The sequence below is a fragment of the Pseudochaenichthys georgianus genome, chromosome 17 (assembly GCF_902827115.2).
Source record: "Pseudochaenichthys georgianus chromosome 17, fPseGeo1.2, whole genome shotgun sequence".
Classification (NCBI taxonomy): domain Eukaryota; kingdom Metazoa; phylum Chordata; class Actinopteri; order Perciformes; family Channichthyidae; genus Pseudochaenichthys; species Pseudochaenichthys georgianus.
This window is the reverse complement of record NC_047519.1, coordinates 30990116-31062204: the sequence shown is the minus strand read 5'-3', so window position 1 is coordinate 31062204 and position 72089 is coordinate 30990116. Positions and strand designations below refer to the sequence as shown.

Genomic DNA, 72089 nt, shown 5'->3' with positions numbered 1-72089 from the left:
TGACGTGTCCAAGTCACCAACAGAAGACGACAACAAGTGACGTGTCCTAGTCACCACCAGCACCACACTTGCACTACATACACCAAAACACACTACACACAAGGTGTCACGAGCGAGTGCCAGCTGAGCCGTTCCATATGCTCTCTGGTTCCTCGTTTGTGTTATCGGTGTGCGCAGTCTTACTGTCCGTGTCACGAAATCGACCGAGAGAATACACTCACACACACCATGGAACATTTCCCCCTCGTGATGAGGGCTCGGCTGGAGAGACGACAACGCAACCGTGAGCAATGTGAATGCTACTGGAGAGCCTGGACAATCATAGAATGGTTCCTCTGCATACTTGCCATGATAGTTGTGTTAGGACTAGTCCTATATTTTATGTATCCATGGTCAGCATACAGCATGTCAGCCAAAATCGAGGTATCTAAGAGGTACATGGGGAAAGCAGGGCGAACCATATGGGTCGAGGGGCTGGTCAAGACAGGGATTGGTAACATTACTCTAAGGCAGGGGTGCCCAACCAGTCGATCGCGATCGACCGGTCGATCGCGGGGAGATTCCCAGTCGATCGCGAGATGTGTCTAAAAATAGAACAACAATATTCTGTTTTATCGTTAATGTCCTATAACATAATCTTCCCGTGCCAGAATAATGCACTTGAACGCACCAACGCTTTGTGATTGGCCGGCGTGACCCCATGTGTGGGGGCGTGGCTGGTGGGCAGTGGGCACTATTTCGCTGACGTTCTCCGTGTCAACAGGAGTGACAGTCTGCACACAAACAAGACCGCAATTATAGCTGAAGCAAAAAAGCCCAAAATTCATCATTTTTGTATATATTCCAATTCAAAGTCCATCTGTCTCACCTGCAATGCGAGCGTGGCTTTATCGAAGAAGGGTCATTTAGGAGCGGCATTTCAAAACAGTGCACAAACGCTACGAGACGGAATTCCCTCCTAATTCTGCCCTACGCTCCAAAAGGTGAGGGGCCTGAAAGCAGTCCATTTTCACCAGGCCCAACAACAAGAGCAAGGCTGCTACCAGAGCATCTTATCGTGTCAGTCATGTTCTTCGAAGTTGTGAAAGAAGCTTTCCTGGAGGCTGCCGACGCGCTTTTTGGGGGACAGTAAAAATAACAGTAGCATTTCAACAGGTTTTTGATATAATACAAACTCAAGTTAGATACCGTTATTAATCAGCTGTACGTTTTAATTTGTTTGAACTTATTCATTATAATTATTGTACAAAATGGTATAAGAATGCAAACTTAAATTGATTATAGTCTATTATCAATTCAGGTTAAGAAACTAGTGTTGCTTGCATCCTATTTTAAAAAGGCATTTATTTTTATACTCTACTAAAATGCAACAAAAAAAGGGTTTGATTCTATTAATTTTGTCTTTTTTATTGCACTTTGGCAGCAGATTCCTGTGTAGCTTCAGATCTGAGTTGTCTTATTAGTAAGCCTCATTTATACTTTTGTAGCAACACTATTTGTATATAATGGCAAAGAAAGGGTTCAGAGTCTTTTCTTTTTTCCCTGTGTCATATGTGGCAGCACTGTTCAATGTATCTTGAAAACATTACCCACTGTAGTACGTGACGTGTGAATAAACTCCAACTCTGTATCAACAACACTGTTGTGTGACTTCAGTTAAATACTTGTATGTGTGTAGATTAGAAAGAGGTAAAATAAAGGATCTGCAGTATTTTATGGTGTATTAAAGGTCAGTTTTATACAAGTAGTGTGTATTTACCTGGTAGTAGGCAGTCAGTAATGGCTACACCTCTCTATTTGGACTGGTAGATCTCGGCAGACTGGCAACTTTAAAAGTAGCTCTCGGTTCAAAAAAGGTTGGGCACCCCTGCTCTAAGGGATGGGGAAGACCCGTGCAGTTAGACCCGTGCGACTACATGCATTGCCCCGACCCTAAGAAACTGGGGTGGGCAGACGCCTACATTTGCTATGTCGAGAGTGACAGTCACACCGCCACTCACTGCTCGGGGGACTGGGCTTTTGTTTTATGGACCACCGCACACACCGATTGGGGTTATACCTTATGGGACGACAAAACAAACATCAAAGGGAGATTGTCTATCTCCAAGGTCAATTCATCGAGCCCCGTTATCCTGTTGCAACTACAGGCTGCCCAGATATCAGACAAGGGTTATTTTGTTGTATCCGGCGCCGACCCGTGTGGCACATTTTACATAGACATCGCGCCCAAAACTCAGACCCCCGAAAAGCGTAAGCAACCTTTGACGCAACTGTTGACATCCATAGGTACATCTACATTTAATCTATACATAGGTAGCGTAACCGAGTGGCGTTATGCTAGGCAGCTTCCCCCACCATGCAGTAATCGGTCTAACTCCCCTTTGCGTGCATCCACGTTTGATACCACATACGCAAAATACCAACCCGTCAGCCATGTGCACCCTAGTCATTTGAGAGGGATGAAACACAGCCTCTGCATCCAGAGACGCGTACCACAAAACGTCTCTTACACCACCTTATTTTTCCCTAGGCACTACTACTGGTTGTACTCGTATCCTACGGAACACGTGCAGTTACGGTGCTTACAAAATCTCATATTGTCGCATATCCGGTGCCCCTGAAAGAATCCTTTCTAACGTAGCATTCCCTGATGTTAAACATATGTCCCTCCAACTGGCCTGGCCCAGTGATGCTGGGTTTAGCGCGCCACAAGATTACGTTTGGTTGTGCGGCGACAAGCTCTATCAAGTTCTGGCTCCACTCTGGATAGGTACATGCACTCTAGTGGATTTGAATCCAGCAGTCACTGTCCTCACGTCCTTAATGTACACGACACATCATTACCCAGAGTTCCAACATCCTGACCACCACAAGGTAAAAAGAGATCTGACGTCCGCTGGAGCTAAATTCATGGGTGGCCTGTTCCCATGGTGGGGTACACTAAACAATGCCCATAAAATAGATACCTTGCACGTCCGGCTAGAGAACCTCACGTACGAGACGACGCAAGGCTTCCAGGCATTGCCCCCATTCATAATAGCCTCTAGGAACATGCTCATGCAGCACCAATTTTCTCTTGACCTTTTGTTCGCCTCAAAGGGTGGCCTGTGTCATGTGATCGGTGACTCCTGTTGCACTTACATTCCCGACGCCACCAAGAACATCACTGACACCGTGCTGCATCTCAACGACCTGTTAGCCGACATGAAAGCGATCATTTTTGGCCTATTAATCAGTTGTACCTGTTTGATTATCCCAATACTGAAGAAATGCGTTTCCAGCATGGTATCCTCAGCTTTCGTTCAGTATACTGCTATTCCATTACATGACAATCCTTTGCGCCACAGTGAGATAGACCAGCTAGAATCAGAAGAGTCTGATTCCGACACTACAATATAATCATGTGTACCCTCCTCTCTTATGCTTACATTATATTGGAGTCTGTCCTCCACAAAAACAGCCAGTTTTCTATGATATATTTGTGATGTGTTTACTTAAACCAGCGATGGAGTGTATTCATTGATGTGTCTTTTTTTTTTTGTATTGATCAAGTATGATCAAAAGGGGAGAATGTAGTGGACATTTTTATTATATCCTTATATGCTTAAACCAAATGCTTCTCATTTTCTGAGATGTACTGTTTTCTTCCATCTACTCTACTTGGGGTTTATTCCCAGGCGCTTCAAGGCCACAGAGTTGCTTTGGCTACTGGGAGACTCACACACAGTCACACAAGAACTTCCCTACTCTGAGAACCGTTATGCTATCTACAACTCAAGGATAGAAGATGTCTAATGAAGCTTAGCGCAAGTTCAGACAGGAAGACCTATCACTCCGTATTGCACGTCATGGCAATACTCGCTCCCTTCACTAGATGACAGAGAGCGCCACTCCTTAGCCAACCTATCACTTCCCTCCATTCACAAGCCTAATTATCTTACCTGTTAATCCCTCTATATATGCTCTCCCCTTTTCTATCAGCTGTCTTTCAGGTGTCAATGCGCAACCCTCCTCCACCCCTTCGCCTCCTGCTTCCAACTCAGGGCCAAGCTTAACCTCCTCCCTTCCAACCGGACCTAACCACTTATCACCATCACCAGTGTCTAGACCCGGGGGGGTTCATCGGAAACGGTTCTTTCCCTTCCCGAATGATATCCTACAAAACCTGGGCCTAATCGCCAAACACCATTTAGTTCTCTTGTTATAAACTGTCATATGTTTCATTTATATAATGTGACCGATAATAAACATGTATTCCATACATTACGTCTCTCCTGATTGAAATAACAATGTGACCGTGTGAAGACAGATTTCTAACTTTCCCACTCCTTTCCTATATAAGCTTTGCTACCACATTGTATGGCGAACACTCACACAGACTATTCTATGCTCTGTGAGATCTGTGTCTATTTTATATTGTATTTTATGTATTTGAAGCTTCAAATAAATAACTAGAAAGACGGTTCTGTCTGATTCACCATTTATTTGTTTTGATCACTTTGACTTGTACTCTCCACAGTGTTGGGTCCTAGATTTCCATAACAACACACACTTAAGTATTTAAATAAAGTTTTCCTTGACTAAATTAGTTATATTTCAGTGGTTATATAAACAAGCCTACTGTCTGTGCTGCTCCTGCAAGTCCATATTTAAAAGTCTCCTATTATGCTATTTTTAGGCATGTATTATGGGTCTCAGCTAAATGCTGCCGTGATTAAAGAACATATCATGTTCCAAACCACATCAAGGATTATTTCTGAAACAGTATGGAACTCAAATGCTTTTTCTGTTGCAGGTTTAGTTCCTTTTTATATCCTGCTTATTACACATACTCTCTCCAGTACAGCTTACCTCTGAGTGTTAGCGATGCTTGCTAATGAAAGACCATACTATGTCCAAAGAACGTGGCACATTGTTTCTGATACAGCAACGTTTCTGATAGGGCAGTTGGTGTAAAGCCAGCCACATTTCCGATATTACATCATGACCGCAGCAAATCTGGATCAGCTCCGTTGTACCCCCGTTTTTAGAGATTTGGGTACGGAGGAAAAGAAAGGGTTTTGTTTTCTGACACTTTGTGGGTTCCCTTACACACCGGGGACACATATTGATGTATAAAAGACATAAAAAAGTGCATTTTGCATGATAGGAGACCTTTAAGGTTGAGGGGCCAATGAGGACGGACTTGCAACGTTGACTCTCTTATGGCCGCATACTGTATACAGTACCAGTCAAAATTTGGACACACCTTCTCATTCAATGTTTTTTGTTTATTTAAATAGTTTTCTACTTTGTAGATTAATACTGAAGACATCAAAACTATGAAAAGAACACATATGGAATTATCTAAATAACAAAAAAGTGTTAAAAAATCCAGAATATGATTATTTTTGTATATTCTTCAAAGTTGCCCCCTTTTACCTTGATGACAGCATGGCAGACTCTTAGCTTCTCTCAGTCAGCTTCATGAGGTTGTCAACTGGAATGGTTTTCAATTAGCACGTGTGCCTTGTCAAGATTCAATTTGTGGAATTACTTGCCTTCTTAATGTGTTTGACACCAAAAAACTGGTAGAGAACGCAGAGGAAGACAGCCCTGAACCTGTTGTATCAGTGTAATTCAAAAAACATTAAAAAGTAGGATCAAATGGTAAACATACCTGACATGTCCAGAGATTTAACACTGTGTTTGAAATGGGAGAAGTTTCAATAGATTTAGCAATGACTAGCTTAAATATCCAAAGCCACGAGGACTGTACATGGATTGTAATGATAATTGAATTCATATATTTTGTAATGACTATGAAGAAACATATTAATTGGATGTATTGGGAAGACTTAAAATTGTTAGGATAATAGTGTATTTGAATATTTGCCACGGACAGACTCCTGTGCAATCACGTGCCCATTCAATGCAGTTATTACCAATTCACTTTAGGAAACTAAAACAGGATTAAACTGTTTGATTGCTGCTTTATTATAACCACTGAAATTAAGAACAATCTATTATTTACTTAAAAAATAATACAAATAGAACAGTAGTTGGAAGACTGGTGATCAACATGTTACTTAAATAAGAATAGCTGGTCCATCTTCTAAAAATGTCTGACAACTTTAAGTGATGTGGCTAACATTGGGTTAACCCCCTTGGTGAAATCAGCAGGTGGTTAAGCAAGGCAAGGTTAACTTGCCATTGGTCTAGTGGTGATGTAACATCCCCCTCCCTCTGGAACTCTCTCCACAAACACATTTGTCACTGCACCAATCAGACCATGTTCAAGAATTGCTTTAAATGTGTTATAAATATTGTGTGTTATAACGTTTTTTTTGTGTTATATCTGTAAATGCCGTTGAGTACCATGGAAAGAGATATATAAATAAATTGTATTATTATTATTATTAATAATGAAAGATTTGCAGTGGCCAACCAGATATTTTTATTTTACATATAAGATGTGGCCCTTTGCTTTGTTTATTGAGCAATTTATAAGTATAGAACATCTCACTTTGTACTCTTTTGACCTCTTACTCAACACTACTGTTCTCACAGCTCACTTCTCAAATTCACAGATGCCACTTCCTTTTTAACCAAAACATTATTGTCAAAAATGAACACACACTTAAGTATTTAAATAAAGTTTTCCTTGACTAAATTAGTTATATTTCAGTGGTTATATAAACAAGCCTACTGTCTGTGCTGCTCCTGCAAGTCCATATTTAAAAGTCTCCTATTATGCTATTTTTAGGCATGTATGGAACTCAAATGCTTTTTCTGTTGCAGGTTTAGTTCCTTTTTATATCCTGCTTATTACACATACTCTCTCCAGTACAGCTTAGCTCTGAGTGTTAGCGATGCTTGCTAATGAAAGACCATACTATGTCCAAAGAACGTGGCACATTGTTTCTGATACAGCAACGTTTCTGATAGGGCAGTTGGTGTAAAGCCAGCCACATTTCCGATATTACATCATGACCGCAGCAAATCTGGATCAGCTCCGTTGTACCCCCGTTTTTAGAGATTTGGGTACGGAGGAAAAGAAAGGGTTTTTGTTTTCTGACACTTTGTGGGTTCCCTTACACACCGGGGACACATATTCATGTGTAAAAGACATCAAAAAGTGCATTTTGCACGATAGGAGACCTTTAAGGTTGAGGGGCCAATGAGGACGGACTTGCAACGTCGACTCTCTTATGGCCGCATATACAGTACCAGTCAAAATTTGGACACACCTTCTCATTCAATGTTTTTTGTTTTCTATTTTCTAATACTGAAGACATCAAAACTATGAAAAGAACACATATGGAATTATCTAATTAACAAAAAACTGTTAAAAAATCCAGAATATGATTATTTTTGTATATTCTTCAAAGTTGCCCCCTTTTACCTTGATGACAGCATTGCAGACTCTTAGCTTCTCTCAGTCAGCTTCATGAGGTTGTCAACTGGAATGGTTTTCAATTAGCACGTGTGTCTTTTCAAGATTCAATTTGTGGAATTACTTGCCCTATTTGACTAATGTTGTAATCCAAATTATGGCAAGAACGACTCAACTCAACCCCCCCCCCCAAAGCCAAAGTGCTGTACATGTAATAAATGTAATAAATACTACAATCACATAAAAACACATTACTACAATCACAATAAAATACAATAAATTACAACAGATATATAAAAAACACAGGGAAAAGTCAGGAGTCGTGCTCTGCTCTGACTAAAAGGCCAGGGAGAAGAAGTGAGTTTTAAGAGTAGATTTAAAAACCCCTAGGGTCTGGGCCGACCTCACATGGAGGGGGCAGAGTGTTCCAGAGCCTAGGGTCAGCTGCTGCGAAGGCTCGGTGCCCTCAGGTTTTTAGCCTGGCCTTGGGCACTATCAGCAGCAGCTGGTCAGCAGACCTTAAAGCTCTGGCTGGGGTGTAGCGCTGGAGGAGTTCAGCTATATACTGTAGGCTGGAGTCAGCCCATTTAGTGCTTTTAAAACAAATAAAAGGAGTTTAAAATAAATTCTGAACCGAATTGGAAGCCAGTGCAATGAGGCCAGAATTGGGGTGATGTGGTCACGCTTTTTGTGGCCAGTGAGTAGACGTGCAGCTGCGTTCTGCACTATCTGCAGGCAGGGGCGGACTGGGGGGAAAAAGTGGCCCGGGGATTAATTGACAGACAGGCCCACTTAATGCGTGGCATGTATCGGCCGTCCGGCGACGAAAGTATGTTACTTAACAAAAAACCCTATGCATTTTATGTTATTTTGGACAATTATTCATATAGTAATCACATTACCTGAGCCCTTGAGTTGCCTAGAGCAAAATAGTTACGGCATATATTTAGTGATTTTAATGTTAACAGATCATTGATGCAATAACATTTGGACTCAATTTGCCTGACTTGACACATGGAATAAAACATGGGCGTAGGAAGCATCCTCAATGTGGGTGAGACAATTTAACAGGTGGTGGACCTCACCTCCTCTAGGGGGGTCCGGGGGCAAGCTCCCCCGGGAAGATTTTTTTTTAAATGTTGAAGTTAAATGCATCAATCTGGTGCACTTTGAGAGCAAAATTAGGGACTAAATCTATGGCAGTCAGTAGGGGCTTGGACTGTGAGCCGTAGGGTCGCCGGTCCAAGTCCCCGACCAGACCTATTTGGAGTGTAGACTTCTACTTGGAGAGGTCCCAGTTCACCTCCTGCCGCGGTGCCCTTGAGCAAGGCACCAGACATTCCCCTTCCCCCCTCACTCCCATTGCTCCGCGGGCGCTGTACAATAGCTGCCCACTGCTCCTAGTACTAGACTCCTGGTACTAGGATGGGTTAAAAGCAGAGAACACATTTCACTGTGTGTGCTGTGTGCTCTGCATGTGACCATTAAAGAGGGTTTCATCCCTCCCGATTCTTCTTCTTCTTCTTCTTCTTCTTCTTCTTCTTCTTCTTCTTCTTCTTCTTCTTCTTCTTCTTCTTCTTCTTCTTCTTCTTCTTCTTCTTCTTCTTCTTCTTCTTCTTCTTCTTCTTCTTCTTCTGGTGCATGCTGGGAGTTGTTGGAGTGTGACAGAAAGAGAAGAGCGAGACTTTTTTCGTTATATTTTCCGTTTATTTTTGTGTAATGGGTGTTTATTTAATATAGTTTATCGGTGGTGGTTTTGATTTTCTGTACTTTTCGTGCTTTTTGGTGGTGTTTTTGGGGTGTTTTGTGGGCTTCTCCTGCCGGTGTCTCGCCGGCCGGCGTCTGACGCCATGGTAAATGGAGAGTTTGCCAAACTCACGAGGAAGCACGGCATTAAAATCGCAGCCGGCTTCCCATGCACTGTGGAGGAGATCGGGCTGACTGTGGGAGAGAAGGTCGGGCACAGCAGCATTAAGTCCCTGGCGCGGATGAACAGCGCGGTGGTGATCTTTCTGGATCAGGTGGAGAAGGCGAACCGCGTCATCGAGACGGGCATGAATTACCTCTCTGGCGAAGCAAAAATGGCCATTTATTTAAGTAGGAAAAACAGGGTGGAAAATAAGAAAGGGGAAGAGGCAAAAGCGATCTGGCTGTGTAATATCAGAGCCAGACTCTGGCTGGAGCATCGTTTTTATAAACATATTGGAGACTTGGATGCTTTTAAACAACGTTGGTGTTATGAGGATATTGTGTGTTCTGTGGTGGATGAGGATTTGCACTTTGCACAAGTTTTTAAGACATAGGTTTTTAATGTATTATTTTAAGTGATTCGTTCATTTTATTGCACAATGAAGCACTTTATTGATCGAATGTATAATTGATCGTATGTAAATAAAGTTTTTTTGAAAAAGTCAAAAAGTCTTCTTCTTCTTCTTCTTCTTCTTCTTCTTCTTCTTCTTCTTCTTCTTCTTCTTCTTCTTCTTCTTCTTCTTCTTCTTCTTCTTCTTCTTCTTCTTCTTCTTCTTCTTCTTCTTCTTCTTCTTCTTCTACACCCATATAAAACAGAACTGTAAACAGATTAACTTTTTCTTTCAACATTTATTTGAACAGCAAGTGGAGGCAAAAGTGACTGCACCCAAAACAATAAACCTGCTAGCTAAAGCCTAAACTCAGTAACAGAATGTGGGCAACACGTTCTTCTCCACAGCCGCACGATCTCTGAGTCAGACATCACTTCCCCCTTTTCTATCCTACGGGTACAGCCGTACAGCCACTCCCCCTGAACCCTGTTGAAACAACATAATACACTTTTTGGGGATGCAGCTTGGGATGTGAGGACATGGCTTGGAAAGGGCGTGTCGCCTTCTGCCCTGCCAGTGTTGGCAGGACATTAATTAAAATGTCGAACTCTGACTTCATTTTATGGACATTTCGGCCAGGGGTGTAGAGCTATATTTGTTTAAGCACCGGATTGGCAAAACAGGAGAGTGTGTGCACCAATCTGCCTTGATCTATGTATTCATGTCTGTGACACTCACAGTATCTGCTGCCCGCAGCTGTTTTATAGAAGGAACACCTCCTTCACTTCATGAAATCTCTGCAGCACCAGGAGGCAGCGGGAGGGTTAACTCAGCCTCTGAGAAGAGGAGCGCGCAGTGCCTTTCACGCACCGCCTTTCACGCACCGCCTTTCACGCACCGCCTTTCACGCACCGCCTTTCACGCACCGCCTTCACTGTGTTTACCTTCAGAATCATTAGAAAGGCTAAAGAGCGGTGTGGCTGATGTGTTTTAACCACACACACCTCTACACACACACACACACACACACACACACACACACACACACACACACACACACGATTTAAACACAGACTTTTGTTCCTCCATGTTACGTTGTTATTGTTTCACTGAGCGGACCCGCACATTTTTTTCAAACGCTCTTTTTCAAAATAAAGGGAGTGGCCGGAACACTTTTTTTTTTTTTGGCCCTCCGGCCCACACACAGCACCGGCCCACCGGGTAAACTCCCGGTATTCCCAATGGCCAGTCCACCCCTGGCTGCAGGCGTTTAATTGATGCCTGGTCCATACCCACGTACAGAGCATTGCAGTAGTCCAACCTCGAGGTAACAAAGGCGTTAATAACCCTTTCCAGGTCTTTAAAAGATAAAAACGACTTAGTCTTGGCCAATAGTCGTATTTTAAAAAAGCAGGTTTTGACTACGCTGCTGATCTGCTTATCGTGACAGAGGGGAGGATATTATTTTTGAGGGAGACCAGAATATCAACCTGGGAGGCTGGAGGTTGGGGTCCAAAAAAGATAACCTCAGTCTTGCTCTCATTGAGGTTGAGGAAATGTTGGCTCAGCCAGGATTTGATCTCTGCTAAGCAGTCCATCAATAGCTGTAATGAGTTGACATTTGAATTGAGTGGCAGATAGATCTGTACATCGTCGGCATAGCAGTGGAAGGGGATGTTGTGTTTTGTGAGAATTGAACCGAGGGGCAGTATGTACAGTAGAAAAAGGATGGGGCCCAGAATCGAGCCTTGGGGAACCCCACAGGTAAGAGGTGCTTTGGCAGAGGAGAAGGCACCTAGCTGCACAGAGAAGCTACGGTATGTCAGGTAGGACCTGAACCATGCAAGGGCAGAGCCTGTGATGCCAGCGGACTGTTCAAGCCGTGACAACAGGATGCTATGGTCCACACAGTGTCGAAGGCAGCTGTCAGGTCTAACAGCACCAGGACAGCTTGGCTACCTGAGTCGGCAGCTAGGAGCAGATCATTAAAAACTCTTAAAAGGGCTGTTTCAGTGCTGTGCATGGGTTTGAAGCCAGACTGAAACTTTTCATGGATGCCGTGCATGGTTAAAAATTACAGCAGCTGAGCGTAGACTACTCGCTCCAGGGCTTTAGATAAAAAAGGTAGCTGGGAGATAGGCCTAAAATCTGCGAGAATGGAAGGGTCAAGATTTTTCTTTTTAAGTAGTGGCTTGACCACGGCATGTTTGAAGGCAGCTGGGACACATCCTGAGCTAAGAGAGGTATTTATAAGTAATAAAATACTTGCTCCAACTGATTCGAAAACATCTCTGAGAAGGCGAGAGGGAATGCTGTCTGAGGTGCAGTTTGTCGGCCGCAGGTGCATGACTACATCCGAGAGAGAGGAGAGGGATACAGGCTCAAAGTGGTCAAGGACAGCAGGGCACAGAAAAGGAGCAGGATCTGGGTTAGCACTAGTGTGGGCTAGCCTACTGTAAGAGCAAAATGTAAGGAACTTATTACAGAGGATAGGCAGAGAGAAGCAGCAGCAGCACAGGGTTGCAGCAGGTATGTTATATGCCAGTGACCACCAACTGGCGGCCCGCGGGCCACATCCGGCCTGCCAGACATTCTCATCCGGCCCGCACGACGGGGGTGACTGTGGCGTTGGCGGAGTGGTTACTGCGTTCGCCCCTCACCCATTTCTTTGTTTACAACGTCTCGTGAGTAAGGTGCAGTACCGGAGTCCAACAGAGAGGCAGCAGCTGCAGGACAGTAGACTGCGTACTGCGAAACCTTCCCTCCCCTGAAGAAGAAGTGATCCTTCGTTGTGAAGAGTCTGGTTAATGCGCTCCGCACCACAGCAGTAGCCCCGCTGTGACAGAGTCCAACAGAGAGGCAGCAGCTGCGGGACAGTAGCCTAGAAGCAGGGTTGGGTTGTAACGGAATACATAACGGCGTTACGTAATCAGAATACAAAAATCAAGTAGGCTAACTGTATTCAGCTGGCGTTACATTTGAAAAACGAGTAATCTGATTACAGTTACTTTCGTAAACCTGAAGTGAATACATTTTGGAATACTTATTGGAATTATTGGTGGAAAAGTTTCCTCACAAAATGTAATATTCATTACCAGCAGAACTGTGTGCACACTGCACGGCGCTGCAGCATGTCTGTGAGCGAGAGAGAGATGCAGCGCCAGCGTGTCTGTGAGGCCCCGCCCCCGCACGCAGATGAGAGAGAGAGATCTCTTTTAAAATATATTGAAAATTAGAAACGGAGATGGTTAGATAAAATGTGCGAGATAACGTTTATGTAGCATTTCTTTATTGTCGAAATGATGACATTTATAACGGGATGAAATCAAAGTGAATGGCCTGCTGCTGCTGCTGCTGAATGCATGGGGCAAGTGACTGGAACAAGTTTTAAAAGTTATTACATCGTTTCAGATCATAAATAATAATGATAATTCATTCTATTTAGGGGTGCCTTTCAAAGCACCCAAGGACACCTTACAATTCATAACATATTCCAAGGAAAGGTTTTAAGACAGTACAAAGAATGCAGTCCGGGTGATGTTTTTTATGTGGGGTGCAGATGAGAGAGCTGTCCAGAAGGACACCAAGATGTTGTGTTTGCGTTCTTGATAAGCCATGAAAACAGTAAAATAAGTGTCTCCTGTGCACCAAAACATACCCATCTGTTATGGAAAAAGAAAGTATTCCAAAAGTAATCTGAATACAATTTATAAAATTCTGGGCTATATAAAAATCGCTGGCCCGCGATAGTGTCTATTGGTTACATTTTGGCCCTTGGACAAATGTAGTTGGTGATCCCTGTTATATGCTGTAGTTAGTGCTGCGTACCTGGACTCACATTCAGGTTCAGGTCCGGACTCAAGTCCAGAGGTTCAGGTTCAGGTCCGGACTTATAAGTCCGGACCTGAACCCATGGCTTGTGTCAAGTTGTGTGAGTAACTAAAGTGAACTTATTGTGAGCTAATTATCAATTGAAAATTAACTCATAATCAACTCAAATTCAAACTCGTCAGGTTTATTGCGCTCCCTTCCAACTTGTGTCTACATTTCTCTACAAAGTACAAATGTAAAAATAACACTTTTTGCCACTTAGTCTACAAATGACTTATGACAGCAACTACAGTGAACTACTACAAAGTAACCAAACAGTCCCTGAGCTGACTGAGCCTAAATCCCTAAAACGTTGCTGAAAGGTAGAGTGTAGAGTAGACTATACGCATTACACTGTTACACACCTACTGTACAGTATAGGCTACACTGTAGTGACTGTACAGTCAGAGTGTACTGTACTGTCTGTCCACCATGTCTTTTCTACAACTCTACATGTGTACATTATACAGTACATACTACATACATAGTGATGTACATACATACTGTTAGAAATTAAAATCAATGTTGATATGGCGTAATTTTGAATTAAATACACTATTTAATTTAAATCAGTTTTATTCTGAAAAAACCGGAAGTTCACACTATTAACTTAACTAATACTTTTATTCTGAAAATTCTTCACTTCCGGTTAGCATTAGCATGTGGCGAAAGGCTACGTTTGTGATGTTGTACACTGAGCACACTGGGATTAGCACCCATTTATTGACGCTGAATAACGTTTATCAGGGAATGTTTAAATAACAACAGACACCAGAATATACGTAAGTGCTAGTTTTTTTGCGAGTCCAAGTACCGGTTCCCGACGTTCCGGTTTTAACCGGACTTGAACCGAAACTTTTTACAAGTCCAGTACCGGTTCGGCTTGCCGGTACGCAGCACTAGCTGTAGTGTAACACTGTACTTTATTACTTTGTAATGTAAAAATACTTTGTTACTGTACGATATCAATAACAATAATCCACTGCTCCTCTCTCTGCTCCAGAGGATACACACATTCAAAATAAAAAATAAAAATTCAGCAGCACCCTGCCAAGGCAGTAAACCTAGAGGAAACACTGGGTTAGTGTTCAACAACCATTTTATGAAACACACTAACTATGTTGAAAAATTATTTTAACACAACATTAATAACACTGGGGACTTTCTTGCAAACAATTCTCGAGAAGGCCTAATATTTGCTCAAAGACACACAAAAAAAAAGAAAAAAGTCAGCATTATGATAGCTTCCTTGATGGGAATATTACACAATCTGTTATCCAGTTAAAAGTGGAAGGGAAGAACCAAACGGCCAACCCCAATCTTCTTTGGTATCTGTGTGAATCATGCTTGGCATCAACCACAATTTGTATCACATCTGCTTCCACTGTCCTCACATAAGGGTGTTAAAATCAAAGCAGGCACTTTCATTTATATTCATGAATGTAAAAAAAATACCAATGTATATAAACAATAAATGCAATAACTGTTGGTTACCGTATTGGCTTGTAATGTATATTGAGATAGGAGAAAAACCTGTTTTGTTTTGCTGGCTATCACTTAAATTATCATTTACTCGAGCATTATACTAGTACTTCTTGTTTTTGTGTTTGATTATTATGAAATGGCAAATGAAAAAAAAAAGTGTTTTCTGGGAATGTGTATGAAGATGAAAAAGCCAAATGTGCAAGTATCAGCATTCGGGGTCTGGTTAAAAAAAATTGGAAGTGATATTTCAGAGGAAAAAAGTCTAAGACAAATGTTCAAAGGTTCTGACGACTTGGCAGGACAGGATGTGTCAGTACTATAAGATTGACGTTCAACAATTATTCACACACAACGCAGCAAGAAATGCATGGATAAAGTCTTCAGATGTGAGAAATCTCAATGGCAACCATGAGGATAACTTGTACAGCCTTAGTGCTCCTCATCCAAACATTACAATGTTTGGCTTCAGATGGTACAGTATTTCAACTTTTAAGGGATTTTGTTAGTTTGTTTAGATATGCACTGCTCTTTATGTGAGACTGCAGTGTGCATTCATGTGTCAGTTTGTGTCAGATGAGTTAAACGCATTCTTGTTTATTTGTTACTGTTCAATAGCAAACAGACTTAGTTTTTGTATATATATTTTAAAAGAGAACAGATGATTGTAACTTTGCTTATTAAAGTTCTCTTTATTTTTGAATTATTTTCAGTCAATGATAGACAAACAGTTGTTAATATATATTTTTAAAATGTGTCATTATTTCTTAACAGATTCACCATTTCAACTCACTAACAAGAACACTGGGTTTTGTTTGGTTAAAACAAATAACAACTGCAATGATGTACGCTGGACAAATGGGGACCGACTTCTGGTTCAATTGTCAAATAAGTGCCTTGGAGTTCAAGGTAAAAGTGTGGGAAGTGAAATAAGCCTCCATGAATGTGACGAAAACAGCGACCTCCAAAAGTGGGAATGCAAGAACGGGACATTGCTCGCCCTCAAAGGACAAGAGTTTTACATTGAGCTCACTGCAGACAACACAGCAGTTCTCTCTAAAACAGTCGGACCAAACGACCACCTTACAATTTCAGGGACGTCCAGTGGTGCTTGTGCAAGAACATACAGAGGTACAGTATACAAATGCAATGTTGTTAAGGAACTGCACTTTCCTCAGGGCACCCTACACCAAAACCGTTTCTCATTGGAGTTCAAGTTCTTAAAATAGATTACCAACATTTTTAGAGAAAACCTTTTAGAGAGATGATGTTAAAAATATATATTTACATGTTAGCTCTATTCAACAGAAGATTAACATAGTCGTACTCATGCATTGCTATTTACTTATTTATTTCAAAATCACAAAAACATATTTTCAGGATTCCTAACTGTTCAAATATAATCAAGCATTGTGTTGAAGTTGTCAAATAATTGTTGCTTTTTTTCTTGTAACTCTCAGAACTTTTTGCAATTAATGGAAATGCAGCTGGACTGCCGTGCATGTTTCCCTTCAAGTACAAAGACAAGTGGTACTCAAATTGCATTACGCTCGACTCTCCGGAAAGGCATCTTTGGTGTGCAGTTGAAACAAAATATCAAAGCGAACACTGGGGCTTCTGCCCAGTTACAAGTGAGTACTGCCAGTACAATATGTGACTCTTAATACTATTATTAGATTTTTATTTTAACCTGCTATTAACTCATTAATATGCATATTAGGCCCTTTAACACCTACATGTTTGCAGTACGAAAATCTGAATTTTTTGTTTGATTAGAACCACAATTACACGTGTCATTTGATTTACTTTAGAGACTAACGCTACTTTACAACCCTTTTCCTTTAATGAAGACAAAGATATAAAACTTAAAGGTCACCTATTATGCAAAATGCACTTTTGTATGTGTTTTATACATAAACATGTGTCCCCGGTGTGTAAGGTGACTCACAAAGTGTCAGAAAATACAACCCTCTCTCTTTTCCTCCTTACCCACATCTCTAAAAACGGGATACAACGGAGCTGATCCAAACTTGACGAGAACTTGACGTCATTACTAAAATGTGGGCTGGCTTCACATTGAACTCATGGCAACGTCCAGCCCAACCTATCGTCCCCTATCAGAAACTTCGCTGTATCAGAAACAATACGCGACGTGTTTTGGTAGTAATATGGTCTGTGTTTACATTAGCAAGGATCGCTAACACGACAAACATACTGTTTCAGAAATAATGCTTGATGTGGTTTGGAACATAATATGGCGTTTAATCAAGGCAGCGTTTAGCTGAGTTTCTGCCGGAAGTCAGCCTTCTCTTCACAGAGCTCACTGCTTGTATGCTGACGCTCCAAAGGGGCGTGGCCAGCAGCAGCTCAGTTACATTTAAAGGGCCAGACCAAGAATCAGCACTTTCATAACAGAGCTGAAATAGAGGGGTATGAGGCATGCTACAATGGGTGATCTGTTTTGAGCAAAACACTTCAGAGACATGTTTTGTATAGATATGGCCCTATAATATATCTTTCAAATATAGCATAATAGGTGAGCTTAAAAGTGGACCTATCATGCTATATTTGAATAGTATAATGTAGGACCATACCTATATAAGGCATATTTATACTTTTTATTTTTCAAGATACCAAACAGATCATGCATTTTAGCCATTCCTCATTTCGCTCAATTTAACACTGTCTTTGCATGGGCTGATTCTGTGAGAACAGCACCATCTACAGGCCTGGCATATGTACTACAGCGTTACCAGCGCTTTCGAACGGCAATGTCCGTGGCTGTCTCCTCCTGATTGGTGGAGTTGGCCCAATAGCCGTAGCGCCACTTCTGTGACATCATAGAAGTGTTCAAATCTGGATCAGTCTGTATCACATCCGTTGCAGCCCCTTTTTAATAGATTTGGGTATGGAGCAAAATAGAGAGGGTTGTGTTTTCTGACACTTGGTGAGTTCCCTGGAACACCAGGGACACATATTCATGTATAAAAAACGTACACAAGTGCATTTTGCATGATAGGTCACCTTTAAGTTCACAGGGAGAAAGTAGCAAACATAACATGTTTATGTTTTACATTCATAGCAAAAGGAGACTGGAATACACACCCTACCAAAGGAGAATATTACCAGCTCAACTCACAATCAGCTCTGACTTGGCCACAGGCTGAAGCCAGCTGCAAACAGCAGGGGGCCTCGTTGCTGAGTATCTACGATTTTCACCAGCAGGCTTTTGTCACAGGTAAGGTGACACTGACTCTGAATATATGCATATAAACATTGATCAGAAACTTTTAGCCACACAACTAATTAGTGGCATTGGGAAAGACTAAATGTTTTGTCCTTTTTGATTTCCATGCCAGCACTACTAGGTACAGGAGGTAATAAGCTTTGGACTGGTCTGTTCCTGGATCCAGAGCATGGCTGGAAATGGTCTAATGGGAGACCTTACCGTTATATGAATTGGGACTCTGGTAGGTATTTCCCTCTTTGTGGTTCTATTCTGATAAAATACAATTGCTATATCCTAAAATGTATAGGAAAATAAAATCAATGTTAGACAAAATAGAATCCAGTGTGTTGAAAACAAATGAATACTCAACAAACCACATCTCCATTTTGTTTGGCCACATTAAAGCTGAAACGAAGTCTATAATCTGGCATCTTAAAAAAAGATAAAAATGTGTGTCCAAGTTAGATGTAGAAAAGACCATTCAGGCAATTATTTGTTGAAAGTGTTCATGCACTACTAACTGGCCTCTCCAATAAAACCATTGGTCAGTTGCAACTGAAACATTCAAAAAGCAGCTGCTAGATTACTGACAAACACCAAGAGGAAAATTAAATCCCTTCCTTGGCTTCCTTTTAAATATAAAACTAATTTAAAGGCGTTATTTATTGTCTATTCAGTAAGTCACCCAAAGGTAGGCCTACATATATACACAAGCCAGGTATAGTAGGTTGTGCAGGGACCGTTATGCATCCCATTGCTCAAATCAGCTCTCCTTTCAACTAAAGTAGTCCAAATGTAGGGAAACACTTGTTTTCAGAGTTAGAATAAAAGAGTGATACTCCCATATTAATCTGTAAGGTTTATAAAAAGGTAACATGATCCCTCATCCATCAACTATAGAAGAATATGAAGCTTTGCTAAACCAACAGGTCAAGTAATTGCCGCTTTCTTTTAGGACATCCACTTGCTGATCCTGGACACAACTGTGCAATTGCTGATCCTGCTGTACAGTACTCATGGCAAAGTTCACTTTGCAGCAAGAAACTCGGATACATCTGCTACAGTAAAGCAGCCGAGGCACTGCCTACAAAAGGTGAAGAATAAGATCTATTTTACTCTACTCCACAAATCCCATTTCAAACTATTGTTAACATGTCAATCAATCAATATATTTATTGTTTATTTTCATGATCAGCTGCAGAGACAGGATTTTGTTCAGCCTCTTGGATTCCCTACAATGGCCACTGCTTCAACCTTAACCGCACTCAGAAAACATGGCCTGATGCCCAGAGAGACTGTCGCTTTGAAGGAGGGGACCTCGCCACCATAAGAAATGTGGAAGACCAAAGTTTTGTAATCTCTCAGCTTGGATACAGTATGTGAACAAATTAAAACAAAAATAAGTTATCTGTAAAGACATTATATGGAGAAACGTCCAAAAGAAAAAAATTATGTAGAGACTCATATAAAAAGAATTCCTCTTAATCATCATTTCCGCTTTCTTCTTCTTCTTCTTCTTCTTCTTCTTCTTCTTCTTCTGTGGTGGAGGTGTGTTTTTGAAGAGGGAAGAGGGATTTTCACTTTTAGTTCGTTTGTTTCTGTTTCAATCGTTTTCTTTCACTGTATGATCTTACGTGGGGATATTTGTACTCTTTCCAAGTAAGGTTAATTTGTTTTTCCGTGCCTCGTGGCTGGGATGGCGTCCTTCGGGGCGCCGCCGGTGTCTCTGAGACACGGAGTGCGTTTGGTGGCTCAGGCCGCAAGCACAGTGGAGCAGGTGCTGCTGGCTGTGGGGGAGCAGGTAGGCCATGTAAACATCTCCTATGCTTCCCGCATGAACAAAGCGGTCGTGGTCTTTTTGAAAGACCAGAAATATGTAACCGAACTTATTGAGAGCGGATTAATGGTAAACGAGGAATATATCCAAGTTTCGCCGTTGGCGACACCGTCCACGCGGATCACTGTGTCTGGCGTTCCTCCATTCATCCCGAATGAAGCGCTGGAACGGGAGCTGAAGCGGTTCGGTAAGTTTGCCAGTAATCTCCGCACTGTTGCTCTGGGGTGTAAAGATGAAAAGTTAAGACATGTCCAATCTCTACGGAGACAGGTGTTCATGTTTCTGACTTGTCCCACTCAGACACTGGATGTGTCTTTCCGGGTGAGGCATGAAGAGGGGTTTTATATGGTTTATGCGAGCTCAGGGAACGTAAAGTGTTTTGAGTGTGGGGAGTTGGGTCACAAACGTGTTGCATGTCCACAGAGACGGCACGCCGCTCCGCCGGGTGCGGCCGAGCCCGGGGCCGCCGAGCCCGAGGCCGCCGAGCCCGTGGCGGCGGACCCCGTGGCGGCGGGGCCCGGGGCGGCGGAGCCCGTGGCCGCCGAGCCCGTGGCCGCCGAGCCCGGGGCCACCGAGCCAGTCGCTGGGGCGGCCGGGGCCGCTGGGTCGGCGGCCGCGGAGCCCGGTGTCGCGGGGGCTGCTGTTGCACCCGCCGGGGCCCCAGGGGCTGCGGATGAAGTAGAGATGAATATCGGGAGAGATGAAACGGGGATTGTAGAGAATGTGGTGAGTGTGAGAGGAGAACATGTGGAAACAGGTAAACGGGTGGGAGATGATGTAGCGGGACAGGTGAGGACCGGGGCTGTAGGACAGGTGGAGGCTGTTGGCACACAGCAGGAGCTGCCGTCTGGTTCTGGGAGGCAAACAGAGCTTCAACAGGCTGCAGACATTAATGAGGTGACAGAGATGGACACAGACGGTGAGGGGGATTCTGACTGTGTTTCAGTTGCAGATAGTCTCTCTCATAACGCAGAGATATATTCTTTGGAAGAAATTAATGTCTTTTTAGATGAGTCCTTTGGCAAGGCAGTGGAAGTGAGAGAGTTTTTCCCTGACACTAACGAGTTTCTTCACACAGTGAGCACTCTTCAGAAAGTTGTAGGGTTAGACCTGCTGGATGAAAAGAAACGCTATCGTCTCAGGAAGCATGTAACTAATATGAGAAAAGTTCCGAAAGGAAGCAAAAAAGGGGGGAAACTGAAAAGGTCTAAATAATGTCAACATGATCATGCAACACTGGGTGTCTGGGGGGGTCAGTATGTACTCAGTCATGGCTCAAACCTCAGTGCTGGAGTAGCTGTTTTTTTCTCCCCCTCTCTAAATGTTAAGATTGTATCCAGCACAGAGATAGTGGCAGGTAGAGCCTTGATGGTGAAGGTGGAACTGTTAGAGTTTTTTTTCACTTTTATTAATGTTTATGCACCCAATCAGGGCCCTGCACGTGTATCTGTGTTTCAGTTATTAAAAGATGAGTTGGACACTAGTGTACAGGGGGAGTGTGTGATACTGGGGGGGGACTGGAACGCTTGCACTAATGTCACTTTAGACAGAATAGGACGGGAGCCGCATCCTCAGTCGTCCCTTTTACTGTCACAGGTGATAAGAGAGGCTGACTTAGTGGATGTGTGGAGGATGAAACACCCCTCTGTTAAACAATACACCTGGATGAGAATGCTAGATGGGGGCGTCAGTGCAGCCAGGCTAGACAGATTTTACATGTCTGCTTCTTCTATTACTCGTGCAGTGAACTGTCACATCCAACCGGTTGGTTACACAGACCATCAGCTAGTTTCTTTAGATTTAGTTTTATCCAACACAGAGAAGCCGAGATCGTTCTGGCAGTTTAATGTTAACATTTTACAAGATTTGACTTTTTGTGAGAATTTTAAATTATTTTGGATCAACTGGAAATCAAAGAAAGAGTCTTTTCCCTCCCTGAGTCAGTGGTAGGAGGTAGGAAAGGCTCAGATTAGAGTGTTCTGCCAACAGTATACAGCCTACTCCACTGCAAACATTAGGAGAGCTATAGAGCAGTTAGAGAGGGAGATCAGAGAGTTAGAGTGTGTCTGCTCGAAATATAGAACAGTCCCTCCTAAAACAACAACAGCTTAACTGTTTTCTTCAGGAGAAGGCCAAGGGAGCCCTGATCAGAGCCCGTTTCACTTCCATGAGAGACATTGATGCACCAACCACCTTCTTCTTCAACCTGGAGAGGTCTGTGGGCCAAAGGAAGCAGATGGTATGTCTGCGTCTCCCTGATGGACAGGTAACCTCTGAGCCTGCTGAGATGAGGAGGCATGCAGTGTCCTTCTACACAGACCTGTTCAAAGCTGAAGGTTGTGACATGGAAGCTGCTGATGAACTTCTTCAGGGTCTTCCACAGCTGAGTCCAGCCGAAAGTGACACCCTGGGCTCTGACATTACGCTGGAGGAACTGACCTCTGCGGTGACACAGATGGCCTCCGGCAAGGCTCCCGGCATAGACGGTTTACCTGCAGACTTTTTTAAACATTTCTGGAGTATTCTGGGACATGACTTGCTAGAAGTGTTGATGGGGTCTTTTGGGAAAGGGACTCTTCCAGCTTCCTGTCGGCGTGCAGTGATTTCACTGTTGCCTAAGAAAGGAGATCTAACCCTGCTGAAGAACTGGAGACCTGTGGCTCTCCTATGTACGGACTATAAGATACTGTCAAAGGTCTTAGCTAACAGACTGAAGGTTTTTATCGAACTTCTTATCGGTCCTGATCAGACATATTGCATCCCTGGCAGATCAATTGTGGACAATTTGTTTTTGATGAGAGACACTTTTGATGTTTGTAAACTGTATAATATAAATGTTGGTATTATTTCTATTGACCAGGAGAAGGCGTTTGATCGTGTGGATCACACTTTTCTGGCTGCCACATTGCAGGCTTTTGGTGTTGGGGAGCATTTTCTGTCCTGGGTGAAGTGTTTGTACAGTGATGCATGTTGTGTTGTGAAGGTGGGGGGAGGGCTGAGCAGACCTGTACCAGTTAAAAGGGGGATCAGGCAGGGCTGCCCTATCTCAGGCCTATTATATAGTATTGCCATCGAGCCGCTTTTGTGCAGACTTAGAAACCGGCTGAGGGGCCTGTGTCTGCCAGAGTCAGCTCAGGCCCCCCCGGTGGTTGTATCAGCTTATGCTGATGATGTCAGTGTTTTTGTCCAGGGTCAGCGAGATATCCAGGAGCTACAGGACAGTCTAGCTTTGTACAGGAAGGCTGCTTCAGCCAAAGTTAATTGGGAGAAGAGTGAGGCAGTTTTGGTAGGTCAGTGGAGTCTTGAAAATAGGCCCAGTCTTCCTGGTAACCTTAGCTGGGGAAACAAGGGTTTAAAAGTCCTGGGAGTTTGGTTGGGGTCTGAGGACATGGTGGCACAGAACTGGGAGGGATTGCTGGAAAAGGTGCAAGCAAAATTAGCCAAATGGAAATGGCTGCTCCCCCAGCTGTCCTACAGGGGAAGAGTTCTTGTCGCCAACAATCTGGTTGCCTCGTCTCTGTGGCACAGACTGCAGGTGTTAACCCCACCGCCGGGCCTCATGAAACAACTGCAGCGGCTCCTCGTGGATTTCTTCTGGTCGGGTCATCACTGGGTGCCAGCATCGGTCCTGTACCTGCCCGTGGCGGAGGGGGGGCAGGGCCTCGTGGATATTACTGCAAGGACTGCTGCTTTTAGACTGCAGGCAGCTCAGCGGCTGCTGTATGGTGCCTCTCCCTGCTGGCTGGCTATGGCCCGGCTGTTGCTCTGGAGGGCGGGGGGCTTTGGTTTTGATAAACACCTGTTTCTGCTGAAGGCCCCTGCGTACAGAATCACTGGACTTACACCTTTTTACTGCTCAGTCATCAATGCCTGGAAGATTCTGAGTTTTACCAGACCACCCGACCCCCGGCCTGGGATGTGGCTGTTTGAGGAGCCACTGTATGACACTGGTTTTCTTTCTGGAATCCTTTTCTCTTCAGCCACCCTAAAGAACGCGTTAATTGAAGCGGGAGTGGTAAAACTTGGCCATTTGACGGGGGTCTCCATGGAAACACTGGCTGAGGTGACGGGCATTCGATCAACCCGAGTTCTGGAGAACCTGGTAGATGAGGTGTGGCAGTCGCTGTCGCCATCCCACCTGACTTTTGCTCTGGATGCAGATCTGGCTGACCAGTGGAGAAAGGGACATGAGTATGTCTTTCCTTCCTTGAGTGTGGGTCCTGCGGTGGGGGAATGGAGAGAGGAGGAGGGTCTCCTGCTATCACTGGGGACTCTAACACCTGCAAAGTTCAGCTCCTGCAATGGGAAGAAGCTATACCTTAGCTGCGTAAAGGTGTTAAACCTCAGCTCGCTTGCAGGCGTCAGAGAGTCGAGGTGGACGGATGTGTTTGGCTTGGGCTCTTCCCCTCAGGGCAGCTGGCGGATCCTGTATAAATCTCCGGTTGAAAAACGGATGGCTGACATCCAATGGAGAATTGTACACGGTGCAATAGCCACTAACAAATACAGAGCTCATTTTGACCCAGGCACAAGGGGAGGCTGTCCGTTCTGTTTTATGGCAGAAACATTGGAGCATTTAGTCGTGTCCTGTCCCAGATTGGCTGGTCTTAAAAAAATGTTACAGGGGTGGGTGGAAGGGTTCGGGGAGGTTTTCTCCATACCACTTTTTGTCCATGGCCCCAAATACATCCTGAAAAAGAAGGAAACCCTACTATTGATGAATTTCTTGTTTGCTAATGCAAAATTAGCAATCTGGAAAAGTAGGAAGAACCAACTTGCTGGAGTGGGATGGACGGATGCAGTGCTCTGTCTGAGGGGGCTGGTGGCAGCGCGTCTGAGGGTGGAGCATGCGTACTATACGCTGATCAATCATCTGCAGGGGTTTCTGGATGTGTGGGCTGTGGGGCAGGTTCTGTGCTCGCTGGGGGAGAATGACTCTCTCATATTGAAGTTTTAAAGGATAGGTGTAGTTTTTGTTTTTAAAGTGTGTAAAAGAGGATGTTTTTAAATGGGTAAAACGCTTTTCAAATGATATTTATTTGGTAGTCATGAAAATCTGTTTATTTATTTGATTGTGTAATGTTTTAGTTTTGTTGCGACTCTTTTGCAGGGTGGTTGTATGTTTAAAACAAATGCAAATAAAATTTGTTTTAAAAATCAAAAAAAATCTTCTTCTTCTTCTTCTTCTTCTTCTTCTTCTTCTTTCACTGAATAGTTTGGCTCTCAATAACTTCAGCATACTTTCAGCTACAGAAAACCATTCAAATACCAAACTATTCAGCCTTTTCAGCACATGATGGGAAACTTTCAACTTTTTCAAAATATTGTATACTTTTTGAAATATTGAGCTTTTTAAACTCTTTTTTTAACATGTAACTTAATGGGAGGAACCTTCAAATCCTCTTTTACCTACACCATGCGCCAAATGCTACTCCTTCCACATACTTTCAGCTAGAGACTTCATTCCAACTTTAAAACGGTCACAAGACATTCAGCTATACAACTTATTCTTCAGATTTTTTATATTATTTACACTTTTTGACATATTTAACTTAGTTTGGAGCTTGGTAAAGAGGCCTCCTTCAAATGTTAACATTAGTGTGTATTGCGCAGCTCGTTAAGGGTTAGAGTGCATGATGTCACATCTAGAGTGGAGGAGAGCTTGAAATTTGCCTTAAATGTTTTTTTCAAACCTGGCATAATTCCCAAACCCTACACTCCTTGGACATCATTTTATGCTTGAATTGTAGGAAAACTTTCAACATTAAACTTTCAACATTAAGGCCCATTGTAAATTCAGCCTCATCTTTCATCACAGCACCAGCTGCACAGCTTTAGTTAATCTGCCAAAAATGCCACATTATTGACCCGAAAGTACACAAAAAGCATACTTGAGACGCTCCTCAGGGTCCTGACATGCTCACAACGTAGACATTTTACCGATAGCAGCTACCGTTTTTCAACTATAGTTGGAAATGTAAGCGGTTTATCTCTCATTCACATCAATGGAAAGTGGATCAATGGCTCTCCTTTCACTGATCACTGCACATCACCATGGTAACCTTTGATCTCTGGGCTCACACACAGGTGTTTGTTAACGTCGTCACCTCAAAACACAAACACACAGGGTGCTTCTTAATGTTGAGGAAGGCTGCTCCAGAGCCACTATTTCAAGCATACTACATCATCGAGTGCCGCCGAAGGACTGTTCCAATGTCCAGCATACTTAGAATTCTACCGAGCCCGGCGTACTTCGTAGCGAGAAATTGCGAGGCTGCACATGTGTAGACTCCGCAGTCTTAAAATCCCCACAACGCTTTGCGCACGGACCAATTTCACAAAATCTGTGGCGTAAAATGTAAGGCGGGGCCTCTCATATGACGCACCCTGCACACTTGCTCGCCTGTTCCACTCGTCGTTTTCCGAATGCCAGGAAGGATTCTTGACATGTGCTACCAAGCAAACGTCCTCGACATTGAGAAACACCCACAGACTGGAGTTTAACAGACTGTCTCAGCCTATTATTTTCTGTCTGATGGAGACTTCATAGTGACTTCAACATGTTCCACATATTTTATACATTATTGGTTATACATATGGTTTAGTTCAAAAAGTTTGCAGTTAAAGTGTTTTTACTTTATTTTCTCTTCTTAATACACATTCATTCACTACTACTTACATTTAATATCTAACTCCTTCAGCCTACTTTCAGCTACAGAAACCATTCATCTATTACATTATTCAGCTATTTCAGGACATTGAGGCTATACATTTTTGTTTTTTATACCTTTTTTTAAACTTTTCTTTTAAATATTAAGCTTCTTCACTTTTTTTCCTACTCTTCCAGTTTAACATTTCACTTTCAAGTTTTCAACAAAGTCATTGCACTGCATTTGAGCTGTAACCATTTTTTTATTCAAATCATTTCACTTTTCTGCATTTCTCCGCTAAGTTCAGCAACACACTTACTTGGTTTCTTTAGCTTAAAGCAGCTACGGAGACCATTCAACTAATAAAATATTCAGCTTTTTCTGAATTTTTAGCTAAATTGAGCAACAAATGTTTACAGCAGGGGTAGCCAACACGGTGCCCGCGGGCACTTAGTCGCCCGCAGGGGCAACGTGAGTCGCCCCCGCGGGGCATGTTCTAAAAATAGCTCGCCAAGCAAATCCAAAATGTATAAAATACACAAAACAAAAAAGGAAATGTAATTAAAATAATCTATCCTAGGGGCTTTATGTGCACCTGATTGATGCATTTCACTTCAACATTTTATAAAACATCTTCCCGGGGGAGCATGCCCCCAGGCCCCCCTAGAGGAGGTGAGGCCTGTCCACCCCCAAATAAAGCAGGTTAAAATAATTAGATTGCAAACATGTTCTTTTAGTAAACACTGAAAACGAGTCCCACAGACCCAAACAGCACACAGGTTAAGGGTAAGCATATTAACGTTAAAATGTGCTAAATATATACACTGCAAAAAAAAAAAAAAGTAAAAGTAGCCCCCGACTTGTTTTATTTTTTGAAAGTAGCCCTCACCCTAAAAAAGTTTGATGACCCCTGCAGGATTCACATGCAATTTCAGCAGGGAAGGTATTTTCTAGTTTCTATTTACATCCTACTTTGTTTTTTTTTGTGATTTTCCTTGGCTATTAATCATTAGGAACATTAAGTTAATGGCAACATATTTTTTTTGGTAATACTTTTTTGTTTGTGTCTGTATCTGCAGAATCCACTGATGACCTTTGGATTGGATTGAATGACAGGAAGACAGAGGGACAGTTTGACTGGATTGACCACTCCACTGTCAGTTTCACTAGCTGGGAATTCGGTAAACCTGCTGTTTCCACTGACATAAAGGACTGTATTCTCATCAGAGGAGAGGTAAGGAGCACTATGTGCACATGTTACCTTTAAATACTGTCTTTGGCATTAACAATAGCTCTTTAACCTGATTTATCAGGCAGTAATATTACTACACTTAAAAAAAACACACTACAGTTTGTGTTAAAATGAATAAATAGAGTACATGATGTCTGTATCCTAAGTATGATATACTGTATGTGTACAGTTTTAAGATGTATTACTGTATTGGTTGTAGTACCCTTTAGTTAGTCTTTACATCAATAAATATGTATTGGTACTTTGTTACAGAATGGGAACTGGGCTGACCGTGTGTGTGAGGAGAAACATGGCTCCATTTGTATGAAGATGAGTGCCTCAATTCCCTCTGGGAACGAGGTGGAGCAGGATAATGGCTGTAAAAGGGTGCGTTAAGTTTATCTGTTTTTTACATGATTAAGAAAAAGTGTATCACGTTTTTTATCCTTTGTTTTAGGTAAGTATTTTGGTTATATCCAATGCAGCAGATTGAAACACTGCAGGTAGAGTCAGCATATATATGTGCACATATGATAGCTAAGCTTGGTAGAACTCTACATGTGTAGGAAAGGGTTGTCATCGTAGAATGGTTGACAATTCATGGTAAATAACGAACAGCAATTTTTGCTTTAAAGGTCCATCACTACTATGTGACAGATATTTTCCTCAACAAGACCAAAATAAACAGCAAAACTCAAAATAATATTACACTTATATACAGTTGGACTGACACACAGTTTCAAATGAATACTAATGTGCAACCTTACTTTGTTAGAAAAATAAGGCAAATCACTTAAACCTTATTGCCTTAAGGTTTTTTCAGCGTTTAATAGGGTTATACAATAGTAAAAAAGAAAGTCCTTAAAAAAATCAATGAATGCCCATTAAATCAAATATTCAACTTTATGATATTTGCATTAGGGCAGAGTTTATCTTGATCTTAGAGGATATTTTTTGAGACTTTAGTCATGATAGCATCTTTTCTTTTTCAGATATTAGATACAGTAAGCAAGTTAGAAAAAAATGCTACGGTGAAAGTTGGTGGGGTGATGGAAATCTTACAATTGTCTTTTTTCAAATTATTGTTTTTCATCAATCCAGGGGTGGAGAAAGCATGGCTCTTACTGCTACTTTATAGGGATCCAGACCAAAACCTTGGAGGAAGCTAAAGATGACTGCAGGAGATCAAATTCTTACTTAGCTGATGTTTCAAATGCGTAAGAATACGTATATTATTCAAAATATTCTGATCATCACTACATTTCAGAATTTCCAACTTATGAGAAGATTCAAAGAAATGTAAACAATATTGAATTCCTAAAAATGTTTGTCTCTGTAAAACATTTGACTGACACCAGAAATCCAGCGACCCTAACGGTTTAACTATTTCCAGAGTGGATAATGCCTTCCTTGTCAGCTTCGTTGGGTTGAGACCAGAGAAATACTTCTGGCTGGGCCTCTCAAACCAGAATGACATCGATCAATTTGTGTGGACCAATGCCAACTCAGTGAGGTTTACTCACTGGAATGCTGAAATGCCAGGTATGGCGACATTCTAAAATCTATAAGATGACTCAGAAAAGGGCCTGAAAACTGACAATTCATAATTTCTCCCTCAACCATTTAAGGTCACCGACAGGGATGTGTTGCCATGACGACAGGGTTTTTTGCTGGCCTCTGGGATGTGCTGCCCTGCACCAATAAGGAGAAATACATCTGTAAACATCTGGCAGAGGGGGAAGTTTTAACCCCTGCACCACCTAGTGTTACCCCTACAAAATGTACAGTAGACTGGACTCGACTGGGATCAAGAAACTATTGCTTTAAGGTATTATTACATGTATTAAAAAAATATAATAATAAAAAGATTAGAGGATAACTTATGACAATACTCAGGGTTTTGTCTAAAGCGGGTAACAGGGGCGCTGCGCCCTCTTACCAAAATGCAGATTTTCTCCGTAAAATGTTAAAGTGATGCCAGAAAACAATATTTCTGTTTGTCCAAAACTGTATCATTACAAAAAAATATGAAAATCATCATAGACTGTCAGGCGGCATAGACAGCTTTGTTTTTACGGAGCTCTGAATAAATAGGGGATCGATGTCCAATCGGTCTGCCTCTAGATGAGTGACTTACACAGGCTTACACTTAAACTGGGATTTCTGAATGATATCGTTTATTTTACTGTCCTTTTTTCAGCAGAGGAAGTAAAGAAACCGTTACTGGGGATTTATTTTTTGTTAAGGGGGCAATATATGACTCAGCAGGTTCAAGACATGAAGAAACTATAGGTTACTTACGTAACCCCAGCACTCAGAGTAACATGAAGTGAGATGTCTCACTATTAGGGGTGTTGAAAATAATCGTTTCTACGAGGAGACGTCTGCCGCTCCAAGGGATCAGTTTGTATGCCAGTGTGTGTGACTGGAGACAACGCAACCTCCCTTGGCGGTTCATACACGATATCGTGTTGTCTGTCCTCACGAGGACATGGTGTCCTCTGAGAGAAGGCAGGAAGCGTTTTAGGGTGGGGAACACCGCTAAAAGCTCCGGGTAATTTACGTGAGCCCGCTGGAGGTCTCTGCTCTAGATACCTCTCACCGGGCGACCTTCGTAAATACCCTATCAGCCTGTCTGACATGTGTCCGTGGTGACCACCTTCCGTGAAAGGACAGCACCCGTAGGCGCGTCCCGCACTAGAAAAGTCGGGTGTAGTGCCACTACGCATTACATAATAACCAATACTCTCCGCACGCCGTGGCGCGCGGGGTTTAGTTTTATTATGAGCCCCATGTTGAGCGGGTGCTTTACGAGGACATTTGTCTGCGTAATCTGACTCTGCTCGGCGGGTATTATAGATAAAACCCTTCTTTCTAGGAGAGAGAGGGCCTCTCTCTCCAGAATATGGGTTGACTCTGTCTGGGCTTGTGAAAACAGATAAAGTATAACTGTTTTGAGAAGCCCAGGCAGATGTCGTGAGTATCTCCTGCTGTATGCTCCTTAGAGCCAGCTGAGATGTCACGCTTACGGCTCCAGCCGGCACTGCGCATGCGTGTGACGGTGGTGCCTTCACAGCTCCAGCCGGCACTGCGCCTGCTGTTTTATGACAGAGGAATCAATCAATGTGTGACATGTGTTTGTGCGGACTTGAGGATGGTGTTTAGGCATCTCTCGAGGCGGCGGGAACACATTCACGGAGGGGAGAAGGAGGGGCTGTAACGCTGCTCGCTTCATCTTCCTCGACTGCTGGCCGAAATTCTGGGTTGGCTGAGCCTGAGCTGCAGCCGGAATTTTCTCGGCCAACTTGCCCTTGTCTCCAGCCTGGGTGGGGACTCGGGGTGGGCTGCGACCTCTGCGTCTTCGGTGTTTTAAACCGAGCAGAGTTCGAGGCAGATTGGGCAGAGGACTGCTGCTGCGAGAGCAGCGGCTGGACCCTTCGAGGGAGGCAGAGGTGGAGTGCCTCGTCCTCCCTCTTCTTCGTCTCACACCTCCTTTGCATGGAGGCGAGAGCGGAGCCAAAAATTCCCTCGGGAACGATGGGCATATCCAGCACATCCTCCTTTTCCCAGTCTGGGAGAGTGGTGAGGTTGAGCCATCTCGCTCTTTCCTGCACCACCATGATCCCAATTGCCTTGCCCGTGGCCTGGACGGCACAGCGTTGGACACGGAGACAAATGTCTGTGACCGCTGCCATCTCGTCCAGAGTGGCTGCCCCCGGGTTACCCGACAGGTCCTCGCAGAGCTCCGCTTGGTAGGCGGTTAACAGCGAGGACACATTCAGGGCCCTGGCGGACAACGCTGCCGCTTTGTAGGCCTTTTCAGTCATTGCTGACTGAAAACGGTCCGACTTTGTTGGCAGCGTGGGGTTCCAGCTTCTCCATTCCGTCACAGTCTACGTAGGTAGGAGGCACCCTGGATTGGGAACTTGTTGCTGAAGGGCCGGTCTCTCCACGAGACCGACACCTCATCCAACATCTCCGGGAAGACTGGAAGGAGTTGTCTCTTTTTCCCCGCTGCTTGGGGAAGATGTTTTCCCTCGTAGCGGGACCTGGAGGTCTCCTTGGCCATTTCGGGCCACGGGACGTTGAGTCTGGCCGCAGCGCGTTTACACACGGCCTGCAGGTCCATGCTCAGACCGGGCGAAGCTGGTGTGCTATCGCCCGGGAGAACAGCACTTGCCTCAGGCTTTGCAGCCTGAGCCGGTGACATGAAGGTGTCCTCTTCCTGTTCATCCGATTCGGACAGGAGGAACGCCAGGGCGTCCTCCTCTTCGTCCTCCTCGTAGTCAGGCCCGAGGACATCCTCCGCGGGTGAGACCATGGTGAGGTCTGACCGGGAGCCCCAGCTTGGTGGAGCGCGGGAAACCGTTCCCGCGTGTCTTGCCGTCACCGGGTCCCGGCCTGCCAGGGCGCGGGATTCCGGTTCTATAGCCATAGCAGATAGTGAGCCCCAGACCGACACGGAGAGGGGCTCACTCTCTGTGGCGGACGCCCCCGTGTCCTGACTGCCGGTCGGCGGGTCCGTGGACATGGGGGGGTCCTGTTCCGACAGGCTAGCTTGTCGAGCTAACCGTTGGCGGAGGCTCTTAACAGTGAAGCGGACGCAATGTCCGCATGAGCCGGGGTTTTCGATAGCGCCTCGGGCGTGTTCCAGCCCGAGGCAGGACGAACAGACCTGGTGTGTGTCTGTGCCTGATATCTTCAACCCGCAGCCGCAGAGTCGAGCCACCTAGTCCCTGACTCCTCTGGTGTGAGGGAGAGGGGCGTCCATCTTGGCCGCCTCGTGGCGTGGAGAGGGCCCGCTCTCGACAGGTGGGACGGGAGAAAAGATAAAACCACCTTGTCCTTAATCCGGAGAAAAGGACAGTGTGGGTCTTTTATTCCCGGAGAATACTGACTGGTGTGGCAGTATGCTCCTTTTTAATCATTTTCCCCTCCGTGGAGGAGAGAAAAGAAAAAACTTCCTCACTACCGTGGTGTCGGTAGAGAGGGAGCGAGCTAGCAACAGGTGTGCTGCTAGCTTAAAAAAAAAAAATCGGACCTACCTTACTTTCCGGGGAAGAGAAGGGCGAGGTCGATTTTAATACTAACTGGCGTTAGTACTACCGTCTTCCTGCAAAGCAGAAGGAGTAGCCGGCGAGCGCCCGTCGACCGAAATGGGAATTTGGGTTCAGTCTGTGGACAGTGAAGCTTGCCCGGCTACTGTAGAGATGTGCTCTGAAGCGAGAAGAGGTGTTTGAATGACGCATGCGTTGTGGAGCAAGCTACTTATAGGGGGTGACTTCCCCTGACGCTGACGTCAAGATCACCAGCCAATCTGGATTGGCGTAATGAGATTGATGCTTCTGTTTGCTCCGCGATGAGGCGCATCCCATAGTGAGACATCGAACGGAGTGTTATGAATGAGAACTATTGTTTTCTGCTTCGCTCTAATGCATTATTTTTGCCGGAAGTGGGCAGGGCAGTAATTTAGACCGGAAGTGATGTTAGTGCCCTCATACCATATTTTTCTAGAAAAAACCCTGATACTATAATACTCTATAAACACTCTTTATATTGCATCTACGATAATGAATGTTGGACATGGGATGCATTTTTTGTTTGGTCAAAACTAATTAAGGAAAATGTAATTCCTGCCCTTGCAATTTGAATTATATTATTGATTTTCTCCTCCGTGTTAGCTTGATGAGTCTGGTAACACATAACACAGAATAATATGGACTCTAGAATTAATAAATTAAATACTTACTAGCAAAATACTTTGCTGAAATGCAACTTTCAAAATCAAAAATGATCTTCAGTCAGCAGTATAAATATGAATTATCATATAACCTAATCCCTAATTGTTTTCTTAGATTTAGAATACCATTCTACTATAATATTTGTTATTATAAAGAAAACTGGCATTGCAGCGGGTGACCTGAATAGCAGGTGCCAATGCCATTCCCTGGTTCAGATACTTGTTTAAGTCTTTTCAATAACTGATAAACAAAGAATTGTAACTACTCAACTACAACATACAAAAGTCCAAAAAAACAACAACACTGCTTTCTTGTAGTGAAGTAACACTGCCAAACCATGTTGAAAATATTTTTCCTTGTGTTGTTGTAGCTGTTTGAACGGGAAAGCTCTGACTCGAAGACCTGGTATGAGGCCAGGGATTTCTGCATGGCCCTCGGGGGGGACCTGCTCAGTATCCACAGTTCTGAGGAGCTAAAATCAATACAAACACGGTACAGTATGAACTGTCAAAGTACTACAATAAAAATATACTGGTTAATGCAAAAGATAAGGGTCACCTAGTCAGTCAACAGAGCACTGGGGCATCCATCTACAGATTACTTCTAAATTAGGCAAAATGTTGTTCTTTTAATGTGTTTTAAACGTTTTGATAATTATGATAATATAATCATAATTTATATATTGTTCAGATATGATTCTGGAAGAACGTGGATTGGACTTAGTGCCCCTGACCCAACAACCGGTTATGTGTGGAGCGATGGATCTCCCGTGAGTAACCAGTATTCTAGTTTAATCGCTGTAACATTTAGTTAAGAATAACTTTATTACAATTATTATGTGTTTTTCTCTTGTTTTTACAGCTGCATTTTCAACACTGGGAGGTTGGAGAGCCTAACAACAGAAACAACGCAGAATCTTGCACTGAAATGCAAATGTATAGTGTTTGGAAATGGAACGATGTGCACTGTGAGAGGTACCGTAATTGGCTATGCCAGATCCGTGCAGGTAAGATGAGGAACTGAAACCATTTAGTTTGTTTACAATTTTTTCAAAGAAGAGCTTGTCACTCTTTTGTTACTGTTAATCATAATTCCCTAGGGTATTTTGGTAAACTCAACCTAAAGCGGCCTAATATCCCTCCAGTGCTCTGTTTAGAGTTCTGAGTAAAATGTTCTTCTGTCTATCTTCTTACAGGAGTAACTCCAAATCCAACCCCAGGCCCGGTCACTCCTGGTAAGTGGGCCATTTCATAACCATATAGAAAATACCAAACTTAACTGTGTATTGTATGCTTTAAATTGCTTCTGGTACATCACTGTGGGTTGATCCTCATTTAAAAGTAGTATTAAGTTGACCATGTTTACTTTATACACTGAACAAAAATATAAATGCAACACTTTTGTTTTTGCTCCCATTTGAACTCAAAGATCTAAAACATTTTCTATATACACAAAATAACCATTTCTCTCATATTGTTCACAAATCTGAAAAGATCTGATAGTGAGCACTTCTCCTTTGCCGAGATAATCCATCCCACCTCACAGGTGTGGCATATCAAGATGCTGATTAGACAGCATGATTATTGCACAGGTGTGCCTTAGGCTGGCCACAATAAAAGGCCACTCTAAAATGTTCAGTTGTATCACACAGCACAATGCCACAGATGTCGCAAGTTTTGAGGGAGCGTGCAATTGGCATGCTGACAGCAGGAATGTCCACCAGAGCTGTTGTCCATGAATTGAATGTTCATTTCTCTACCATAAGCCATCTCCAAAGGCGTTTCCAAGAATTTGGCAGTACATCCAACCGGCCTCACAACCGCAGACCACGTGTTACCACACCAGCCCAGGACCTCCACATCCAGCATGTTCACCTCCAAGATCGTCTGAGACCAGCCACTCGGAGAGCTGCTGCAACAATCGGTTTGCATAACCAAATAATTTCTGCACAAACTGTCAGAAACCGTCTCAGGGAAGCTCATCTGCATGCTCGTCGTCCTTATCGGGGTCTCGACCTGACTCCGGTTCGTCGTCGTAACCGACTTGAGTGGGCAAATGCTCACATTCGATGGCGTCTGGCACGTTGGAGAGGTGTTCTCTTCACGGATGAATCCCGGTTTTCACTGTTCAGGGCAGATGGCAGACAGCGTGTGTGGCGTCGTGTGGGTGAGCGGTTTTCTGATGTCAATGTTGTGAATCGAGTGGCCCATGGTGGTGGTGGGGTTATGGTATGGGCAGGCGTATGTTATGGATGACAAACACAGGTGCATTTTATTGATGGCATTGTGAATGCACAGAGATACCGTGACGAGATCCTGAGGCCCATTGTTGTGCCATTCATCCACGACCATCACCTCATGTTGCAGCATGATAATGCACGGCCCCATGTTGCAAGGATCTGTACACAATTCCTGGAGGCTGAAAACATCCCAGTTCTTGCATGGCCAGCATACTCACCGGACATGTCACCCATTGAGCATGTTTGGGATGCTCTGGATCGGCGTATACGACAGCGTGTTCCAGTTCCTGCCAATATCCAGCAACTTGGCACAGCCATTGAAGAGGAGTGGACCAACATTCCACAGGCCACAATCAACAACCTGATCAACTCAATGCGAAGGAGATGTGTTGCACTGCGTGAGGCAAATGGTGGTCACACCTGATACTGACTGGTTTTTGGACCCCCCCCAGACCAGACCCGGCGGCAGACATACATCTGTGGGCGGGCATTTCATTTACCAGGGCGGGCCCACCACCCGACCACCAGGCCCCACCTCATTTTAACGTAACATATGTGCATATATAGTTGCAGACAGATTTAGGCGTTATGTTTGTGCACGCAATGAAACCTTTTGAGCATAGGAAATGTACACAATAGATGCACAAAAATAACGCTACTTCAGCACCATGGATGGATTACCTATGAGTAATTTAAAACATTGAATTACATTACAGAAAAAAGCTGTGAGAATGCTGCATAATGTACTAAGAAAAAACAATGTATTGAGTCAAGGCTGTTAACATTTAAAGATTTAATAGAATATCAGACGGCTTTAGTTATGCAGCAAAAAACAGAATACTGCCAGAAAATATACAAATATAATATGCAAATGTGTTTTAATTTCAGAGGATGAGCATCAGGAGGAAATTACATGTTAAACATCAGTTTGCACGAACTACTTTAAAGCAGAGGTGTGTCTCTTGGCGTAAAGAAGTGGAATTAAACAAATAACAAATATATTGGCAAACATACAGTGAAAAGAACACACTGAAAAATACCCAATATTTTGTTCATATTAAAGCTTGAAAACAACGGCTTAGTCTACATCGTGATATGATTGTTTGCTACTTACACGATGTACTCAGGGTGGGCCTAATAAAGCTGTAGCCGACGTTTCCCAGATGAATGGAACCTCCTCAGCAACATCTCTTTCCACTCATTCTTGCATTTTTTTTGTCAGGTCCTTCTCGAAACCAAGTTGGATTAAATTTGCTTTCCGAGTGTGAGACATGCTCCTTCGGTGCTCACTGAAAACGTTTTTCAGTGTGGAAAAAGAGTTCTCACATAAAGCTGTCGAAGCTCCAAAGGTAAGTGAAACCTTAAATGCGGTGAGAACACTTGGCATTGCCTCAAGCGTCGTGTGGAGATGACCAAGTATGTTTTTCAATGTCCATTTCCCATCCTCTGGTGGTGTGATGCTGTCCACGTGTTTAAGAATCAGCTTTTTGGCCACAATGAACTCAGCATCCACGAGCGTGGTTCCAGTCAGTTTAAGCAAAGGTTCCACTTTTTCGGGCTCCAGGAAGAAGCTGCTTTCCGGGTTGAGTGAAGCAATAGCCTCCATGAATGCGCTGTTTCGCTCTCCAAAGCGGCGCGCAATTTCTCCCGTAACTGCATCAATGCAGCTGTAAAACAGCCGCCGTTTCTCTGTCATCTGGTTGTTTTCTTGTGTTCCCACTCCCACTGTCTCTTCAATAACATAATCCTCCAAAGTTGTGTTAAGAGTTCGCCTTCTCTTGGTGGGACCGGGATGGATAGTATCATCCGCTCTCTCCTGTGCGCACTCACTCCACATCTCCGTGAACACCTTTTCGGTGCGCAGGGCCTCAACACACTCTTTGGCAGTGTTGACAAGCTGTACTGCCGTTTCAAGGTCCATTTCCTCTGACTGCATCATCCTGTTAGCTGGCTCAAGCAGGGACAATATCTTGCATATTATCTGGGTGTGGAATTTAAAGCTTGGCTTTAAAATTCTGCTCAGCAAGCCTGCTGCCTCCATCCTCAAGTCAGCTGGAAATGATGCAGAGTTTTCAACATGTCGTAGTAGTTCCACTATATCCTGAAAATATTTCAGAATAATCTGAACAGTGGCCAGGTGCCCTGTCCAGCGCTGTTCGAGTAAACGCTTCAGCGTGTTTCCCTGGTAATGTGCAGCAACGGTGGGCTTTCGTGTGAACTTGTAGAGGACATTACAGATGTTGAATAAATCCTCAATGGCTCTCTCACCGGACATGGCGTGAACAACGACCAAGTGTAGCTGGTGGTTGAAGAAGTGCACATATGGGATTTCTCTGCCCAGTTCATCTTGAAGGAGTCTTTGAACCCCACCGTGTCTCCCCGACATAAGACTTGCCCCATCGTATACCTGGCGGAGAATTGTGTCTGTGCTCAGGCCAGCTTTGCGTATTTCATCAATGAGTGTCTGTGTGAGGGTTTTTGCATCACCTGCAACTGCTGTGGCGATTGTCAAGAGCCTCTCTTTTATGACATAGTTCTCATCAACAAAACGCAGTACAATTGAAATGTTTTCACAGCCTGTTGGGTCTCGGGTTCCATCCATTTTGACAGTGTAAAAGGAGTCGCCTATTTCCTCAACAATATGCTCCGTTACAACTTTGCTCATCAGGTCATTTATTTCGTTTTGTATATCATGGCTTATATAGGAAGCATTTTTGGGAATGGTGGGGGCAATTTTCGCGAGTTCTGGGTCCTTTTCGATGGTATACTCAAACAATGACAAAAATAACCCACTGCCAAACTTGGACATGCACTCTAAAGAGTCGTGGTCACCTCGGAAAGGAAGATTGCTGGTAGAGAGAAAAGTCACAATGTCAATAATGGAGCCCACGTAATATTTGTTACGAGCCAGCTGATCTTTGTTGACAAGAGTTGTGATTTCCTGACCAGTCTCGATGCGCATTTGTTTTTCTCTCCACAATTTCTCACACACTAAATGTTCCTTGGAAGAGCTGTGTTTGCTAAGACCCGTGCCCTTTTGTAAGGCATGCTTCCAGTCTTTGAAGCCTTTTATGGTGAACGATGAGTCATGATGATGAGCCTTAAACGTTCTGCATGGGAAACAGTACGCAGCATCGCCTTTTACGGAGTATTCAAGCCAGGGTCGGTTTTGGTACCATGAGCTGGCAAAACTACGGTTTTTCCCGGAGAAGAGCCGAGAGGGGAAACTATCCAGGACTACCTGTTTTGGTGTATCCACGCCAAGGTCCTCTGGAACTAGAAAACTAAAATCTCCAAGATCACGAGCGTTTCGAATGGGAGCTGGGCCTGGGCTGCTAATGGATGAACTGCTGCTGCTGCCCGGCTCCGAAGAGGCTTCGTCTGCAGCCTGTCCTCCTACAAAAAACGACCATATAGGTCGATTGTTCAGCAGCTAAATACGACCGAGAGTCACGTTTTAAAGTGTAGCACCTCTAGTGGTCGTGTAAGAAACAACATGCTCCTGTCGATTGCAAACGCTCCGGAGGGTCGTTTATTCACAAATAACCCTCTCTGGAAAATCCTAAATTGTGGAATAGTTTGGCCATTAAAATGCTTTTTTATTAGATTTCTAGCGAGAAGTGTATATTGTACTTTTATAATCTACGTCCAGTGGATGTGTAGGATCTACAGTTTGATAGATATACGAAGATGATTTGAGGTCTCGCCAGGAGAACGTGTACTGTATATGGGGCAACTTCCATGTAAAGTTAGCGTGGGTGAAAACAGTATTTCCGGTCTCGAAGTTTTCATAATAAAACCGGAAGTATTCCCCACACTGTCAAATGATTACACAGTGATATCTCCATTACTCATCCACTAAAAAACATCAGTTTATCCTTGTTAATTACACAATATTGATTGGTGTAAATTGTGTACAATGCTTTTGTGTTTTTAACCTTCGATTCGGAGAAACAAATTGTTTTTTCGGAGTTTAGACACTACAGAGTTTCCGAAGACACTACACTACCCAGAATCCCCAGCTATCGTTTGGGACTACAACATCCGCCTTGCTTTACAAACCTTGTGATTAGCCCTCAAGCTCTGTGATTGGATATTGGAGTGGCAGTGCGACAAGGTTACGCTGTCAAACAGCTCTTTGAAATGGAATGGAACCACGCCAGACTATCCAAAACTGGACTTGGACGGGTCCAGCCCGGCCCTCCCCCCCAGAATTACACTTGCTGGCTATTGTGTGTTTCGCAACATGTTCTATGGCACGTCTCTACTGGGAAATGTAGTTTTAAAAGACGTTTTCGTATTTCCCACAATTAGAAGTTGCCAGTATTAAACTGTATACATCCCTGGAGGTTTAGGGGACACGAAACACATTGGTGTTATCAAATTTAAAACATATAATTAATACATGGGTGAAAATTGCTTGTGTCCATAATGGGCAGCATTAATACCACATGACAGCTAAGGTCAGAAGAGCTTTATTTAACAGCTGGTCTTATGTATGTGACCCCTCCTGTTGTTAATTGATAAGCCTGAAACATGCACTTGTCAAGGTTCAGCTGCACATTTAGCAAATATGGCAGTAGCCATCGATCATCTTAAGTTAAGATACTTTATTGATCCCAAGTTGGGAAATGTTTTTGTTACAGCAGCATGTACTACTTTGTTCTACTCCACTACAATTCAGAGGTTAACCTGGTATTTGTACTCTACTACATTTATTTTTGTTACTTTGCAGATTCTGATTAATGATGTGAAATATAAACAACCCTTACATCAGACTTTAGTTACACCTGAGTAAAATTCAGCCTTATCAGTTTGTCTGTTTTGCACATCCTCCTGTTAATATCTTTGGACGTCCTGCACTAAACTGTTTTATTGTAGAGATCACTACAGTATCTTCTTGATATTTTCCATTCTATATTTCTATCATTGACCCTTATTTTGTATGTAGGCTACTCTTAATATTTAAATGTTTTCATCAAATATAACTTATTCAACAACTAAATTCAATAACGTGCTTTAACCACTAGGAGGTGCGGTTTAGACAACCTGATCTCACCAGAATGCGTGACTCCACCACGACTCCTTAACACCACAATGCGTGGTGGAGTCACGAACTTTGTTACATTTGCGTGTCGGCACCACGCAAACAACCCCAATGTAAAGTGAATGAGGCTCCTTTGTCGTGGTGCACACACGCATTTCTACAACGTGCATTGTGTGTAATGCAACTGTTATTTTTATTAAATTAGTTAGTTTTTAAGGAAGGCCAGAGCTTCAGCTGTGTCAAATAGATTGTTCCCTTCAGTTAACGTTATTTAAAAGATAATGATCATGTCCCCTGTATTGTATTACGAGCGTCCATTCCCATTGGATAACGGAGAATTTTACACCCGGAAGTAAGTAGCCTATTCTCCTTACTGTCGATTGATTTTACAGTGATATCTGCACTACTCATCGACTAAAAAACACCACATTGTCCTTGTTAATTACACAACATTGATTGGTTTGAATTGTGTACAATGCTTTTGTATTTTCCCCCTTCGATTCGGAGAAACAAATATATTTTCGGAGTTTTTGGACGGCAGAAGACACTACACTACCCAGAATCCTCAGCTATCGTTTGGGACTACACCATGAACCCCGTGATCAGTCCTCAAGTTCTTTGATTGGTTGACCTCCAACTGCATTCCATATGAAAAAAAACGTTTCGTAAAAGAGAAAATCATACTTTATTCAGCAGTGCTTGCTTTACTCTTTGATAGTCATCACATGAATGCATTGTAAAAAAAAAAACACACACAACTCAACTCTCGCGCTCAGAATTTCATAGCAAAATAAAAAATTATATTATACTAATGTTTCAACATAGTTTAATACAAAAATAAATGGTATGACAAAGCCCTACAAATAACAACAATAAAAATAATAATACAAACATTTAAAAAATATTTTTATATAATAATTTTTTTTAATCAGCCCTGATTTCTGGGCGGGCTCAAATCCTGGATGGGCGGGCCCGGCCCCATGGGGCCCGCTCATGACGCCGGGCCTGCCCCAGACCCCCCCAATAAAGCAAAACTGCACGTTTCAGAGTGGCCTTTTATTGTGGCCAGCCTAACCCCCTAAACGCACCAGGAGCGTCTGCGCTGCGTTACGGCCGCGCCGCGGCGTTCGCAAAGATCGCGGCCACTCTAGTCAATGGGTGCTATTCCACCAGACACACCGCGCTGCGCCGCGGCTCGAAGCGTCCCAGAAGCTCCTCGCCGCAAGGAATTTCTAAAATATAGGATGAATCCTATTTTTGACTTATTTTTGATTTATCAACAACAACTGCGAGGCTGCACACACGACGCTCCGCTTCCGCAACGTTTTGAAACGTGCCTGGTGTGTTAGGTCGCAGGAGGATGTCGCAGCGTGGCGCAGACGCAGCACGGCGCAGACGCTCCTGGTGTGTTTAGGGGTAAGGCACACCTGTGCAATAATCATGCTGTCTAATCAGCATCTTGATTTGCCACACTTGAGGTGGGATGGATTATCTCGGCAAAGGAGAAGTGCTGACTATCACAGATTTTTTCAGATTTGTGAACAATATTTGAGAGAAATGGTTATTTTATGTATATAGAAAATGTTTTAGATCTTTGAGTTCATCTGATGAAAAATGGGAGCAAAAACAAAAGTGTTGCATTTATATTTTTGTTCAGTGTAGTATGGAAAGTTAGCTTGCTTACTGAACACAGATGAGCCTGATGGAAATGTTAGTTTTGTAGCTTTTTTCATAAGGATTGGACAAATTACAATTGTAACCGATAGATAGATATATATTATCCCAAGTTGGGAAATTATTTTTGACAGAGGTTATGCTAGATAAAAAAATCAATGGTAATGATTTAGATATATTTCACTGGACAAGAGAACACTTTTCACACGCTGGTGGGGCTGGGAAACTCACAATGGACTATCAAAGTGAGAAGGATTAACCCTCTGAGAATCATGAATGTCTCTACAACTTATAAAGCCAAGCCACTTGAATGGCCATAAAGCAACTGAAATCTGGACAAGCTGTACACATTATCTGTAATAGAAATATATTTGTGACATGTTTTCAGACTACAATAGGACCTCAGACGGGTGGCTAGAATGGAATGGGAATCAGTATTATATTAACGAGAATACGATGGCTATGGAAGAAGCTCGTCACTTCTGCCAAAAAAGGCATAGTGACTTGGTAACGATCAACAATGAAGCTGAAAGAGTCTTTTTATGGAAACAGGTGAGTGACATTTTTTCTACATGAATGACTTTACCCATTGGCCATAGCATTTAAACTAACAACATACTGCAAAGTAAGTACTGCTGGTCTTACTTTTGCCCTTTGTCTGTGTGTAGGTGTCCAGAACTCATAGTTTGTACTGGATAGGCCTGTACGTAGATCTTGATGGAACATATGGGTAAGCATTACTCAAATAATGAATATAGGACTAAACAAAAAAGGAAGAAAAGTATAAAAACTGCGACATGTGGATGATGTACAGTGGGGCAAAAAAGTATTTAGTCTGCCACCAATTGTGCAAGTTCTCCCACTTAAAGAGATGAGAGAGGCCGGTAATTTTCATCCTAGGTATACCTCAACTATGAGAGACAAAATGAGAAATAAAATCGAGAAAATCACATTGCCTGATTTTTAAAGAATTTATTTGCAAATTATGGTGGAAAATAAGTATTTGGTCAATAACAAAAGTTCATCTCAATACTTTGTTATATACCCTTTGTTGGCAATGACAGAGGTCAAACGTTTTCTGTAAGTCTTCACAAGGTTTTCACACACTGTTGCTGGTATTTTGGCCCATTCCTCCATGCAGATCTCCTCCAGAGCAGTGATGTTTTGGGGCTGTCGCTGGGCAACACAGACTTTCAACTCCCTCCAAAGATTTTCTATGGGGTTGAGATCTGGAGACTGGTTAGGCCACTCCAGGACCTTGAAATGCTTCTTACGAAGCCACTCCTTCGTTGCCCGGGCGGTGTGTTTGGGATCATTGTCATGCTGAAAGACCCAGCCACGTTTCATCTTCAATGCCCTTGCTGATGGAAGGAGGTTGTCACTCAAAATCTCACGATACATGGCCCCATTCATTCTTTCCTTTACACGGATCAGTCATCCTGGTCCCTTTGCAGAAAAACAGCCCCAAAGCATGATGTTTCCACCCCCATGTTTCACAGTAGCTATGGTGTTCTTTGGATGCAACTCAGCATTCTTTCTCCTCCAAACACGTCTAGTTGAGTTTTTACCAAAAAGTTCTATTTTGGTTTCATCTGACCATATGACATTCTCCCAATCCTCTTCTGGATCATCTAAATGCTCTCTAGCAAACTTCAGACAGGCCTGGACTGGCTTAAGCAGGGGGACACGTCTGGCACTGCAGGATTTGAGTCCCTGGCGGCTTAGTGTGTTACTGATGGTAGCCTTGGTTACTTTGGTCCCAGCTCTCTGCAGGTCATTGACTAGGTCCCCCCGTGTGGTTCAGGGATTTTTGCTAATCGTTCTTGTGATCATTTTGACCCCACGGGGTGAGATCTTGCGTGGAGCCCCAGATCGAGGGAGATTATCAGTGGTCTTGTATGGCTTCCATTTTCTAATAATTGCTCCCACAGTTGATTTCTTCACACCAAGCTGCTTACCTATTGCAGATTCAGTCTTCCCAGCCTGGTGCAGGTCTACAATTTTGTTTCTGGTGTCCTTTGACAGCTCTTTGGTCTTGGCCATAGTGGAGTTTGGAGTGTGACTGTTTGAGGTTGTGGACAGGTGTCTTTTATACTGATAACGAGTTCAAACAGGTGCCATTAATACAGTTAACAAGTGGAGGATAGAGGAGGCTCTTAAAGAAGAAGTTACAGGTCTGTAAGAGCCAGAAATCTTGTTTGTTTGTAGGTGACCAAATACTTATTTTACCGAGGAATTTACCAATTAATTCATTAAAAATCCTACAATGTGATTTCCTGGATTCTTTCCCCCCATTCTGTCTCTCATAGTTGAAGTGTACCTAGGATGAAAATTGCAGGCCTCTCTCATCTTTTTAAGTGGGAGAACTTGCACAATTGGTGGCTTGACTAAATACTTTTTTGCACCACTGTAACTACTTGAATGTTAGATTAGTAAACTAAATATTAATTAACTTTTAGATTTGTTTTGGTCTTCACCAACTCTGGAATGGACACATCAGTTTGTTGAGCATGATAGATGCTCCATTTTGTTCACCAGCTTCTAACTTTAAGTGTCTGCCGTTTAGTGGCGGGCAGGTGGTATACTGTCGGTTCATCCAAAAAACTGCTTTCTGCCATTGCTGGTAAGGCAGATGATAAGAAAATATTGATCAAAAGGAGTCTAAAGGGCTTTGGAGAGCTGAGGGGGACTGCTGGGTTGGGCAGTAGTTATGTGGATTGTCCTTACAAGCAACCTCTTACACATTGCATTCTTTTTCTGAAAATGTGCAAAGACAAAAATATATAGATATCAATTATCAAGCAGTCAAATTACTTCTTTGCACAAAATCTAGGTTCTCATTCATAACACTCCGTTCGATGTCTCACTATGGGATGCGCCTCATCGCGGAGCAAACAGAAGCATCAATCTCATTACGCCAATCCTGATTGGCCGGTGATTCTTGACGTCAACGTCAGGGGAAATCACCCCCTATAAGTAGCCTGCGCCACGACGCATGCGTCATTCAAACACCTCTTCTCGCTTCAGAGCACATCTCGAACGGTAGCCGGGCTAGCTTAACAGTCCACAGACTGAACCCAAAGCTAATTTCGGTCGACGGGCGTTAGCCGGCTACCCGATTCTCTCACAGAAGAGTATTATAGTCAACCTCGCCGTTCTTCCTCTGGAGTAAGGTAAGGTTTTGACTTCAAGTTAGCAACACACCAGTTGCTAACTTGTGTTTTTTCCCTCACTACCGACACCACGGTACCGAGGACACTTTTTTCTTCTCTCTTCCACGGAGGAGAAAAGGATTACAGGAATATTACCATACCAGGTAATATCCTTGAGAGAAAAAAGACCCACGCTGTCCTTTTTTCCCCCGGATTAAAGACAGATCGGTAAACATTTTTTTCTCAAACGTACCTGTCATGAGCGGACCCTCTCCACGCCTCACGGCGAACGAGATGGATGCCTCTCCCCCTCACACCAGAGGAGTCAGGAACTCGGAGGCTCGGCGCTGCGGTTGCAGGTTGAAAGTGTCAGGCACAGACTCACACCAGATCTGTTCGTCCTGCCTCGGGCTGGAACACGCCCAGGAGGCCATCGACAACCCCGGCTCGTGCGGACATTGTGCCCGCCTCACCGTGAAGAGCCTCCACCGAAGGTTAGCGCAACAAGTTAACCTGTCGGGACGGGACCCCCTCATGTCCACTGATCCGCCGACCGGCAATCAAGACACGGGGACGTCTGCCGCAGAGATGGAGCCCCTCACCGCGGTCTGGGGCTCACCGACAGCGGCACCCGCAGAACCGGAATCCCAGGAAGCGTCATATCAGGCCGAGATCCGGTGGCGGCAAGAAACGCGGGAACGGGGCCCCACGCTATACCAAGCTGGGGCTCCCGACTGGACCTCACCACGGTTTCACCCGCGGAAGATGTCCTGGAGTTAGACTGCATGGAGGACGAAGAGTACACCTCTGAGTTCCTCCTGTCTGACTCGGATGAGCAGGAAGACGACATCTTCATGTCATCGACTCAGGCTGCAAAGCCGGGAGCGATGGCTGCTCCCCCGGGCGACAGCACACCAGCTTCGCCCTGTCTCAGTATGGACCTACAAGCCGTGTGTCAGCGCGCTGCGGCCAAACTAGACATCCCATGGCCCGAAGTGGCCAAGGAGACCTCCAGGTCCCGTTACGAGGGAAAACTTTTTTCCCAAACAACGAGGGCAAAGAGGCAACTCCTCCCGGTCTTCCCGGAGATGTTGGATGAGGTGTCGGTCTCGTGGAGAGACCGGCCCTTTAGCAACAAGGCCCCAATCCAGGGTGCCCACTCCCTTGACTGTGACGGTATGGAGAGGCTTGGCCTGCTCCACATACCACCTATGGAACCGACCTCCTACCGAGGATGGGCCAGCCGCCAAGCAGGAACCCCACGCTGCCAGCAAAAACGGACCGATTCCAGTCTATCATGACGGAACGGGCCTACAGAGCCGCAGCATTGTCCGCCAGGGCTCTGAACGTTTCCTCGATGCTAACCGCCTACCAAGCGGAGCTCTGTGAGGATATGTCGAGCAATCCTGGACCGGCCACTCTGGACGAGATAGCCGCCGTCACAGACATTTGTCTCCGTGTCCAACTCTGCGCCGTCCAGGCCAAGGGCAAGGTAATGGGGATCATGGTGGTGCAGGAAAGAGCTAGATGGCTCAACCTCACCAACCTCCCAGACCGGGAAAAGGAAGAAGTGCTTGACATGCCCATCGTTCCCGAGGGGATTTTCGGCTCCGCTCTCGCTTCCATGCAAAGGAAGTGCGAGTCGAAAAAGAAGGAAGACGAGGCTCTCCACCTTTGTCTCCCTCGAAGGGTCCAGCCGCGGCCTTTGCAACGGCGGCCCTTCGCCCACGCTGCACCGCGCTCTGCTGGGTTCAAAGTACCAGGACAGCAGAGGGCGCAGCCCGCCCCGAGTCCCCAGCTCAGGCAGGAGACGAGGGCGAGTTGGTCTAGAAAATCGGCTCCGGCTCCGGCTGTAGCCCAGGCACAGCCGACCCAGAATTTCGGCCAGCAGGCGAGGAAGAAGAAGCGAGCGGCCTGACAGCCCCTCCTTCTCCCCTCCGTGACGGAGCTGGAAGTTCCTTCCCCGGCTCTAAATGTGTCCCCGCCGCCTCGAGAGATGCCTCAACGCCATCCTCAAGTCCGCACAAGACACATGTCACATCGTTATTGTCTGAATAAACCATTTTCCGCTGACGCATCCAGGCTCCGGCCAAGGGCGCAGCCCAAAAAAATGAAAAGAAAGACAATAAACAGTCCGTTAACCATAAATCCCCTTCTGAGAGCAGCTACGGCCTCTCTCAAAAGGCGGATAATAAACGGGTCTGTGAAGGCACCACCGCCACGCGCATGTGCAGTGCCGGTTGGGGCTTTAAGGGCACTACCGCCACGTGCGTACGCAGTGCCGGCTAGAGCTGTAAAGAACGGCCCGTCAATCCTTCCCCTTTCAAGAGCAGCTACGGCGTCTCTCAAAGGACGGATTATTGACGGGTCCGTGAAGCCACCGCCACACACATGCGCAGTGCCGGCTGGGGCTTTAAGGGCACCACCGGCACGCGCAGGCGCAGTGCCGACTGGAGCCGTGAGGGCACCACCGGCACACACATGCGCAGTACCGGCTGGAGCTGAAAAGGCACCTCCGTCACGCACATGCGCAGTGCCGGTCGGAGCCATAAGAGTGACATCCCAGCTGGCTCTAAGGAGCATACAGCAGGGGATACTCACGATGTCTGCCTGGGCTTCTCAAAACAGTTATAATTTATCTGTTTTCACAAGCCCAGAGAGAGTCAACCCACATTCTGGAGAGAAGGGTTCTCTCTCTCCCAGAAAGAAGGGTTTTATCTATAAAACCCACCGGGCGGAGTCAGAATACGGAGGAGAATGTCCTCGTAAAGCACCCGCTCAACATGGGCCTCATAATAAAACTAAACCCCGAACGCCACGGCTTACGGAGAGTTTTGGTGATTATGAAATGCGTAGTGGCACTACACCCGACTTTTCCAGTGCGGGACGCGCCTACGGGTGCAGTCCTTTCACGGAAGGTGGTCACCACGGACGCAGGTCAGACGGGCTGATAGGGGATTTACGAAGGTCGCCCGGTGAGAGGTCTCTAGAACAGAGACTTCCAGCGGGCACGCGTAAATTACCCGGAGCTTTTAGCGGTGTTCCCCACCCAAAAATGCTTCCTGCCTTCTCTCAGAGGACTTCATGTCCCCGTGAGGATAGACAACACGATATCGTGTATGAACCGCCAGGGGAGTTTGCGTTGTCTCCAGTCACACACACTGGCACACAAACTGATCCCTTGCAGCGGCAGACGTCTCCTCTATCTGAGAACGACACAAGTACCGGGAGTTATGCACCTAGGGACAGAATTACTGTCAAAGGGTGCACCACTCTATGCACACTGGACTCCTCATCCAAGGATCGAGAGTCCGCTGTGGGTGCGGAGCCGCGTTAAATCTGTTCGCAAGGGGAGAAAATGCTCAATGACAGCTGTTCTCTTTAATGCACGATTTAAACGCACCGTTAGGCGGGGACGCACTCGTACACGATTGACCTCCGGGTCCTCTGTACACGTTCCCACCCCTGGTTCTGTTCCCCTTAACTCCGGCCAGAGTGAAAGAGCAACGCCACACACGTACTCTGATGTTTCCACCCTAGCCCGCAATATACGGGCTGGCGGGGATATATCAGCTGTTGTGCGGGCAGCCATGGCAGCCCCCACCACGCAGAGACAGATTGTCTCAGGCGGGGAGGGCGATCCTTCACCCACGCCCAGAGCACGGGGCACTATGGGCCTGACCCGTGAGTGGTACAATCTGAATACAGTGGGACTCCCGCAGAAGGTGATAAACACTATTCAGAGTGCGAGAGCTTCCTCCACCAGGTCTCTTTACGACTGTAAGTGGAGGGTGTTTGAGGAGTGGTGCCTTCAAGAAGGGCACATCTCTTTTCAATGTCCTGTCGGGGTGATTTTATCATTCCTACAGGATTTGATCGATAAACACAGAGCTTTTTCCACGATCAAGGTATACCTGGCTGCTATTGCTGCATGCCATGTGGGCTTTGAGGGTAAGACGGCTAGCCAACATCCTTTGGTTTGCCGTTTTATGAAGGGAGCGCGCAGGCTCCTCCCTGTCTCCAGGTCGCTGGTGCCCTTATGGGACCTGGCAGTGGTTTTAAATGGGCTCAAAATGACCCCATTTGAACCCCTGGAGGGAGCTGACATGAAACATCTGTCACTCAAGACAGTGCTGTTACTGGCCCTGGCATCCACTAAACGGGTCAGTGATATCCATGCACTGTCTGTACATCCCTCATGCACTCAGTTCGCCCCAGGGCAAACGAGAGTGTTGTTGAAACCCAACCCCGCCTTTACACCAAAGGTGGCTGGTTCGTGTACCCCAATTGACATTGAGGCATTTCCTCCGCAGCTGGTTTCCTCCGGGGAGCAGCAGCAGGATCTATTGTGTCCAGTCCGGGCTTTGCACACATATATGGACAGATCAAAGGAGCTTCGTCTTAATGATCAACTCTTCGTGTCCTGGGCTGAACCTCACAAGGGTAAGCCTGTTACTAAGCAACGACTATCCCACTGGATCGTGGAGGCGATTGCTTTGGCCTATACGAGTCAGAATCTGCAAGCACCTTTGGGTCTGCTCACTCGACTCGGGGCCTGGCTACATCCTGGGCTTTGTTCAAGGGTGTTTCCATCCAGGATATCTGTGCGGCGGCAAGCTGGTCTTCGCCACTCACTTTTGTCCGCTTTTACAGGCTGGACGTCTCCGCTCCAAGCGTGGCCCGAGCAGTGCTGGGCACCTTGTTGAGTCGGGACTCCACCTGTTAAATTCTGGTTGATCGGTGATTTTCGAGATAAGCTCGTCTGGCAATACGGGAGCTACAATATCCCATAGTGAGACATCGAACGGAGTGTTATGAATGAGAACTATAGGTTACTTACGTAACCCCAGGACTCAGAGTAACATGAAGTGAGATGTCTCACCAGACGGCCCTCCTTGCTATGGTGAAGCGAGAAGAGGTGCTTATTTTGAATGACGCATGCGTCGTGGCGCAGGCTACGTATAGGGGGTGATTTCCCCTGACGTTGACGTCAAGAATCACCGGCCAATTAGGATTGGCGTAATGAGATTGATGCTTCTGTTTGCTCCGCGATGAGGCGCATCCCATAGTGAGACATCTCACTTCATGTTACTTTTAGAATGGGGTTACGTAAGTAACCTATAGTTTTTGTATGCCTGGATTTAAGGGCATAGCTCATTTTGTCATACTATTTTGCAATATAACAATTCTAACATTTAAATATGATAATGAAAATAATGGATATGTCTTTTACATTTCAAAAAGGTGGATGGATGGTACTCCAGTGGTGTTTCAAAGGTGGGATATAAATCGACCTGATTCTCAAAATTATTTTGAGAGCTGTGCTGTCATGAGTAACGATCTGGGTGAGTAACTTAAAATTGATTTTCTCTACTGGCATTCTTATATATATATGCATGTTATAAAGAATTCATCAATAGTAACAATTAAATGCATTTTTGCTAAACTGTTATTTGATTTTTTTTTATTGGCTTACAGGGTTCTGGCATGCTTATAATTGTGGGTATGAGCACAAGTCAATTTGCAAACGAACAGGCTCACCACCAGCCAACGCCACTGTAGCACCAACAGTTCTTCCAAAAGGCGGCTGTCCAAAAAACTGGAAACAATTTGACTTAAAGGTCAGAAGGCACTTTTTATTATTGTTATTGTTTTTGGCAGGGTGGGGATACAACCCATTTTTAGCATGAAATGGGCCTTCAATCTAACAAAGTATTTAACTCTTGTAGCTATATAAAAAAACTCAAAGCTGTTTTTAATTGTTCCCCTAGTGTTACAGCATCATTAATACACAGAAAGAGACGTTCAATGGAGCAGAGACACAATGCAGAGCAATGGGAGGAAAGTTGGCTTCAATTCTCTCAAGAAAAGCACAAGGTGTGTTTTATGGTTTTTTATAAAATTGTAGACCCTCCAGAAAAACGCGATTCTGCGATCGCAGAATTTACCGCAAAATGGCGCAGATTTTTAAAAGGCCGCATATTTATCCAAAGGCCGCATAATCCCCGCATTTTTCCACACAAAATTGAGGGGGAAAAAAGCTAACTCGTCTTGACGTGATGATGGTGATGATGATGATGATGATGATGATGATGATGATGATGATGAAGGTAAACAACACCGTAGAGCAGTGGTACTCAACCTTGTCCTAATCAGGAGCCACATTGACGAAAAAATATTTTTACAAGAGCCACAAACCAAAAACGCTCCTTTCCTCCCTGAAACCATTATGCATTTGAGAATATGGATAATAGTAATATGTTACTCAGGAATGAAAAGCATAATGTACAGTGCAATAACTGTGATTTATTATTTTCACTGCAACCACAAAACACACATTGCTGACTGCCCATAACAACAGATAACAGACAGCATGTTTAATGATCATCACAGGATGCCTCTGTCGCTCTTTCACTCGTATTAGTGTGGAATACGTTTTTTTGAGCAGTTCGGTTCTGTTTGAGTCTCGCCAGCTTTTCCGCCCTCAACTCTCCACCTTTCGGAAAGTCGGTACTGAACTTCGGGTGTTTTGTGTCGTGATGGCGCTGCAAAATGGACCTTTTTAAATTGTGAAATGACGTTGTCACAAAGCAGGCAGATGCATTTTCCCGAACCGGTGGAGACAAAGAAAAACTCGAGTTCCCAGTCCTCTTTAAATGTTCGATATTCCTCTTCATATTTTCGTTTCCTATATTCCTTTACCATTTTTGCATAGTGCTGTAAGCTATTTTTCCCAGTGTGACGGAGCAATTATCTTGCGCACCTGCAATCAGAGCGCGAAACCTGAAATAATTTGTGATTGGTTGTTCAGAGGGATGGGGGGGGCGGCTTAATAGACTGATGTGTGTGATGACTGATGTGTGACTGATGTGTCTGCTGACAATGTTTTTCATTTTTTTTTTTTTTTAAATGTAAAGAAAAATGTTTTTAAATGGGACTTAAAAGAGCCGCAGCTAGTCTTAAAGGAGCCGCATGCGGCTCGCGAGCCGTGGGTTGAGTATCGCTGCCGTAGAGTGAACGTGTGGAGCTCACACGAGAGAAAAAACATCAAGATGAAAAAATCGAATCCATCTCATTTACCGACGAACATTTCTGCTAAAGACCGGGCAAAGCAGTACCCCGATGTCTTGCACGAAAGTGGGGGGAAACTATTCTGCACCCCGCGCAACTGTGTGTTGGAGCCAAGCGGCAAACTCTGGGGAACAGCCGAGACGCCAATACGGAAGTGCCACACACTGCAGTTCATACATGGGCCGCTAGGGACTGGCTGCAAAAAGGAGCAATTTCCATAGACCCCCATGTTAAAATGCCCAACTTTACAGCAGAAAAAAACATGTTTCTACCCATGGATGCAATAAATCTTATTATCGATATAGTTAGATTCCACCTTCATGATTATGAATCTGTGAGTGCATTATTTTTTAACACGACCCTTTTATTTATATTAGGTCTTAAAGTTGTTGCATAAATTAGGGCGTGGTCACTTTGATGGACATGTATATGCCTCACTGTCAGCTAACAGCAACTTGTCCACTCTGCTAGGCTACAACCATAGAGGCTACAACGTTAGTTAGTCATAGTACTGTATTGACCCTTTAGCTTTAGCCGTGTTCGTGGTGATTGTGCCTTTTCTGGAATATTGTTACAAATACCAGACAATTAAAATGTCGTGCTGTGCGCTTGAATGTACTAACAGAACTTCCAAGAAGTCTAAAATGATAATATTATACATGTTAACCCCGTTCGCAGGTGTTTGTGTGCTTGGTAGCTTAGCTTGTTACTTATTAGCCAGCTAAGGACGTAACCCTTTATGCATACATATACATTTTAGTTTATGATTCAGCCTTGGGTAAGACTTTTATAGTCTATGGCTATGACGCCCATAATGCTAAACGGGAGCAAATGTTATTAGGGGACCCAATTATCCCAGTGGTGGCTGCCGGAGCTAACGGAGCCGCAGGGGGCTAGCTCCAGCCGGCGTCCCGGAGCTAGCCCACTGCGGCTCCGTTAGGTCCGGGCGGTGGAGTCCGTGTGTTCTCAAGGTGTGAATGACAAGCATTAAGAATAACAAAATATAGCTAATTCTCTTGCAGATTGTCTCATTTGATTATGAATGTAACGTTTATATAGGGGAACTACACTGTTAGCAGTAACTTGGTATGCATGTATTTCATGTTAGCTTAGCTTCTTAGCCTGAGCTAGCTCTGTTTACTTCCAGTTCGGAGGCAGCAGGTCCCGCCTCGGCTCCGCCTCTTTGCCCTTATTTGGAGCAGGCGGGATTAGACTCTGACGTTGCTGTCAAGCCGTTAGTGGCCGACTCCGCCTACTAAGGGCTTCACGGCAACTCTGCAGAATCCTATGGGTGACGTCACGGACACTACGTCCATTTATATATACAGTCTATGGTTGGAGCATAAGAGAACATCGACGGTGACGACCCACTTTGATTCATTCAAACATTCGAAAATGCTTTCTGCTGCTGCGGACAAGAAAGCCAAACAACTCACGTTCACCGAGGCATCAACCTCCAAAACCCTTTCGAGGGCTACAAGAAACGAGGTGAGAAGCCTACAAGATTGAAGCTGGTCAGATAACGAACAAGTAAATGAAAACAGAATGAGGCGGAGATGTGTGTGTGTGTGTGTGTGTGTGCGCGCGCGTGTGTGTGTGTGTGTGTGTGTGTGTGTGATTAAAATATCGCAATTGCTTTTACTGTGGTGACCACCTATTTAACCACTGGGACATAATTCAAACTTGGAACTACAGTTGCGGTTATTGTTCCCACACGGACATGTTATGGGTTACCTATAAATAGTGTGTGCCCTCTTGGCTCTCTCTCTTGTCGACCCGGGCTGCGACCTGACAACATGTCCTTTGCAGCTTGTGAATAAATTACTATTCTTGCACCTTCCTTGCACCGCCTCTGACTCCATATCTCTCGGCACAACACTATTTATAGGTAACCCATAACATGCCGCAGGTGAGGACCGGGCCATGGAACGGGCCATGAAAGGGGGCCGCAGGAGAGGGCAGGGGCCCTAACGAGGGCGAGGGCACCGGGGCCGGGCCGCAGTAGGTGTCGCGGAGAACCCAGCAGGAAAGAGCGCAGGCAGACGCACAACGGCGGTGGGCACGAAGTCCTCGGCAGGCGTCGAGGTATCTCCGGAAGAGAGGAGCAGTCCCCCCGGGAGGAAGGAGAGCAACCCGGCCGCAGGCAGACATGCCGCGGCGGCGGGCATGAAGTCCTCAGCAGGCGCTGAGGTATCCCCGGGAAGCAGGAGAGGCCAGACAGGGTCCCGGAGCGCGCCACCCATGGACCGATGGAGACTGGGCGACGTCCGGAACTGTCGAGGCGAGAGGGGGTCCAGGAGTGCGCCAACCAGGCGCCGATGAACGTGAGTGGCGTCTGGATATCCCCGGAAGGCAGGAGAGGCCAGACAGGCTCCGGAGCGCGCCACCCACGGGCCGATGGCAGCATGGGCGATGTCCAAAACCGTCGAGGCGAGACGGGGTCCAGGAGTGCACCACCCAGGCGTCGATGAAAACGTGAGTGGCGGCTGGAACCGCCGTCGAGGTGGTGAAAAAGGAGAGAGTGTCCACATGAGGTCAACCGGCTGGTCGAACCTCCTCTCCTGCACCAGAAAAAAAACTCAAAAGGGCCGATAGCCGTTAGCACTAGCCGTCGTTAGCCCCACGTGGTTAGCCGCTAGCTGGCAGCCATGGGTAGCTGCCAGCCGTCGTTAACCCCACGTGGTTAGCAGCCGGGACGTGCAGCCGCACGCCCCGAAGAACAAACCCACGAGGTAGCAATGGGGTTGCTGGTCGACCCAGCAGGTCGTGCATCGTCCCCCCGTTGGATAGAAAGCCGATGCGGGAACGGCGAGCAACTTCTCCAGCCTTCTGCGGAGCGCGCACCGAGCCTCAGTCCACGTGCCGGCGGCAGCCACGGACATCTCCAATCAAACCCCAGCATTTAGAGAAAGCAACTCGAGTTTCTTTTGCCGTGTTCGGCTCCGTCCCGGAAACTTCTCAAGACGTGTCAGGGTCACCAGTGTAGTGCCGAGATATATGGAGTCAGAGGCGGTGCAAGGAAGGTACAATAATAGTAATTTATTCACAAGCTGCAAAGGACATGTTGTCGGGTCGCAGCCCGGGTCGACAAGAGAGAGAGCCAAGAGGGCACACACTATAGGTAACCCATAACATGTCCGTGTGGGAACAATAACCGCAACTGTAGTTCCAAGTTTGAATTATGTCCCAGTGGTTAAATAGGTGGTCACCACCACATTACAATAAATAAACATTGAATGTGTTTAATTGAATAGTAAAGGGGTTTAACGTTAGTGGCAGGTTGTGTGTGAGAGAGAATAAATAAATAAGACAGCTCAATATTTATTTTTTCCGCATATTTCGCAACTTCCCGCAATTTCACCGCATAAAATCACATAAAACCCTGCATGTTTGATCGCATAATCAAGGATTTTAGCCCGCATAATCAAGGATTTTAGCCCGCATAATCAAGGATTTTAGCCCGCATAATCAAGGATTTTTGCCCGTTTTTCTGGAGGGTCTACCATTGGTGTCCAAATAAAGACAACAAATAAAACAGACATTAGGATTGAGAAATTGAGACATTTGGCTGGGTTCATAAATATTTTTCTTTAATCTGAAATATTTGTCTGGATTCTGCAGGCATACAATGTATATAAAGTTAGTTATGTAAAAGATCTCAGCTCTAACAGGACACTGGACTAAACCAGCTAAAGCCAACTGATTTACCAACCAACTATTTTGACTATTTGAACTATATATAGAGCATACACTGAAACATTTAAAATCATTATTGATATGATGAATATGTTTTACATTTTCAGTATTTTTGACTACTCAATTGGCTGAAGCACCTACCACAGACCTGTGGATTGGTTTGCATTTGACACGTGTCTCTTCATTTCTCTGGATTGATGGGCGACCAATGAGATACACCAACTGGGAAATCAAAGTAAGTGGACCCAATACGTTTCGGATTCAAATTTTAAGTTAAAGAGGCATCTGTGTCACTACTAAAAACGTTTTTCTAACATTTCCTCTTTTTTTTTTACTGTTTTCCTCTTGTTGTTTCCTCATCCATCAACAAGCAGGATTCATAGCCAGTTCATGGTTATTAACATATCTAAACTTAAATAAAGAAAAATATTGTCAATTTAGGGCTTTGATAACTGAGGTAAAATGTTTTGGTTTTTAATTGGTAAATATTTCTACCATTATTCCATTTCAGATGCAGTACCCCTTGGACTATGATTATGAGGTAAATATAAATGTTTTATACTTTATTTAAAATGTGCAATACAACTTCTTTTTTTCTGAACTTGTCAAAATACATCACATAAAATCACAATTTCAATTTTTTTAAATTAAGTGCATCTGTGTTGTTCCTTTATTCACACCCATTTCTAAATTCTTGATTTTACATTGTAGAATATTGAATGGTCTCAATATCGAAGGCATGAGGAGGTAATAATTTCTTGACACAATTTAAAATGTAATTCATTAATCTAAATGAAAAAATAAATAATGTACATTTAACCCTTTTATACCATCACTGGTCTGAGGTAAATCATTGTTGATACTTCATTTTAAATGATTTAAACTTCATTTTTTTCTGAACTTGTCAAAATACATCACACTTGTATAAGAAGAGAGTTATTTCACTTGTACATTAAATCACAATTTCAATTTTTATAAATTAAATGCATCTGTTTTGTTCCTAATATGTTTATTTATTCACACCCATTTCTAAATTCTTGATTTTACATTGAAGTATATTGAATCGTCTCTACCTCGATGGAATGAGGAGGTAATATTTTCTTGACACAATTTAAAATTTCATTTATCTTGGAATATATATTTTTGTATATCAATTAATTAATATAAATAAAAAAAATACATTTAACCCTTTTATACCATCACTGTTTTCAACAGCGAAATTGTGGTGCTTTGTCTACCAATCGTGACGTTGGTATTGGAAAATGGATTAAAAAGTCCTGCAATGACACCAATGGATATGTCTGTCTTCAAAATGTTGGTGAGCCTTTCCTTGGCCCTTTCCCTTGAGTGTTTTTTTTGTAATATACACCGAGATTGATTTAAAAAGATAAGGACTTTCACAATATTGTCTATGTGTATTTGTTACATACAGGGGTTGACATGCAACTTTGATGATCCTGATGTGTCAATATAGCAATGTTTCTATATCATTATCAAAGCCAAACGTTTACTTTTACAACATACTCTGTATTTCCCAACGCCATGCTTGAACAGTGTGGACCCGAATGATCGGAGCTTGCACAAGAACAGCAGGTGAACGCATACGGCGTGTACATGACTAAGAGACTGCTGGTATATTTTAGAACCATTCATTTACAGCAATGATGAAAATACAAAAGTTAATGAGGTCAAATTCAGTATCTAATTTGCAATTGTTTGCCTCACAATAAAACCATCAGTGGATGGGGTCAACCTTTTTTACCTACAACAGCACTAATTGTACCAAAGCATCTAACGATTTATGTATCATGATGAATATTCGGCAATCATCAAGATTATATTTTCGATAATACAATTGCACTTTTTACTGTATTTCAATCACAAGTTTATTCAAATTGGACACTGTTATGCAAATAAGGAATTGTAATGTTCTTTGAAAAATAATCAGTTTCGAGCATCGATGTCCACAACAAATGCCCTGCCTTTAACGCTGGATGGAAACAACTAAATGTGTATAATTTCTCACCCACAACAGATCCTTCTCTCCCAGACTCACCTGAACCTATTCCTACCGACGACTATGTCAAAATATTAAATGACTCCATTAAGGTTGTTACCCAAAATATGAGCTGGGATGCAGCCAAACAGCATTGTGAACGTGATGGTGCAACATTGGCCAGCCTGCGGAACGAATGGTCACAGGCGTATGTTGAGCTGATGGCTTTAAAACTCAATGCTTCTCTGTGGATTGGAATGAACAAAAATCAGGTAATGTTATGTATTCAGATTAATAACATCCACAAAAGTTATATATTTAAAATCTTTTACATATTTTTCAATAGTGTAAAGAAAAATGAAAACAAAAGTGAATCCTTATTGTAATAATTATTAAAGATTACAGATTTGCATTAAAAGATTACTTAAAGGTGGGGTAGGTAAGTTTCAGAAACCGGCTCGAGATACACTTTTTGTTATATTCCATGGAATGCTCTTAACATCCCGATAGCAATGAATATCTTACTGTAAGTGCTTTGACAAAAAATCCATACAAAAATGTCATCTGTGGAAGCCGTAATACTGTAAAAAGTACAACCTTCCATCTCGTGCACGCACAAATGTATCTCGTGCCCTCATTGGGTGTGCATTGCGCGTTCATGTGTGTTGGAGGAGGTGCTCTGTAAGGAAGTCTGAAGGAAGGGGCGGATTCTTTTCGGCTGTGTACTTTCACATTTTAGTGCACTCGAGCCGGTTTCTGAAACTTACATACCCCACCTTTAACAGGCCAATAGTTTGGAATTCCTAAAGCTGAATGCAGTTTGATCAATCTTTGCTTTCAGACTGCCGGATATTTCAGATTTATTGATGGCAGGCGCATCACCTTTACCAAATGGGGTAGAGAGGAACCAAGCTCATTCCGATCTTGTGTGATCGTGGATGTAAATGGAAACTGGATCACTACCGGCTGCAATCAGAACTTAAACAGTATTTGCATGAAGTCTACAGGTAGAGCTAATATACATTTTAATAATTTAATACACAAGTCAATTTTAATGTTAATGTCATCATCATATGGTGTTGTCACAGTACTTGTGGAAACCTGGAAGCAGAGCGCTCCTTACACACAACATCGCTGTGTAAAGAGAACACGCACTTTGCGCTGCTGTAGCATATTGAAGCAGCTCATAAATCTGCCCCATTTACCTTATTATCAAATTGGTGATTACAGTACTTCAGTGCACTGGATTTGAAAGAATGTACTTTACAATAATTAGTGGATCCAAATGTCCTTAATGTCCCTCTCATTCACAGATGTGCCACCAAAAGTGTCAAGCGATTTTCCAGGATTTTGCCCTGACGACCCAGAAATGCAGATGTACACACTCCAGAGAAACAGCTGGCTACAATTTAGGGGTTTCTGTTACCTCTTTTTTACAGACAGGATGAAATGGCCTGATGCATCAGCTGGCTGTGTAAGACATGGTAAGTACCTTCTATGGATGATCTTACACATATTCCTTATCAATTAGCTGTATTTAGTATCAACTAAAGTTTTCTTCGTTTGCTTGTGTGTTTCTTTGTGAATTAAGGTGGAACTCTTGCCAGCATCACAGATCCTTCTGAGCAAGAATTCATTCATAGCAATATTATAAGCTTTCAAGACCAATCCTCTTTCTGGATCGGCTTGTATAAAACCCACAGAGGTACAGTCACATTGTCTGATATTTCATGGAAATATAAATTAAGCTACACTAGGACATAAAGAAGGAACATTGTACTTGTGATACATAAACTCTGAAACAAAAAAGGTTAGACGATTGCTATTAATAATATATTTATTCCTGCAGAATACAGAACTAAAAACAGGCATATAAACTATGTTCAGTTAAGAAAAAGAGTATGAAACAAATACATCTATATCCATTAAAATGTTTGCATTACATTTGTAAGTATAATGTGAAAGGAATTGATAAAGTGCAAACACTGAGAGGACTATAATCAGGTCTGCAACAGACAATAATCTTTCAGCTTGTTTTGATTTTCTGGCCCCAAAACCAACTTCAAGTCAAACTTATTTTCTGATGATTTCAGCAAATGCTCTGATTAACCTGGTAGTGAACACACATTTATGTATTTCTCTCAGCCAAAAAAGAGTTAAAATGAGACGGAACATATTATTTTGTTGCAGTTCGTATTGAAAGGAAAGATATTGAGTGTTCAATTAAATAAATATGTAATCAGGTCCAAAAACAATCTTGAAGTAAAGAAAAAAAACACAACATTTCTATTTGTCCCCAGGCATGTGGCAGTGGTTGGACAGAAGCGTTATGGACTACAGTAACTGGCTTATGGATCAACCAGGCGACCATACTTATGGAGCGATTAGAGTTGGGGATGGTAGATGGATAACAGGGAACCAGTGGTATGACAGAGGATATATTTGCAAAACTGCCAAAGGTGAGATCATCGTAGAAAATAGGACTATGTATGTATAATATATAACATGATGAGAAATGAAATAAAAACATATATTTAAAAATTGATTCAGATGTTAAATAAAATAAATGAGATGCCTTTTTTAAAAGTTTGTATCATATTTGCTATCTTCCTACAGTAGTAAATCAACAAGTGACACAGACAACTGGTAAGATAAATCTATACATGTGTATATTAAGTCAAAAATGTTACATTTGTTCTTGTTGCTCATCATCTACTTGTTGATTCTGTACAGTAACTCCTGGGATGGATCCTCAAACCCGTGGCCACGTTTTTTTGATAGTTTCCCTGGTCATTATTGCAATTGTCATAGGAACACTAATCGCCTTGTTTCTATTCAAGAAGTCTGGCCGCAGCTTGCTTATACCCAAAAAGTTATCAACCCTCAACAACTCTCTCTTCTTCAACAATGAGCGGTCCAAGCCGGATGTGGTTGAAATTGCAGAGGAAGAGAACCTTGGGCTTGTTATAACTCTGTGATGAAAAAAGCAGCAGTTCATTTTCACTTTTGAAAATTCAATGCAGTTGGCAATAACTAGCTTTAATGATGAACAATTAAGACAAAGAATGTTGTATTTTATATTTTAAATCTTTAAAGTTTGTTTTAATTCAAAATTGTGTTTGATTTTAGATTTTATAAAAATGAATTGATTAATAAAATGTAGATGTGCATCTTAATGGATGGGTGAAAAAAAGTGTAATAATTTATTTCTGACATATTTTATCTACATGGAATGGCCTATACCCAAACTCAAAAGAGAAACATCAAATGACGTGTATTTAAGTGGTTGACTTCATTTGGCCATAAACAATGAATGTTTTCAATTAGCATTAATTTTAGTCCACCATTTCTCAGAGAGAGTATTGTGCTTGTATATCCTTTATATTCTGGTTGTGGTGACTGACTGTTTCTTCATGGTTTCACATACTGCGAAACATAAAAATGTAAACATTGTTTATCCGTTGATTTCATAATATGTTCTTTAAGACAAAAACATGAATGTACTATAAAGAGACTTTTAAATCCTCCTAGCAGTGGCAGTGTTCAGAGATGGGGACTCGAGTCTGCGACTCGGACTCGAGTCGCACTTAAGTCGCACACACAGAGACTTCAGACTTGACTTGGACTCGTGACCAAAAGACTTCAGACTCGACTTGGACTCGTGTGTTGGGACTCGTGAACAATCATTGTGTTTTCTATTTTTGGCGTATTAAAGGTGGGGTAGGTACATTTGAGAGAAACCGGCTCGAGATCGCTAGAATTTGAAAATACACAACCGGAGATAATCTGCTAGAGGCTGCTACTTCCTTATAGAGCCCGCCTCCTCCAACACACACGAACGTGCACATGACCAATGAGGGCACGAGATAATTTTGTGCCCAGATGGAAGGCTGACAGGCAGGTAGGCCATCCAGTTATTTTAGCCGGGCTCATTACGCAGACGTGCGCGCCTCTGTTACTACCTCGTAGTAACACAATAGCGACCGGCGGCACACCTGCGGCTGTACCGCTTGTAATTAGGTTCAACTACAAAAACTTCGAAAAAACACCGGCGGCACCAACAAAAGGAGCGCACACTGCAAAGTCTGCAATATCAAAATCAAGGATGCTGGCGCAACAACGTCGAATTTCAGCAGGCACTTGAAAACTCACCCGGAGAGGTCAGTCACATTAACGCATATGGACGGTTAGCAAATATGTTTCGCTCAGCATCAGCTATGTAATGTTAACTTAGCTTGCTACTAGCTTTGTAACTGAATATTTGAAAAGATTAGTGAATTGCTTGTCACACTTGTTTGAGTTGAGTGGCGTTGACATCCAACTCTTGACATGACATAAAAACGGTCGGTAACGTTAATCATTACCCGCTTTTAAGTACTTTTAACAGTTTCCCTGCGGGGGATTAATAAAGTATTTGTGCTACTGATTTCTGATTCTGAAATGTTTTGCTTATAAGCTGTTTGCATTTAGCTAAAGTGTGATGTTTTTCCTCATATTGCATTGCAATAGCCTGTTTAAAGTGATCATATAACAAACAACTAATCAGTACTGATACTGTATGCTAATAGATATAGGAGTGATAATAACACAGTGCTTTGAATTTCTTAGATATAGCTGTGCAGTATTCTTAACAGACTGGATAGCAGCAGACAATAGAAGTCTTATTACAACCAGAAGAGACTTGAGACTTTTATTTTTTAGAGACTTGAGACTTGACTTGGACTCGTGACCAAAGACTTGATCAAGTCTCACCCCACAAAGACTTGAGACTTGACTTGGACTCGTGACCAAAGACTTGAGACTTGACTTGTACTTGCAAAAAAAGACGTGAACATCTCTGGCAGTGTTTATGTCTAGTCAAAGTTATTCAGTTTTGCTTGTTTTAAACATATGCAGTCAAGAATTTAAAGGTGACCTATCATGCTATATTTCAACAATATATTGTAGGGCCATACCTATATAAAGTATATAAATATATATATTTTTTCAAAATACCAAACAGATCCTGCATTTTAGCCATGCCTCATTTCGCTCTATATGCTCTTTCCAGCCCTGTTTTTGCAGGGGGCTGATTCTGTGAGCTGCAGCTGACCAGGCCCCCCCTGCAGGAGAGGGGAGCATGCTTTGATATCAGCTGCTAGGCTGCAGCGGGGAGAAGAGGGGGACAAAAAGAGATCTCCGTCCTCCGTGTTTTATTCTTATATATGATTATATAGTCATTATTCGTTTTAAAGCTCAATAAATAACAAAGAAGACCTTTGACTGGCACTTTTCTAATTTTGTCCGGAGGATTTCATCAATACTTCTCTAACTTCTGGTCACTTTCCAAACAGTCTCAAGGAGGCAAGCGTAAACCCTCTCCTAAAGAAACCCACTCTCAAACCTTCTGGATCCGCACCAGTCTGGTTTCAAGGCAGGTCACTCCACAGAAACTGCTCTCCTTGCTGTCTCTGAGGAACTGCACACTGCTAAAGCAGCCTCCCTCTCTGTCATCGTCCTTTTGGACCTGTCTGCTGCATTCGACACGGTGAACCATCAGATCCTCCTTCGCACTCTCCAAGAACTTGGAGTTTCAGGCTCTGCACTTTCCCTCCTCACCTCATACCTCAAAGACCGTACCTACAGGGTAACTTGGAGAGGGTCCGAGTCCGACCCTTGTCAATTAACTACAGGAGTCCCTCAGGGCTCTGTTCTTGGTCCCCTCCTCTTCTCCTTGTACACAAACTCGCTCGGATCAGTCATTAGCCCGCATGGTTTTTCATACCACTGCTACGCTGATGACACCCAACTCATTCTGTCCTTTCCCCGCTCAGAGACCCAGGTCGTCGCACGCATCTCTGCTTCTCTCTCTCAGTGGATGTCTGCTCATCACCTCAAGCTCAATCTTGACAAGACTGAAATGCTTTTCCTTCCGAGAAAAGATTGTCCCACTCTTGACCTAACAATCAACATCGGCACCTCTGTTGTTTCCCCGACTCAGACTGCAAAGAATCTGGGTGTGATCCTAGATAACAAACTGTCCTTCGCTGCAAACATCGCTGCTACAACCCGCTGCTGCAGATACACACTTTACAACATCAGGAGGATAAGTCCCCTCCTGACCCAGAAAGCAACCCAGGTTCTGGTCCAGGCTCTCGTCATCTCACGCCTAGACTACTGCAACTCCCTCCTGGCTGGTCTACCTGCATGTGCCATCCGACCTCTGCAGCTCATCCAGAATGCAGCAGCTCGTCTGGTCTTCAACCTTCCAACATTTTCCCACACCGCTCCTCCGCTCCCTTCACTGGCTTCCGGTAACTGCTAGAATCCACTTCAAGACACTGGTACTTGCATACCATGCTGCAAATGGATCTGGCCCTTCCTACATCCAGGACATGGTTAAACTGTACACCCTAGCGCGTGCACTTCGCTCTGCACCAGCCAAACGGCTCGTTGCACCCTCGCTGCAATGGGGACCCAAGTTCCCATCAGCAAAAACACATGGGTTTGCTATCCTGGTTCCAAAATGGTGGAATGAGCTCCCCATTGAAATCAGGACAGCAGATAGCTTGCACATCTTCCGGCGCAGACTGAAAACTCATCTCTTTCAACTCCACTTCGACCGATAGAATTACTAACAAAGAACTGCTAACAGAGCACTTCCATTCCTTGGAAGAGGCGGAGAGGTGGGTGTTTGTCATCTGCTGGTGGACTAACCGGAGAGAATTACAGCGAGGGAGGAATTGCATTGAATAACAGCAGCAGGAGCAAACGCTTGCCTCGGGGAGGGAGAAAAAGAGACACAGCGGAGAATAAACAGAAGGGCAACCAAAATGAAGTCTTTTTTGCTGCTTTTGTGGCAGACTACAGCGTCACTTACAGGCCTGGCATATGTACTACAGCGTCTCCAGCGCTTTTGAGCGGCAATGGCCGGCGGTGGCCCAACCCCACATTCCGAGCACCACTTCTGTGCAGTGTTGGTGTAAAGCAGCGTTTCTCAAAGTGTGGGGCGCGCCCCACTGGTGGGGCGCAGAGATGTGATAGGTGGGTCGCCAAAAAAAAAAGATTATTTAAAAAAAAAAAAAAATTCAAAATTTTTTTTTACATTTTTTTTTCACATTTATTTATTATTTATACACTGGTGGAATATCAAAACAACGACCCGCCCGGGGTGCAAAACGTATCAATGAAAAGCGACCCTCTACCACACAAAACAACACCTGTAGATAACCCAATTTGTGTTCTTTGAAATTGAAAAGGATATTGCATTGTGTTTGTTACTTTCGTTGCAGTTGTATGTCTTAAGTGTAATTTGGCATGCTTTTATTTTGAAGGCAAGTTTACGCTGTTGACAGTTGTTGTTGCTATGGAAACAAGAAACGTTTCACAGCGGGCGGAACTTGTCATAAAGTCCGCGATAATAAAGCCCACCCATTTAGAGGGAAGATATGATTGGTCAATTGTACTGTCATTTGACATTACTCTCGTTCAGTTACTATAGCTGGCCCTCTGTGAATTCATAGCTGGACGTCCAATCAGCTCCTGTCTTCACAGACTCGCAGAGAGGAGCTTCTTTCATTTAACCCTTCACATTCAAACAGAAACTGAATAGGCAGATTCAAAGGATTTATTTCTTTGGAAATGTTATTTTAAATACAATTTAATCAAGTTATTTTTGGTAAAACTATTGACAAATATTACTAAAAACATATTTAAAAAAAATATATAAAGAAAAATATAATTTGTTTTAATGTTTTTAAATATTATTTTGTAGAATATCTTAGGCCCTCAGAGACAGGCTCGCCACTGGTAAAAATCTCTCATACACACGTGTGAAACGCTCTCACAGACACACACAACAGCGTTGCAGTCGGGAAGAAAAGCAATGTGGAGCGAGAGAGCGAGAGAGCAAGAGAGAGAGCACACCTTTATCTATTTAATAAAGTTGTACAAAATAAAGTAAGAAATCATTCCAATGTGTACTATAGGACAGTAAAAAGTTTAAAAGGGGAGTGATTAGGCAAATATGCATAAATAAAAAGAAAGAATGCTAACTAGGTAACATAAGATAAGAATAAACAAGTTTAAATGATTTGTTGTGATCATATTCTAAAGATGTTTGGATTATTGAAAAGTATACAGCTCCCTTTCATGTGAGTGTTGAGAGCTGTATCCATAAATTCATGTTGGGCTCAAAGTAGGGCTGCTCGATTATGGCAAAAATCATAATCTCGATTATTTGGGTCAATAATTGATATCACGATTATTAAAAACGATTAACCATTTACTTTGAAAAACATCAATTTATTGAAGAAAATAATTTGAAAAGTATGTTTTTAACAGTTGATTACCCTGAACTTTAAGTATAATTCAACTGAAAAACCTATTTAAAAAATAAAATCGTTTTATTTCGATTATGTTGTTTTCATAATCGTTGCAAGCCAAAATCGTAATTGCGATTAAAATACGATTTAATTGAGCAGCCCTAGCTCAAAGTGCACCAGATTGATGCATTCAACTTCAACATTTAAAAAAAATCTTCCTGGGGGTGCATGCCCCCGGACCCTCGAGGATGTGACCACCACCAAATAAAGCAGGTTAAAATAATTAAATTGCATACATTTTATTTTAGTAAACACTGAAAACGGGTCCCACAGACCCAAACAGCACTCAAAGGTTAAAGGTAGCATATAATAATGTTAAAATGTGCTAAATATATACACTGCAAAAAAACTAAAAAGAGGAGTAAAAGTAGCTCACGACTTGTTTTATTTTTTGAAATTTTATTGGAGCGATGAGGAACAGGTGGGGCTTGAAAAAGCCCACCTGTTCAAAGTGGAGAATGACAGAAAAAGTTTGAGAACCACTGGTGTAAAGTAACGGAGTTACAGTAATTTATTACTTTTTGCTGTAACGAAGTAATGTAACGCATTACTTATGAAATGTGGGTAATATATTACCCGTTACAATGCTCAGTAACGCAGTTACAACACATTTTAAACCGAAATTAAATGGTGTTTTGTTTTTTAAGAATGTACTAACATAGCGAGACATTCCGACACCAGACAAATTGTGCGGGTAGATTAGTAAACCTGGGGCCTCATTTATAAAGGGATATACGCTCAAAAGATGGCGTACGCCAATTTCTACGCAATGTTTGCGATTTATAAAATACTAACTTGACGGGAAAATGTGCGGTCCTCCACGCAAACTCTAACCCATGCATACGCACTAAGCACAAAAATGGGAAAGACGAGAAACTGCGACACCGTTGGCAGAAGGAAGAATGGAGAGAAATATGTGGAAATAATACCATAAATAAAATGTTACCTCTCATTTATCATATATGAAGAATTCATTTTCAAACATTGATTAAAGCCAATCTTAAAATGATTAAACAAACGCCTGTTTGCGACTCCTCAGTGCACACAAAAACATAACTTGGAGAAATAAATAAATACGGATATGTTATTGAAACAACAAGTCCTCCAACTCATACGACCAAATGGGTCGATTGTTTAAGCACCAGATTACGACCCATAGCCACGTTTTAAAGTGTAGCCACCTCTAGTGGTCGTGTAAGAAACAACATGCTCCCGTTTATTTACAAATAACCCTCTCTGGAAAATCCTAAATTGTAGGATTAGTTTGGCCATTAAAACGCTTTATGATTAGATTTCTAGCGAGAAGTATATATTGTACTTTTAGAATCCACGTCCAGTCGATATGTAGGATCTATAGTTTGATAGATATTACGAAGATGATTTGAGATTTCGTCAGGAGAACGTGTATATGCGGCAAGCTTCCATGTAAAGTTACGGGTTTGAAAACAGTATCTTCCGGGTCTCGCCGTTTTCATAATAAAACCAATGATCAAATGATTTAACAGTGATATCTGCACTACTCATCCACTAAAAAAACATCAGTTTATCTAGTTAATTATACGACATTAATTGGTTTAAATTGTGTACAAGCTTTTGTGTTTTTCCCATAGGTTTTTTCTCTTTCGATTCTGAGAGACACATTTATATTTCAGAGGTTTTGATAGGCTATAAAATCACGCCGCAATGCACGTCGGGAATATGGTGTTTATGTGATATGAAATCGGAAAACTTAAAATAATAATAATAATACTTTATTCCGAGTGTTCTTGCTTTTCTCTTTGAAGGTCATCACATACGGCATTGTAATACACGGTTCGGCTGCATTAAATATTACATATCTGCCCTAGATATGTATTTATAGAGCCCTGATCAGAAGACCTTTTGACAAACTGGAAGAGATGCCGCCAAAACTGAATACGTGACGTGGAACCATAAATATATCAACAATTAAACAACATCTTCCCATTTCTTTTCACACAATACGTCTCCTTGCAGTATCAACACTAATTTGGCTGACTTTTTATATTTGATCCAATTAGTAGATAGTCTGTATTTACACCATAACGGTGCACAGCTTTTTAAGATATACTGATTTTCTGAACTACCTTTCCAACTCCTCATGCAGTTGACTGTACAGGTCTATACAGGTTCATGGTACAATGCATAAGCTTCACATCGAGAGACTGAAACTGTATTTTCCTTTACCGTTCTGTTTTAAACTCACAATAAAGTGAATAATCATATTATGTACGATATTATTATGTTTTATTAACTAGACCACTGGTCTAAACCGCACCTCCTAGTGGTTAAAGCACATTATTGAATGTAGTTGTTGAATAAGTTATATTTATTTAGTTATTGATGAAAACATTTAAATATTAAGAGTAGCCTACATACAAAATAGGGGTCAATGATAGAAATATAGAATGGAAAATATCTAGAAGATACTGTAGTGATCTCTACAATAAAAACAGTTTAGTGCAGGACGTCCAAAGATATTAACAGGAGGATGTGCAAAACAGACAAACTGATAAGGCTGAATTTTACTCAGGTGTAACTAAAGTCTGATTTAAGGGTTGTTTATATTTCACATCATTAATCAGAATCTGCAAAGTAACAAAAATAAATGTAGTAGAGTAAAAATACCAGGTTAACCTCTGAATTGTAGTGGAGTAGAACAAAGTAGTACATGCTGCTGTAACAAAAACATTTCCCAACTTGGGATCAATAAAGTATATCTTATCTTATCTTAAGATGATCGATGGCTACTGCCATATTTGCAAAATTTGCCTCTGAACCTTGACAAGTGCATGCTTCCGGCTTATCAATGAACAACAGGAGGGGTAGACATAAAACCATCTGTTAAATAAAGCTCTTCTGACCTTAGGTGTCATGTGGGTATATTATTTCACCATTTATTAATTATATGTTTTACAATTGATAACACCACTGTGTTTCGTATCCCCTAAACCTCCAGGGTGTACACGTTTAATACTGCCAACTTCTAATTGTGGGAAATACGAAACGTCTTATAAAGAGACGTGCCATATATTGCGAAACACACAATAGCCAGCATGTGTAGTTCTGGGGTGGGGGGGGAATTCCAGTTTTGGAAAGTCTGCCGTGGTTCCATTCCATTTCAAAGAGCTGTTTGACAGCGTAACCTTGTCGCACTGCCACTCCAACATCCAATCACAGGGCTTGATGACTAATCACGGGGTTTATAAAGCAAGGCGGATGTTGTAGTCCCAAACGATAGCTGGGGATTCTGGGTAGTGTAGTGTCTTCGGAAACTGTAGTGTCTAAACTCCTAAAAAACTATTTGTTTCTCTGACTCGAAGGTTAAAAACACAAAAGCATTGTACACCATTTAAACCAATCAATATTGTGTAATTAACAAGGATAAACTGATGTTTTTTAGTGGATGAGTAATGCAGATATCACTGTGTAATCATTTGACAGTGAGGGGAATATATCCGGTTTTATTATGAAAACTTCGAGACCGGAAATACTGTTTTCACCCACGCTAACTTTACATGGAAGCTGCCGCATATACACGTTATCCTGGCGAGACCTCAAATCATCTTCGTAATATCTATCAAACTATAGATCCTACACTTCCACTGGACGTGGATTATAAAAGTACAATATACACTTCTCGCTAGAAATCTAATCAAAAAGCATTTTAATGGCCAAACTGTTCTACAATTTAGGATTTTCCAGAGAGGGTTATTTGTAAATAAACGGGAGCATGTTGTTTCTTACACGACCACTAGAGGTGCTACACTTTAAAACGTGGCTATGGGTCGTAATCTGGTGCTTAAACAATTGACCTATTTGGTCGTGTTTTGTAGGAGGACAGGCTGTATTGAAAACCACCTCGAATATGTTGTGTTAATGTTATGAAATGTTTTCTCATAAATGACGCGGTAAGCAGGAGGACAGAATTACGTCTAAACTGACGCCGTTTTGCATTTAGGTTGTAGATATGAGCATGGTTTTATATACCATCATGTTTAATCGTGTTTTATGCCGGTTGCTAAGACTTGATAAGTCGCTCGTAAAACACAGGAGGTATGGAAGCTAAGAACACCATATGTGGTAAATTGTACAGCTGATATAACACAACACATTAGTTGTATTTCCTTTAACTGGTGGATATAGGGTTGCTGCGGGGGGGGGGGGGGTAGAGACGCACAGCTGATCGACAGCTGGGACACAAACCACCAAATACAAACAAATAATTCAGATCCAGTTGTCATGACTCCACACCGGGGGGATTCCCCGTTCACTTCTTACAGTTTCTCATCAAGGGGGTGTCTCCTGTCCCCGGTACAAACACACTGCCTGAGGAAGGCTAGTATGTGTATGTCTTTTGTCATGAACCTTTTTCGGGCCATTTATTTATTTATTTTGGTGACGATCCGACCTCCATGCTGCTACTCTGGTTCAAACTGCATCCACCAAACAATATGATTGATCTCGACCTTCCCAAAATAACCAACATCTGTGTGAGATGTCTTTTTTAGCTGTTCTGTCATGCAGTCAGTCAAAATGAATGAATGAATGGGCGTTTCTTTGACTATTTATAGGCGAATATGGGCGTTACGTGAAGCCCGCAAAAGCTGCACCGCATTTCGAGTCGATTGTGATTTATAAAGGGAAACTGGCGTAGGAAGTCCTGTACGCACTTTCCTCGCCGGTACGCAATGTTTGGTGAATCGGAACATTTCTGTACTGTTAGAAATTAAAATCAATGTTTTGAGAGCATAGTGCACCTTAAACACATAGTCAGTTTAATTGCTGTTTTATACTGAAAAACCAGAAGTTCTTGGACACAACCAGGTGTTAAGCTTTTATTCTGAAAATCCTTCATCTCCGGTTAGCATGAGGCTAATATACCATTTACTATAGAGGTGAATTTATCACCAATATGATATGATGTTGCACATCGAAACCTACTGATTTCAACACTACAACTATAGACGTCGAGATATTATTATTGTTGGATAAGGTACAGTTTATTTGATTACGTTATTGTTTACAGATGTGGTTAGCATGTGACAACATTCAGACTGACCGGAAACCAAACTGCTGTGAAGTATTTCCTGTATTTTTAGGAGTATTGATTACAGC

The 72089-nt window shown here is 43.2% G+C and overlaps 1 protein-coding gene across 4 annotated transcripts; it reads left to right on the top strand.

The window, feature by feature from the left end:
* The first annotated feature begins 15325 nt into the window (after nt 1-15325).
* Nucleotides 15326-62045, top strand: LOC117462757 (macrophage mannose receptor 1-like). Of its 4 annotated transcripts, none has more exons than XM_034105064.2 (34): nt 15326-15502; nt 15802-16158; nt 16488-16658; nt 18110-18265; nt 18387-18497; nt 19212-19349; nt 19452-19631; nt 27823-27977; nt 28248-28361; nt 29076-29191; nt 29368-29516; nt 29603-29802; nt 34086-34207; nt 34406-34484; nt 34577-34721; nt 34911-34949; nt 43064-43227; nt 43344-43405; nt 51072-51172; nt 51306-51448; nt 51599-51704; nt 56702-56829; nt 57106-57135; nt 57306-57341; nt 57649-57684; nt 57810-57912; nt 58149-58187; nt 58630-58862; nt 59432-59597; nt 59904-60074; nt 60182-60295; nt 60891-61049; nt 61207-61236; nt 61324-62045. In XM_034105064.2, the coding sequence occupies exons 1-34, from the start codon at nt 15430-15432 to the stop codon at nt 61566-61568; spliced, it is 4371 nt and encodes a 1456-aa protein (XP_033960955.1). In that variant the 5' UTR covers nt 15326-15429; the 3' UTR covers nt 61569-62045. The 4 variants fall into 4 exon arrangements, with proteins under 4 accessions (XP_033960955.1, XP_033960952.1, XP_033960953.1 ...); XM_034105061.1 differs by having other exon boundaries at nt 15415-15502; nt 61210-61236; XM_034105062.1 differs by lacking the exon at nt 57306-57341 and having other exon boundaries at nt 15415-15502.
* The last annotated feature ends 10044 nt before the right edge of the window (nt 62046-72089 follow it).

Coding starts and splice junctions, on each gene's coding strand:
- LOC117462757 (XM_034105064.2), top strand. CDS start 15,430: ATGGCAACCATGAGGATAACTTGTACAGCCTTAGTGCTCCTCATCCAA. Junction 16,659..18,109: donor GGGCTTCTGCCCAGTTACAA/GTGAGTACTGCC, acceptor TTACATTCATAG/CAAAAGGAGACTGGAATACA. Junction 61,237..61,323: donor ACAAGTGACACAGACAACTG/GTAAGATAAATC, acceptor GATTCTGTACAG/TAACTCCTGGGATGGATCCT.